We start from the raw sequence: 68079 nt of genomic DNA on the forward strand, positions 1-68079 counted from the left end.
CATTTAATTTCGGATTTTGGGGTTGAAATTGGGAAAAATTGGAAGAACTTCTTCAACAAAGATTTCGAGTTTTGAAAGGGGATTTGTGGTCGGATTTGAGTAATTTTTATATGGTTAGACTCGTGAGTGAATGATTGTTCGTATTTTGTGACTTTTATCCGATTCCGAGATGTGGGCCCCACGGGCGATTTTTGAGTTAATTTCGGAATTTTTGTTAAAGTGTTGATTTCATTAATTAGATGAGTCTATTGTGGTTGTATTTATGATATGTAATTGCTTTTGGCTAGATTTGGACCATTCGGAGCTGGATATTTGTGGGAAAGGCATTATGACCGATTGATTGAGCTTGGTTTGAGGTAAGTGGCTTGCCTAACTTTGTGGGGGGGAGGGGGGAATCCCCTTAAGTTTTGGAACTATTGTGATATGTGAGCGCAATGTACGTGAGGTAACGAGCACGTACACGTTTTTGTGGTAAAACCCGATTTTCTTACTGAACAACAACATGTTTTCCTGTTATTTTGAGTTATACTATTTTAATTAGTACTAATCTATTTTCATTCTTAATTGAGTTATTCTAATATGTGTTGCTATCATGTTTAGTCTAATACAACATGTCTACGTGTATTAATTATTTATGTGAATTATGTGCAACATGCTTAGTGAATTTCCTGCTTCTTCCCAGACAGGTACTTAGTCTAAATCGTACGATTTTTGTCATGTAGTTGTATTTCTATCTCCCGCGTTGCATATTAACTTTGGGACTACGGAACGGTATTCCGGGAGATCCCCCTGTACTGTATATTTACTTTGGGACTATGGAATGGTATTCCGGAAGATCCCCATTTATTGCATATTTACTTTGGGACTACGGAATGGTATTGCGGGAGATCCCCCCCGTCTTGCATATTTACTTTGGGACAACGGAACGGTATTTCGGGAGATCCCTCTGCACATTTACTTTGGGACTACAGAACGGTATTCCGGGAGATTCCCCTGCACATTTATGTTTGGGACTACGAGACGGTATCTCGGGAGATCCCCTGTTGTGTTTCTGTGTACTAAACTGTTACCTTCTATGATTTTATTGCTGTTAAATTTCTGCCTTTATTTTATTGCGGTATTACACTCTATATTATTTTATTATATATTTACCAGTAGGGCCCTGACCTGACCTCGTCACTACTCGATCGAGGTTAGGCTTGGCACTTACTGGGTACCGATTGTGGTGTACTCATACTACTCTCTGCACATGTTTTTCGTGTGCAGATCCAGGTGCACCTTATCAGCCGCACTATCAGTGAGCCGGGACAGCTTTGGAGACTTCAAGGTATATATGTCGCTCCGCAGACCTCGGAGTCTCCTTCTACTCTTTCTCATATCCATTATCTTCTGTATTTTTCCTTGTTAGACTCTGATGTATAGAGACACTAGATTTTCCTTCTGTAGTTTGTGATTCATGATGTTCCGAGTTTTGGGATTTGTTGTGTATTTTTGAATAGTCGGTTAAATTTATATTTTTTTTCATTATTTCACAAAATGTTTGGCTTACCTTGTTGTAGAGACTAGGTGCTTTCACGATGTCACATAGATGGGAAATTGAGTCGTGACAAGTTGGTATCAGAGCACTAGGTTCATAGGTGTCGTGAGTCACAAACCGGTTTAGTAGAGTCTCGCGGATCGGTACAGAGACGTCTGTACATATCTTCGGGAGGCTATGGAACTGTTAGGAAAATTTCACTACTTTGATTCCTTGTCGTGCAAAAATTGTTGACTTAAGAGATTCTAAATTTTTGTATTCTATTCTATCATAGATGGTGAGGACACGTACAAGCGGATCTGATGAACAGGAACTCGCGCCCCCTGCTAGAGCCGCGATAGGCCGGGGCCGGGGTAGAGGCCGAGGACGTCCACGTGGTGCAGCCAAAGCACCCGCACGAGCTACTACAGAGGAGCCCCCAGTAGCTCAAGCTGAAGGGCAGACACCTGAGATACCTGTTGCTGCACCAGCCCTCCAGGAAACTCTAGCCTAGTTTCTGAGCATGTTCAGCACCTTAGCTCAGGCTGGATTGATTCCACTTGCTCCTGCCACATCTCAGGCCAGGGGAGGAGCACAGACTCTCGTCGCCGGTACTCTCGAGCAGCGGGTTCATGTCGACCAGGTTCCAGAGATTGTACCAATGCAGCACGTAGCTTCAGCTCAGCCCGAGGTTAGGGCAGCAGCTTCTGAGGCGGAGCAGCTCAGACTTGAGAGGTACAAGAAGTACCACCCACCTACTTTCAGCAGATTGGCTACAGATGATGCTCAGGGTTTTTTGGAGGAGTGTCATCGTATTCTCTGTAATATGGGCGTAGCGGAGACGAGCGGGGTTTCTTTTACCACATTCCAGCTTAGAGGAGCAGCCTATCAGCGGTGGCGTGCTTATGAGTTAAGTAGTCCGGCTGAGGTAGCTTCACTTACATGGACTCTGTTCTCGGATATGTTTTTGAGAGAGTATGTCCCTCAGAGCCTCAGGGACTTATGGTGCACGGAGTTTGAGCAGCTGCGCCAGGGTGCTATGACTGTGTCAGAGTATGCAGTTCGCTTCAGTAATTTGGCCCGACATACACCGGGAGAGGGTTCGACGGTTTATTGAGGGACTCCATCCCAGCATCCAGAGTAGTATGGCTAGAGAGTTGGAGATGGATATTTCTTATCAGTAGGTTGTGAGTATTGCCAGAAGGCTTGAGGGCATGTTTGCCCGGGATAGAGAGGAGAGGGAGGCCAAGAGGTCTCGAGAGACTGGTTATTATTCTGGAGCTCGTGTCCCAGCAGCTCGCCATGGTAGGGGTTATATGAGCTGCCCCGTTCATTCAGCTCTTCCAGCCACCAGCGGTGTTCCAGCTCCTTCCAGACCCCAGGAACCTTATTATGCACCGCCAGTATCTAGTGTGCCTCCTGCAAGGGGTGTTCCTAGCGGCCAGTCCACCAGACCTGGTCCGAGCCAGTCACAGCAGCCACGCCCTCCCAGAGCTTATTTTGAGTGTGGCAACACTCGCCACATGGTGAAGGATTGCCCCAAGATTAGGAGGGGTGCACCTCCATAGAATTTTCAGCCACAGCGTGCCCCACCGGGTTCTCAGGCCATAATTACAGCACCAACTGCCACCCCACCTGCTCAGCCAACTCGAGGTGGAGGTCGGGGAGGTAGAGGTCGCCCTAGAGGGGGAGGCCAGGCCAGATATTATGCCCTTACTGCTCATACAGAGGCAGTTGCTTCTGATTCTGTCATTACAGGTATTGTTCCAATCTGTCATAGAGATGAATCGGTATTATTTGACCCAGGCTCTACATATTCCTATGTGTCCTCTTATTTTGCCCCGTATTTGGGCGTACCGCGGGATTCTTCCCCTGTTTATGTGTCTACTCCTGTGGGAGATTCTCTTGTTGTGGACCGCGTGTATCGGTCGTGTTTGATTGCTCTTAGTGGTTTTGAGATCAGAGCCGACTTACTATTGCTCAGTATGGTATCTTGGGCATGGACTAGTTGTCTCCCCATTATGCTATTCTTGATTGTCATGCCAAAACCGTGACGCTGGCTATGCCAGGATTACCACAGTTAGAGTGGAGAGGTACCTTAGAGTATACTCCCAGCAGAGTTATTTCATTTCTTAAAGCTCAACGAATGGTTGAGAAGGAGTGTGACGCGTATCTTGCTTATGTGAGAGATGTCAGTACTGATACCCCTATAGTTGAGTCAGTTCCAGTAGTGAGGGACTTTCCATATGTGTTTCCTGCTGATCTTCCTGGCATGCCGCCTGACAGAGATATTGATTTTGGCATTGATTTGTTACCGAGCACTCAGCCCATCTCTATTCCTCCATATCGTATGGCTCCTCCTGAATTGAAGGAGTTGAAAGAGCAGTTACATGAATTGCTTGATAAGGTCTTAATTTGGCCCAGTGTGTCACCTTGGGGTGCTCATGTCTTATTTGTGAAGAAAAAGGATGGTTCTATACGGATGTGTATTGATTACCGCCAGTTGAACAAAGTCACAGTGAAGAACAGGTATCCATTGCCTCGTATTGATGACTTATTTGATCAGTTACAGGGTGCCAAAGTATTTTTCAAGATTGACTTACGTTCAAGTTATCATCAGTTGAAGATTCGGGAGCAGAATATCCTGGAGACTGCTTTCAGGACCAGATATGGTCACTATGAGTTTCTTGTTATGTCTTTTGGGTTGACCAATGCCCCAACAGATTTTATGCACTTGATGCACAGTGTGTTCCGGCCTTATCTTGACTCATTCGTCATTGTGTTTATTGACGACATTCTGGTATACTCCCAGAGTCGGGAGGATCATGAGCAGCACCTGAGGACTGCACTTCAGACCCTGAGAGAAAAAAAGTTATATGCAAAATTTTCAAATTGTGAGTTTTGGCTAAACTCAGTGGCATTCTTGGGTCATATAGTATCGAGTGAGGGGATCTCGAAGAAGATTGAAGCAGTTCAGAGTTGGCCCAGGCCATCCTCAGCTATAGAGATCTGGAGTTTTCTTGATTTGGCGGGGCCATACCGTCGCTTTGTAGAGGGATTCTTATATGTTGTAGCACCTATGACCAGGCTGACCCAGAAGGGTGCTCCGTTCAGGTGGACAGAGGAATGTGAGGAGAGCTTTCAGAAGCTCAAGACAACTTTGACTACAGCCCCAGTATTGGTATTACCTACAGGTTCGGGTTCTTATACTGTATATTGTGATGCATCGCAGATTGGTCTCAGCGCGGTGTTGATGCAGGACGGTAGGGTGATTGCCTATGTGTCCAGACAGCTGAAGGTGCACGAAAAGAATTATCATGTCCACGACCTTGAGTTAGCAGCTATTGTTCATGCCTTGAAGATATGGCGGCATTATTTGTACGGTGTTCCTTGTGAGATTTATACCGATCATCGGAGTTTACAACATCTGTTTAAGTAGAAAGATCTTAACTTACGTCAGCGGAGGTGGTTGGAGCTACTTAAGGATTATGATATCACTATTTTGTACCACCCTGGGAAGGCCAATGTGGTGGCCGATGCTTTGAGTCGCCGGGCAGAGAGTTTGAGGATTTTAGCATATCTACTAGCAGTAGAGAGGCCATTGGCATTGGATGTTCAGGCCTTAGCCAGCCAGTTTGTGAGATTGGATATTTCTGAGCCGGGTCGAGTATTGGCGTGTGTGGTCTCTCGGTCTTCTCTTTATGATCGTATCAAGGAGCGTCAGTATGATGACCCTCATCTGCTTGTCCTTAAGGACACAGTCCAGCACGGTGATGCTAAGGATGTCACTATTGGAGATGATGGTGCATTGAGGATGCAGGGCAGGCTATGTGTGCCCAATATAGATGGTTTGCATGGGTTGATTCTCCATAAGGCTCACAGTTCGTGATACTCTATTCATCCGGGTGCCAAAAAGATGTATCAGGACTTGAAACAGCATTTCTGGTGGAGGAGAGTGAAGAAGAACATAGTAGAGTATGTGGCTCGATGTCTGAATTGCCAGCAGGTAAAATATGAGCATCAGCGACCGGGTGGATTGCTTCAAAAGTCAGAGATTTCGGAGTGGAAATGGGAGCGGATCACTAAGGATTCCGTTGTTGGACTCCCACGGACTCAGCGGAGGTTTGATGCAGTTTGGGTGATTGTGGATAGGCTAACCAAGTCGGCTCATTTCATTCCTCTGATGACTACCTATTCTTCCGAGCAGCTAGCTCGAATCTACATCCGCTAGATCGGCAGGCTTCATGGCGTATCGGTATCTATTATCTCTGACCGGGGTACACAGTTTATATCGCGGTTCTAGAGAGCTGTATAGCATGAGTTGGGTACTCGGGTTGAGTTGAGCATAACATTTCACCCTCAGACGGACGGGCAGTCCGAGGGCACTATTCAGATATTAGAGGATATGCTCCGTGCGTGTGTGATAGATTTTGGGGTGCTTGGGACCAGTTCTTGCCACTTGCGGAGTTTGCTTACAACAACAGTTATCAGTCCAGCATTCAGATAGCACCATATGAGGCTCTGTATGGTAGGCGGTGTCGGTCCCCAGTGGGTTGGTTCGAGCCCGGCGAGGCCAGATTATTGGGTACGGATTTGGTTCAGGATGCCTTGGAAAAGGTGAAGGTGATTCAGGATAGACTTCGCACAGCCTAGTCCAGACAGAAGAGTTATGCGGACTGGAAGGTTCGCGATGTGGCATTCATGGTTGGAGAGCGAGTCTTGCTCCGTGTTTCGCTTATGAAGGGTGTTATGAGGTTTGGAAAGAAGGGCAAACTGAGCCCAAGGTCATTGGTCCATTTGAGGTGTTGCGTTGAGTTGGGGAGGTTGCTTATGAGCTTGCCTTGCCTCCCAGTCTAGAAGGAGTTCATCCTGTATTCCACGTTTCTATGCTCCGGAAGTATCACGGTAATCCATCTCATGTGCTGGATTTTAGCTTAGTCCAGTTAGACAGGGATCTATCTTATGTTAAGGAGCCAGTAGATATTTTGGACAGGCAGGTCAGAAAACTAAGATCAAAGAACATTGCTTATGTGAAGGTTCAATGGAGGGTACAGTCGGCCCGAGGAGGCGACTTGGGAGACCGAGCAGGATATGCGCAGCCGTTATCCTCATCTTTTCACCACTTCAGGTATGTCTCTATGCTCGTTCGAGAACGAATGATTGTTTTGAGGGGGGGAGGATGTAACGACCCGGGGGGTTGTTTTGAAAGTAATAGCCCCGATCTCCTATTTACTGCTTCTCCCATATCTATTTCTACTATTGTGACTTGTCGGGAGGGTTCGTTTTAGTTTTTATAGTGTTTTGGGACACTTAGTCCCTAAAATGGGAGCTTAAGTCTTAGAATTATGACCATAGTCGGAACTGTGCGAAGACGACTCCGGAATAGAGTTTTGTCGGTTCCGTTAGCCCCGTTAGGTAATTTTTGACTTAGGGCCGTGTCCGAATTGTGTTTTGGAGGTCCGTAGCTTATTTAGGCTTGAATTGGCGAAAGTCAATTTTTTGGAGTTTTGGACCGGTAGTGAAAATTTTGATATCGGGGTCGGATTCCTATTCCGGAAGTTGGAGTAGGTCCATAATCGAATATGACTTGTGTGCAAAATTTGGGGTCAATCAGACGTGGTTTGATAGGTTTCGGCATCGGTTGTAGAATTTTAAAGTTTCAAGTTTTTTAAGTTTGAATTGGAGGGTGATTCGTGATTTTAGCATTGTTTGATGTGAATTGAGGGCTCGACTAAGTTTATATGGTGTTTTAGGACTTGTTGGTGTATTGGGTTGAGGTCCCGGGGGTCTCGGGTGTGTTTCGGATGCTCAACGGGTCATTTTTGGACTTAGAGAAGTAGCAGATTTCTGGTGTTTTATTGCAGAAAAATCCTTCATCGCGTTCGCGAGAGGTGCCTCGTGATCGCGTAGAGCATCTGGGAAAGGCAACTAAGTTGTTCTTCGCGTTCGCGATGTTGTTCCCGCGTTCGCGAAGGTATGGGACCTTAAGCCTACGCGTTCGCGATATGGTCCTCGCGTTCGCGTAGAGGAACGGGGCAGAGGGAGCTTCGGGCATTAAGCCTACGCGTTCGCGAAGAGGTTCCCGCGTTTGAGAAGGGTCCGTCAGTGGAAGGTATGTGTTTGCGAGAGTCCCCTCGCGTTCACGAAGGAGGAATTTTGGGCCAGTGGAAGATTGTTCATCGTGTTCGCGATCGTGATGTCGTGTTCGCGAAGAAGAACGCACCTCGCCAGAATTTAAGGTTAAAAAACGAGGGTTGAGTTCATAACACAAAAATTTGATTGAGAGCTCGGTAGAAGGCGAAATTTGGAGAGATTTTCGGAGGAAGTTTTTGGGTAATGATTCCTAACTCCTTTATGGTTATATTCCACTAATCTATGGTTGATTTCATCATTTAATTTCGGATTTTGGGGTTGAAATTGGGGAAAATTTGGAAGAACTTCTTCAACAAAGATTGCGAGTTTTGAAAAGGGATTTGCGGTCAGATTTGAGTAATTTTTATATGGTTAGACTCGTGAATGAATAAGTGTTCGTATTTTATGACTTTTACCCGATTCCGAGACGTGGGCCCCACAGGCAATTTTTGAGTTAATTTCAGAAATTTTGTTTAAGTGTTGATTTCATTAATTAGATGAGTCTATTATGGTTGTATTTATGATATGTAATTGGTTTTGGCTAGATTTGGGCCATTCGGAATCGGATATTCGTGGGAAAGGCATTGTGACCGATTGATTGAGCTTGGTTCGAGGTAAGTGGCTTGCCTAACTTTGTGTGGGGGAAATCCCCTTAAGATTTGGAACTATTGTGATATGTGAGCGCCGTGTACGTGTGGTGATGAACACCTACACGGGCTAGTTGTGGTAAAACCTGATTTTCTTACTGAACAACAACATGTTTTCCTGTTATTTTGAGTTATACCATTTTAATGAGTACTAATCTATTTTTATTCTTAATTGAGTTATTCCAATATGTGTAGCTATCATGTTTAGTCTAATACAGCATGTCTACGTGTCTTAATTGTTTATGTGAATTATGTGCAACATGCTTAGTGCATTTTCTGCTTCTTCCCTGACTGATACTTAGTCTAAATCGTAAGAATTTCATGATGTAGTTGTATTTCTATCGTTTGCGCTGCATATTTACTTTGGGACTACGGAACGGTATTCCGGGAGATCCCGTTGTACTGCATATTTACTTTGGTACTACGGAACGGTATTCCGAAAGATCCCCATGTACTGCATATTTACTTTGGGACTACGGAATGGTATTGCGGGAGATCCCCCCTGTCTTGCATATTTATTTTGGGATTACGGAACGGTATTCCGGGAGATCCCTCTGCACATTTACTTTGGGACTACAGAACGGTATTCCGGGAGATTCCCCTGCACATTTATGTTTGGGACTACGAGACGGTATCTCGGGAGATCCCCTGTTGTGTTTCTGTGTACTAAACTGTTACCTTCTATGATTTTATTGCTGTTAAATTTCTGCCTTTATTTTATTGCGGTATTACACTCTATATTATTTTATTATATATTTACCAGTAGGACCCTGACCTGACCTCGTCACTACTCGATCGAGGTTAGGCTTGGCACTTACTGGGTACCGATTGTGGTGTACTCATACTACTCTCTACATATGTTTTTCGTGTGCAGATCCAGGTGCACCTTATCAGCCGCACTATCAGTGAGCCGGGACAGCTTTGGAGACTTCAAGGTATATATGCCGCATCCGCAGACCTCGGAGTCTCCTTCTACTCTTTCTTATATCCATTATCTTCTGTATTTTTCCTTGTTAGACTCTGATGTATAGAGACACTAGATTTTCCTTCTGTAGTTTGTGATTCACGATGTTCCGAGTTTTGGGATTTGTTGTGTATTTTTGAATAGTCGGTTAAATTTTTATTTTTATTTTATTATTCCGCAAAATGGTAAGCTTACCTAGTTGTAGAGATTAGGTGTTGTCACGATGTCATACGGAGGGAAAATTGGGTCGTGACACATCATAAATCATAATAACACAAAAATGTAATAAAAATACATAAACACTATACATTCTGTTGAATTTTCAATTTTAGTGTCTTAAAAAGTAACATGATGCTGGTACATAGTTCGTTTGTTTTTAATTGTGATAGTATCATTTGTTGGTAAGATACATGATATTATCCAATTAAGGCAAATTGGACAACAAGAGGTATAACCAAAGTTAATAATTAATATTCGTCGTTGACAAAAACATATTTTAGCTTTATTAATTATCTTATCTCATTTCCATACATCAAAATTTCATACGACATCCCAAGTTTTCATATTGATCGATGAGATTCTAAGAAAGACTATGTTGTATACCGTGATGTTAAAGGTTCTGTACATTTGGATCTCATTAAAAAAAAGGAGAGAAAACGAGAGTTAATGATTTTTAGATAGGAGTAATTTACTTTGAGAATATAATTATATCAAAGAACAACTGATCATGTTACCGTTGGAGAACATTCATTTTTCTTTTTTAGCAAGATAACTTAGAATTATTTTAATCATACTTACTTTGCTATGGCATACATTAGATATTAATTGTAAACATGAGAAGAAAATATCAAAATACAAGTATTATATTATTTACTCAATACTTTTGAATTCTTTGTGAATAATTTTAAGCCACTTATTTGATATGTAAAAGATTGATCTTTTTAATTATAAATTACAACATACTTCCTCCGGTTCACTTTAAGTAATTTTTTGGTTGTTTTCACAAATATTAAAAAATTTACCTTTTAGCATTAATTAACAATATAATTGACCATACTAACCTTAATTTGTTCATTGAAAATACAACAAATACTCCTAGACACTATACTCCCAAGGCAACTTTGGAAAAAAGAAGTTAATTCATTCTTGATATGGGTAAAGTAATTTTTATATGGTTGACTTTGTTGACTTTTCGAGCGGAGTTGGAAATCATTATAAATTGATTAATTATGAGTATTAGAGTATATTCTTATTGGTTTGCACATTGTTTGACTAGTTCGGATCGATGGGCATTTGGTTTGAGGTGTTTGAGAGGTGTTGGAGCCGATTATGGAACTTCGGAGTGAGATACGTCTCATGTCTAACCTTGTAATGGTAAATTTATCCCGTAGGTGTTATATTCCTATGTGTTACCTGTTGTGGGAGCTACATACACATGACGTGACGAGTATCCATGCGTATGCTAGAATTTCTAATTATACCTGGGAAGACTTATGTTCACACCCTGCTTTAATTGTACTATTTGAGTTAATTTAGAGAATTTGACTTGGACTAGGCTTGCGTAGAGTGATAGACTACTATTGTAGAGATTTGATGAGCGGCTTGATTAGCCGTGGAATGGTTGTGCTTCCCTTATGAATTTCTCTCGTGTTATGTGTTTCCATCACAAAGCTTTCCTTAAAGCTCATAACTCACACGTTTATTCGTGAGTGGGGTCAAGGACCTGTTAAAGCTTCTTATTCTTATGGGATCGGGCCGTTCATCCCGGCAGTATCATATTCTTATGGGATCGGGCCATTCGCCTCGGCAGTATCATATTCTTATAGGATCAGGTCGTTCGCCTCGGCAGTATTATATTCTTATGGGATCGGGCCGTTCGCCTCGGCAGTACCACATTCTTATGGGATCGGGCCGTTCGCCTCGATAGTGTCGTGCGTATACTTGACAAGAAACCAGCGTATCCGTGTGGTTTTCTGATTTGAGTTGTGACGACCTATCTGGTGAGGTCCATTTCATATATACTCCGGTTGAGGAGGTGACTGATGATTGAGAGCTTGAGTTTACTGTTCAGAGGAGGATTGTACCATGTACCTATATTTGTTTATCTTGTTTATTACTCTGCCTTACATTTGTTTACTTCCTATTGTATTTGATTTATTATACCACTAGTAAGTGTCGATGTCGACCCCTCGTCACTACTTCTTCGGGATTAGGCTAGATACTTACTGGGTACACATTGATTTATGTACTCATGCTACACTTGCTGCACTTATTATGCAGGTATATATATATATATATATATATATATATATATATATATATATATATATATATATATTTATGTACTCATGCTACACTTGCTGCACTTATTATGCAGGTATATATATATATATATGTCTGGTGGTCTTTTGGGCGCCAAGGCACGACTGTTGTGAGGACTTTACGGTGAGCTACATTCCATGTTACGATACGCAACATACAGAGTCTCCATCAGAGTTATTTACATTCTCCTGTCTAACTTGAATTCAAAACAGATATTGTACTTTATTACATTCCTAGTAGATGCTCATGCACTTGTGACCCCGGATTTTGGGAGTTATTCTAGAAATTGTTTTTAGATTGTTTTACATTGGCACACTTGTACTTTATATTTTAAATATACTGTAAGTAACCAGGATTTATTTTAAATGCACTGGCTTCTCTATCTAAACAAGATTCATAATTTTAAAACTAATAAAATGAATAATTAAGTGTTGGCTTGCCTAACAGCGACGTTGGGCGCCATCACGGCTTATAGTAGGTTTTGGGTCATGACATGATGAGAGCGCAACGCATGATGTATGAGTTAGGCGCACGTCATATGGTATTGAATTCTTCTCTCAAGTGAAAATGGTAAAGGGTGAGCCCATTATCCATCGTGTTTTGAACCTTGCGACATTTGTCTCACAGATTTCTTAGTTAAAAAAGATGAGACACAGAAGAACTTATTTTTTGGTGTGTGGATCAATCAAGTATGACAAAAAAGAATAGTTAATTTATGTGAAATTAGAAAGTAAAATCGTGAGAACCATGAAAAAAACTATACATAAAGGAAGAAAAATAAAATTAATTAGAAGGTAAATATATTATTTAATGAGAAAAATTTATCCAATTAACTTACGTCTACCAAATATTAAAATTTAAAACTTGTGTTATTAATAATTATATTAATATAAATTATGGAGTATAGTAGTGCTGGGCCTTAATTATTTGGGGCAAGGGCTTCACACCCTTGTCTATATAAGTAGTACTAAATCATTGATTACCTTTCATAATTCATTAACCATTCATAATCTTTAGCTATGGTGTTGGTTTATACTTGTCAGCCAGACCAAGTTACAGGGAATATTATGGGCTGCGGCGGCAGAAAGAGGAAGATCTCGATTACCAACTTTGATGCTAAAAAGGAGTTGGAAAAGGACGACAACAAAAAGCTTCGGGCAGCGATGCTTAAGCAACGCTACGCTGATTTGATATTGAAATCCCAGCAACAAGAGTTGGATGAAAAAGAGAAGAAAACTGACCTGTGGGAGAAGCGGTTCCAAGAAGCGTTAGCAAAGTCTCAGCGGAAGAGAGATCGAATGGCGGCCCGGTTCGCTATTGATAACATCAAAAGGACCGTCGACTTTGACGATAATCTGCAGGCTGAGAGAGATTTCTTGATCATGACCGGTGGCGCAACAAGTTATTGGTATCCTTTCTCTTTCTTACCTTGATTGTTATTCCGATCCTTTCTTTCATGTTTTCTTGCATATGTTCTTAATTTGTCTTCTTCTACTTCCTTTTTTTTATTTGTTTTTAGTTGCTCTTTGTGTGTGTTTTTCGTTTCTTGCATTCTTTTTACTTCTTAAATCATTGTTTTTTTTCTAGATCGTTCATTCTGTCGTGTTCTTTATGTGTTATCTTCAATAGTCCGTTTAATTTTTCCATTTCGTAATTTCGTTTTATTTTTCCAATTCGTGCTTTATGTGTTTTTAGTCGTGATTATGTGTTTTCTTAGTAATTCTTTTCAAAGAAAGAAAAAAAACAGAAAAAGAAAAAAAAAAGTTCTTTAAGTGCTTTCTTGCTTTATGTGTTTTTTCGTTGTACTTATGTGTTTTCTTAGTAATTCGGTTCAAAGAAAGAAAAAAAAACAGAAAAAGAAAAAAAAGTTCTTTAATTGATTTCTTGCTTTATGTGTTTTTAGTTGTGCTTATGTGTTTTCTTAGTAATTCGTTTCAAAGCATTAGAAAAAAAAACAGAAAAAGAAAAAAAAGTTCTTTAATTGGTTTCTTGTTTTATGTGTTTTTAGTTGTGCTTATGTGTTTTCTTAGTAATTCGTTTCAAAGCATTAGAAAAAAAAACAGAAAAAGAAAAAAAAGTTCTTTAATTGGTTTCTTGCTTTATGTGTTTTTAGTTGTGCTTATGTGTTTTCTTAGTAATTCGTTTCAAAGCATTAGAAAAAAAAACAGAAAAAGAAAAAAAAAGTACTTTAATTGGTTTCTTGCTTTATATGTTTTTAGTTGTGCTATGTGTTACTATATCTTTATGACTTAGAGATATATACTTAAGACGTGATCAGTTTAGACGAGAGATTTTTAGGCTAATAAGAAAAACCATCTGAGGATGTTTAGATTGATGCTACACTATTATTATAGGCTTAAAAAGTGTCTAGATAGATTTTTGATTTTTTGGGCTTTTGACATGTTAAGATTAGATTTGTTTATATTAAGAATTCTCATAATAGGAGGAATCAGTTGGGGTGTCATCATGGAGCTACATTAGAATAACTGATTAAGGGCTAGAAGGATTTATATTAATAGTTCTTTATTTTTTAGTCTGTGATGTGATGAAATTGAAGAATCTGATGGGAATAGAAAAACTGGAGATTTTGATGGGGTGCTTTTAGTTATGGGCTGTCATGAATTAGGTTGAACAATGAGGCTGTGTTGTTTTTGATGTTTGGTACATTTTAGCTTGGTGGAAGAATGATGACATGACAGAGCTTGTTTTAGGTTTTGGTTGCAATTAAGGGCTTCAATCGATTTAACATAATTTTTGAATTTTTAGGCTTTTGATGCGCAACTTGTTTGGGACTGAGGCATAATTGTTATTGTTGTTTAAGCTTTTAATGATGTGTGATATGAGGTGACTAGGCATTTTGAAAATATGAGAGGTCGAAGGGTGTTTTTTATTGATGGGCTGATTTTTTTGTTTGTGCTGATTTGGCTACATTTGTTGTTCTTTGATGCTATATCCTTACTGGTTTAATACTAGGATCTGCATGTCTTCTTGATGCTTTGAATTTCTAACTTTGGCTATGAGTTTCTAACTTTTGGCTTTTAATAGGGAATCTGCTATATGCCAACTGCTTAATTGATTTTACTGTTGGGTGCATTTATCTATTACATATGAGGTTTTAGTCACACGGGTTGTTCTTGACTAGTTGAATTAACCGGAGATATTTGTGTCAAGTCTTCTTCTTTTTTCTGATTTTTGAGCAAAAAATGATTTTTCTTCGAACATCTACTTACATTTTAATTTCTTAATCTCAGTTTGTTCTATAGGAGTGCAGTGTATTCAGACGTGAACTCCTTTTTTTTTGTATGCTGGCGATCTGTTGGAGGTTATTACACACACTTTGCACTCTCTCAACCCCAAGTCTACGTGATGGTTTAGTGCTGCAATTGTTTTAGTCATTGACGTGGGTGAAGTAGAAACCTGCCCTGCTTTATTATCCGCTACAGTCTGAAGAAGGTTTTGGTTTTAGATTGGATGTTGGCGCCTCGTGATTGGATATAGAGTTGATAATATAGATCAATAAATTGGCAAGGGACAGAAATGAGTGTACGTGATTGTGATTCCCCAAGGGTCGTACGTGAGTAAGCCTTTTGGACCCTCACTAGACTGAATAAGGATGAGTCCCTGTTTTGGTTCGAGGGTGATGTATGCTGAAACAGCCATCTGCATTTGACTACGGTCTAACAAAATAATAAACGAATAAGGCAACTTTCTTACATGCATTGCCAACGGATTGAACTTGGACACACCATGTATATTATCTGGGACAATGGGATATGAGTCCACCACAACAGAGGCAGCGTATGAGCTAAAATGTTAAATCCATATCCGATTGAATGCTAAGCCTTCTGCACCCATTCGTTCCTCCAATTTCTTGAGGACTATATTTCTACTGTTAAACCAGGAACTTGGTTGCTTAATTGAAAGTCGACGATTGAGGCCTTTGAATGACTTTTTCAAAATATCCATTCTCGCTCATAGCTGGGGCAGGTGATACCTAATTCATGTACATGTATTATACTTTAGCAGTACGCTTTCATTGGACTTGATCTTCTTATGCCCCTCGCACATTCTGAAGACAGAGAACTAGCTACATTTCAGTTGATCCGGCCTGATCCAATGCCCTTCTATGGAACATCTGAGATTCTGAATATTTTTTCAAGGAGTGCATTCGTCTTTGCAAATCAAATCCAAATATATGGAGGCTTGTCACGTATACTTCAATCTTTAGTTCAGCTCTTCAAGATGACCTGGCTGTGCTAAGGTGATTTGTCAATGATTGTAATGTGATGGCAGGTCATGCTACTCCCAACCTCAAGAACCAAAAAAAAATATTAAGTTTTTAACTCCGCCTGTGTTTGAATTCTCGTGTAACACAGCCGGTCCCAAGCCCGGACAAAGGAGGAGGGTTTTATTGTCTTTTAGAAGTTACATCCTTCATAAATATGAACCAGATAACCAGTAATGGTGTGGGCTGCGATACTGTTAAGTGTTCAGAAAGTTTTTTGTCTGATCAATTTTTAATCCTGTTGCATACTGTTCAGGCTGAAAATTCTTGTGCGGGTATGCTTTTCTTCTACCAGCTTTTCTACTTGTAGTTTTGGACAGAAGATAATGCTGAGTTGAGAAATACAAATGGATATATACCTGTGTTTTCCTATTTTATGTTTTATTTATTTTACAGATAGTAGTAAGAAGAAAACTTACTGATGTTGTTTAACTGTGTTAAAGCGTGCCTACCTGGGGCCTTCCTTCTTACCCTCACAACAACAAACCAGATGAGTTTTCTTGTTTGGAAATCATCTCTTCAACTCTATTCCTCTGAATGATTCTTACTTTTAGTAGATATCTGGTTAATAGTTGGTCTTGACCCTTTCTATTTCCTGTTATATCTTTAAACTGAGAATCATTCTTCTGCTATTTTCATACTCTCTGTATCATGCTAATCTTTCCGACCTGTTACTTTCAGTAGGGGGTCCAAAATCATCAATGTGGAAAGTTAGTCATAAGGCAATTTATACAACAGATGGCAGGGCCATGAAATTAACCAGTTAAGTAAACCAGTGGCAGATCATGTTAATAATCAACAGCTGAATTGCAAAGAAGACTGATTTGTAAAACAGTTGAAGATTATAAATACAAATGCTAGAAAAGGTCTTACTACGACACTTTAAAAGCTTATAATGTAAATGTTAAGCTGATTAACTTGTGTTACTCGTAAGCACAGTGTTAATGAAACAGTAGAAAGTAGAAGACTGAAAGAATACCCTCGGATGTTAACAGAGCAGGAGGAGGGACAATGAGACTTTGATTTATCTGACTATCAACTCCTCACACTTGTATTTTAAGTCTTTAGTTATCAGTGTCTTGGATCTTTGTCCTGTTTTTCATGTAAGACATGTTACTGCATTTTTCACCTTGAATTGGTCAAAATATGCCGAATTTCTTTCTTTTCTTAAACTAGCAACCTGTTGAAATTGCAAAATTGTCTAACTTACAGCAACATATTGGACTTGTGTCCAGGGTTGTGTAGACACATTTCAGGTCTTATACTTGTTCGGATGGTTCTGATCTTATACTTTGTGTTCGTTTAGGCTCAGCATTGAACAAGGATATATTTGGGACAATATACTACCATGCTTTAAAAGCTTGTATCTGGAATAAAACATTAATCAATTGTATTTTTTTGGAGAAAATCAACATCACTCAAGGATGAATTATGTACAATCCATCACACTTTTTCTGTTCTATTCACACATATGACTCCAAATTGCAAATCCTACAAATGAAGCTGCTCGGCAGTTTACTATACAATAGAATTACTTCTTGGCTCAGAAAATTAATTTCTTTTATACATCTCCTTTCTGGCAACCAAATTGGCGTGACTAAATTAAAATGATTAGTCAAAGTGTCAAACATCTAAACTCCAATCAAACTTCTTATTTTCCTCTTGGACATTCTCAGGTTCACAACAAATACAGAATAGCTTATAACGGTAAAATGGGCATATCTTTGTTTGGAAAACACACAACTATTTGGCAAAAACCCTTGTCTAAAAGTCCTCAAAGTCACATTCTCCAATTTCTACAAACGATTAACTAATAGAGTATACTCCACAAACTTTTCCAACAGAAATTTATTAACGACCCAACATGAAGTTCAAGTATAGTATTCATCATTGAAGTTTCCCAAAATTGTCTAAAAATAATATTTTCACTAACTTGCATAACCATTTTCCTCCCCTACTTACTGAAGTGTAAACAGCCCTTCCACAAATAAGCAAAATAATGCAAAGAGTAGAAAATGAGAAGAAAAAAGTTCCGCGGCGACTTAAATCTTGAAGGGCACACAGCAACAGTATGGTACTGCTTCCAATAAAGCTACATGCTAACATGGTTAGATTTTCAAGCTTCTTAATGTTGAACTAAGCACAGAGAGATTGCTGGGAGCTCTCTGCTTATAGTCTTTCTCCAATGCCATTGCGGACAAAGATTGCAGCTCCGAGCTCTCCTTGTCCTCCTTGCTTCGCCCTTTACTCAACTGTCCAATGGCAGACGTACACTGGAAACATCAATGCATAAAGTAAGTTCTCCAAGGCTGTGTATGATAAAATTACAAGAACCTACTTCATTTAGTAGTACGAGTAATTAACAGTCCATGAAGTTTTAAAAAAACTCAGTATTAGAGAATTTAATTAATGTAAAGAACTAGGGACATACAGGACTGGTAGTGCACTTCTGACTCGCTAGTTGGAAAACAGTCTATGTTCAGGATAATGATAACAACTTGTATACATGCGGAGTGCAATGAGTGCGTTATGTCTTCAATTTCTTCTGTGATTTTTTATTCCGGATAAGAAATTTCTTCTGTATTTGTCAAAAACCTAGAGCACTTCTATTAATTTCTTTACATCTAGAGCATTGACGTATAAGAAAAGCGGTAATATTCACAAAGGATTATCAAAAAAATAAAAATCATCAAGGATTATTTTATCCAATTTTAGAAAAGAGAGACAGAAAGACTGACCAAACATATGCCAAAAAGTGCTCTGGTACTCTTGCCACCAGTTAAGTCAATGGTAGATGCATAATATTTCTTTGCCATCTGAAGATTTTCTAGTCCACCAAGTGTATAGAGCACCTGTTCGACCCATAATAATCATGATGAGTGATTATTTCACGGCTATTATCAGAAAAATGTGCATTAAGTTTGGAACAGTAATTCCAGTCAATATTGGGGAAGCACGTTCTTCATGAAATCACAAAATTAACATGCAACCCAAAACACTCTTATTCTTTAACTCTGGCATCCAGTTGGTCCAGGAGAGCACACAAGTAATATGAGCCAACGTTTCTCTTAATAAAAATTATTGAGGCAGATATCAGAATCCTTTCCATTTTTCATCCATGAGAAAATACGTGAAGGTATTTTCAAGCAAAAAAGTACTTCTTAGGTTCAGCATTTACATGATATCAGCTTTTTTCATCACTGTTTTCCTCGATCTATAAGAACATCTTTCTCAGGTCGCAATAAGATTCAGTAGCTAATCTATTACCTCACTATAGTTCTGCCAGACAGATACAGTTCACATAGAACCTTAACAGGAACTAATATGGAAATCATCGGACAATAATAACCACCAGCATCTTAATGACCCAGTCACCCCCAATCAAGGGTCACATACAACGAGAGTAATAAGTTCAGGTGCAAGCAGACATGTGTATCGTCCATCTTTATTATTTCCTCTTTTTTTCTTTTATATTTTTTTCTTTTCTTCTCCTTTTTTCTCTTAAGGATTTGGACCAAATCCACATTTTCCCTAATTAACTATCATATCTAAAGACTTGTCCAGTTAATTTAAAAAATAGACACCCTCAGCTTCTGCCATCAAAGAGTGGAGGTCTTAGGTATTTCTCTAACTAGAGAAAGATTCATTTTGTTCAATAAACTAGGTCCACATAACTGTCCCGTGAAAAAGCCACTTGTCCTGATTCCTGAGCCTCCCTTTTGATAATAACTTTTGCAGTTGGTAAAAATAGCTGCTAGAAAGACCAAGTATGAATCAATCTACTTCCTTTTATCCACTGAACTAGGTGATAAATGAAGCTTCATGAGCAACTTACAAGAACAATATCATTAATAACTATAATAACAATACCTCTCAAAAATGGATGCAAGCTCACAAGGATTGCAAGCTATTATTAAAGCACCTCTAATAATTTTATTAAAAAGCAACGATAAAATATGACTTGAGAAGTCTCTTACATCAGCGTAGGATAGGTGATATAAAGGAACTGTCGGTTGAGATAAGATCAGCTCCTCATAGCAGAAAGCTGCTTGCTTGTACCTAGATATGATATGACAGACAAACACTTTCACTTAGCTAGTTAGGGCAAACTGCAAGCATGGATGAAACAGCAGCTAAAGAAGGTATCAATGGAATAGAGTTGCCTCCCAAGCCATTAGTATTCCACTCTGAACACTAGAATAAAAAATCTTACATTTGCAGGGAAACATATATTTCAGCAAGCTCTCTCCAAGCTTCATGATCAGCCATGAATCTATCAAAACCACGAAGAAAAGAACAAGGATTAACGTCGCAACATATTTATTACTGTTAAGATGCGATGCATTTTAGATTCTTCTTACAAGTCAAGATACTTGTTAAGCCAGTCAATTGCTGCTGACGTATTGCCTTGCGCCTTTGCCATGGCTGCCCTCCTCTTATGTACAACCTAAAGGATATCAATAAGATACAGAAAATATATGGCTTCAGCTTTGAATTATTCTTCTTTTTTCAAATTAAATGAGTGTAATCACATAGCCTCTATCGTGAGTACAGATGTTTTATGTCTATAGCACATTAAGTTAAAAACCATGTCAATTAAGTTAAAAATCACTTTTAAATTTTTTATTCACAAGATGCAGCTCTTTTATTATAACGGTGGTTTCCAGGCCAACTTAGGTGTACCTCGACTATTCCACCGGGTACCCTCCCACCCAGGTAACTCTGCCACCAACCTCTGCCACCAAGACGTAAGACATATGGGAAGAAATCGCCTAGTGTTTTTGTCTATATTGGAATTTGAACTCTTATCTCCAAGGTCCCCACCTACTTCATTTAGAAGATACAGTTTTAAGTATCTATTTCAAGTTCAATGACCAATTTTCGTATAATAAGTTCCAAATTCCTATTTCTAATCACTAACATTTTCATGCATTAAATTTTCTTTTTCTTAAATATTAGGATATGGCTTTACCAACTCTAGTTATTAGCACGTTAGGACAATAATAGGTTAAAATTACAAAAATGAGATTACACTGGGTTGTTGTTGTTGTTGTTAGAAAAATGAGTATTTGAAGTTGAAGTTGACAAAAAAGTACATAGTTGTGTTTGGACATGAAGTTCACTTGGAAAAAAAGTTGAAGTTTATGAGTTTAAACCATTATTTCACTTGAAATACACCTTAAACCAATTTTTCAACTTTAAATTCTCCATTTCAAGTTGAAATAGAAATAACGGGCAAAATTGTAAACAAATATTGATTTGTAAATGATATTGTAGTATTTGCAAATAATATGTATGTCCAAACACCTAGTGTTAACCTCTTCAAAACAATCTATGCCATAAGGTGCATGCCTCATGACCTTGGCACCAGCACTTAAAGAGCCATCTAAGCGAGGATAAGCACCCATCCAATGCTACGACTAGCTTGAATGCTTAATCACACCTCAAGCACGCTTTAACAGAGGCACACAAACCACTTTGAGCAATAACAATGAGTATCTACCGTTCCACTAGACCAGCATTCCCAAATGAGAAAAACACTATTTTAGGGCACGTTTCCACATACGAAGTTATGTATTTCACAAGTAAATTAATTGAACCAAATTAACAACGGCTGGTGAAATGGTTAGTCTATCTCAGACCTGATCAAATGGATTTTCCTCCAAAAGGCTTGAGTAAGCATTTTCTGCCTCTGACCACAATCCCCTGGCCTCTAGCAACATAGCTTCTAGCCTGCCTGAGAACAAATCAAACTAATTACTCTTAGCCATTATTACAAGGCCAAGTATACATGGCGGAAATCAGAACTACACGAAGTAGGAAAAATACACAGTAAGGGGAAAAAACGTTTAAATCTATATTGCTAAACGAATATTTTTTTTAATTCTCAGCAGTAATAATGTAATGATTGAGAGTAAAACTGATAGTCACTGCAGCAAAGGATGATATATTGAGAAAGCTTTTTGGGGTCATACAACATTTCAATAACTTCTCACTTAAACATAAGGTATCTAAGTGTGAACAGATGATCATTATAATGGGATAGAAATATACAAATACAAAATCAAGGCAATAATGTTACATAACGCTTTAACAAAACTAAGACTTAACTACCATCTTGAAATGGATCATTACTAGTACTACCTGGCCCATAGCTGCAATGGTAGCATAGAGCTTGTACTTTCCAATATGAGATGGAAAGGGAGCTGCAGAATATATTCAAATAGCAGACTATTAACATAATTGTGTGGATTATCTACTTTTAGGTATACCTCTTGTATTCAGAAACTCTCCCATTATCAATAAAATTACACTTGATCTAAAAAGAAAAAAAAATATTTACATATTGAGTGTGTTGATCCCCCTAAGTTTTCTGAGTAAATTTAAAAAGATGATAATAAAGTTTTGCATTTTCAGAAACAAACAATATTTTGAGACAACATAACATATGAACACCGGCAACCAAATCCATCTATTCCAATTAATTCTGTACGGTCTTTGAAATATTTATCAGGCACATACCAAAAGAAAAGCTATCAACATTTCCAGACTTTGTGGCTTAAATTTTGTTATTGATGATATCTATATGAAGAGATATTATCAGATTTTCTTACTCAAGAGGTTCTACTTCTTCATACACCATTCTTGTACCACCATCCGCGTCGGTCAAGATACTACTTTAGACAGCTTCATCAAAAGTAATATGCTACTTTAACCGGATAAAAAAAATCCGTAATCCTATAAAGCAATATGTCAACAATAACCCAGAATCCCAAGACAAGAAATAGGAGTAATTCACAGTAGATCATTATAAATGTAAGTCATAACAGCAAAGCATCAGGTCCTTATAACATCAACTCTAGTGCAGGGTTGTGACCTCGCTTAAAGCGAGAAGCGAAGCGAAGCTACCCAACCATCGCTTCTGCTATCTGAAGCGTAGCAGGTATTTAAAAGCGGTCGCTTCCCACTAAAAAGCGAGAAGCGACGATGCGAAGCGAGGCGACTGAAGCGAGCTCTTCTCTGGAACAATGTGGTTCATGCATTGAAGATTGGTAATCCTTTAGTTAAAGTGCTTCGTTTGGTGGATGGGGAGCAAAGGCCACCAATGGGCTACCTTTACGAAGCAATGGATAGGACAAAGGAGGCTATTCAAGACTCTTTTAGTGATCAAAGAAAATACAAAAGAGTCTTTGAGATCATAGATAAAAGGTGGAGCGATCAGATTCATCGTCCTTTGCATGCAGCTGGACTTGTTTTGAACCCGGAACTGTTTTATGACAATGAAGAGAGGATTCTAGAAGATGAAGAATTGTGGAAGGGATACATTGAATGTATTGAGAAGTTGATACCTGAAGAATCCGTGCAAGATAAAATAATTTAGTAATTATAGGAATGCTGAGCAACTTTTTGGAAAAAACATGGTGATTAGACAAAGAAAGATGAAGTCACCAGGTGAGCGAGTGCTTATATGTTGCTTCATAGTTAATAAGTTATTTCTTTATCAATATTATGTTTTGAATATTTGTTCTACTTCAACAATTGAATGGTGGAAGCAATATGGCCATTCCACTCCAGAATTACAAAAGTTTGCCATCAAGGTTCTAAGTCTAACATGTAGCTCATCCGGGTGTGAAAGGAATTGGAGCGTGTTTGAACATGTAAGAACTAAGAAGAAAGATTTAGTATATTGAGATAATTAAATTATATCTCAATTGTCCTAATCTTACTAATTACTTATTATTTGCAGATTCATACCAAAAAGAGGAACAAACTAACCTTGAAGCGTCTCAATGATCTAGTCTTCATTAAATACAATAAAACATTGAGACGTCGTTACACCGCTCGTAATGTAATTGATCCAATTAGTTTGGACAACATCGATGATGCTAATGAATGGCTAACTGGAGTCCCGGAAGATCATGCAGATGAAGAAATATTTGAGGAAACTTCTGATTTCACATGGGGTGATGTTGCGGAGGCGCGTGGAATTGGGGAGAGGATTTATGGTTTGAGGGGGAGTACCTCAACTTCAAGTTCACAGAGGAAGGGAAAAGAAGCAGCTACTTTGTCCCTAGTTGATAAAGAAGAAGTTGAAGAAGATGACGAGCAATATAATAATGATAGTGGAATACAAGCATTTGACAATCTTGTAGAAGAATAGGATGCTCATTTTGTGCTTTAATTGATGCCAATCTTTAGTTTTTACATTGAAGTATTGAACATTTGCTTACAGTTACATGTGTTGTCTATGCAGTATTTATTTTAGTATTTTATTTTTTAAATTCCGCTTCACTTCAAAAAAGCGAGCGCTTCGCTTCTCGCTTCTCGCTTTAAGCGAAAAGGGCGTTGTCGCTTTTCCTCGCTTCACGCTCTTCACAACACTGCTCTAGTGCTTAATGGAATGTCATTATCATTCATTCAATCCGGCTATAAGAATTCTGGAACCTAAAAGCTTACCATTCAGTTCAAAAATTCAATTTCAACCCATCATTAAAAATACTATTTCATAGCAGCTTCGTACTTTTTCCACCCGTTATACAACAAATATGTGTGTGTGTGTATAATGCAGCATCAAGCTTCTAACAATTATGTTTCATGCTTTGCTTGTGCAGGATACTCTTAAGGAGTGATACATGAAACAAGAAATAGAAGCTTTACCAATCTAGTGATTCAAACTCACTGGCCACGGGTGAAGAAAGTGAAGCTACAAGAATACAAGACCACAACCATACATATATATAGACCAAAGAGAACTCACCAACCCTTTTGCTCCCTGGAAACTTCTTTTGCAAAACCTTTATGCAGTCCTGCAGAAGTTCTCATAACATAAATTCCAAATAATTTTCCGCGTAATCATAAAGAAAGTGATGACAGCTTCACAAGAAAATATTCCACACATAAGAATAAAGAGTGAACATGACTTGAAAAATAGCTAATGCATTCTGGCCAATATGGTTGACTACACGGTCAAATCACTTCATTACTCGGTATATTTAACCACATCATCAGCCAATATCACTCTACCAATGGAGTAATGATAAATGTATCTATGCAACATTATAGGAAATAACGGTCGAACAACTATCTTTCTAAATTTGCATAAACATTGACCATTTAGTTGTAGTGACATCTTTTATATATTAGATTATGCCAGAATGTTTCTCTACATATTACATACAATCCACTCATAGCTATGATCTTGGGTACTATGAGATACATTTTACATTATTGTACTGACTATTGACATTTAGCATCTTCTAGAAATCTTTTGCTGAGTAAAAATAGATGAGCTATGTAATTTCAGATTATTTGATAAAAGTTCTATCAGCATGGATTCTGCAACTCAGGGAATTCGAAAATAAACTACAATGGAAATATCATGCATGTCTATAGAGGTAACCAAATTTGACTGAGCGATTACGAGAAAGATTTTTTTACCTTTGCCACATCAAGAGACTGACAATCCATAGCTGCAACAGCTACCTGCTCATAAAGAGTCCACTCTGCAATATTTTGGGTTGCAGCGAATAAAAGATTGATCAGAGGTTTTATCCAGTCACATTATGTTGGAACAAAGTCTATGGAGCAATCAATCAAAAACACAAATTAAAAAAAGAACATAAAAGAAAAAAGAGAGATATCCCAAAACCCAAAATCTCAACTTCTCCATGAACCAATACTTCAATTTTCCACTTCGATCGATCTTAGACTACCCAAATCAGTGTAAAAAAACTCAGCTTTTCCAGTCCCAAATATTACCCAATTGCCACTAACTTGAATCCTAGACAGCCCAAATTAGTACAAGATCTCAAATTTCCCAGTTGTAGTCAAAATCCAGTTACCCGAATCCTAAACTACCAAATCAGTAAACCAAACAAAAAGATTTCGGCTTTACGGGTCAATTGGATATGAATCGATAAATTGTAGTATTATACCTTCAGGACCAAGAGCAGATCTCTTTTTAGAGTCATTGAGAATGGAGAGGCCGTGCTTCAACACCAAATCAGATCGACGGAGCTTGAGTTTATGGACAAGGCACAGATATTCCCAAGCACCTCCCCCTCCATTCTCTACTTGATTCTCCAATCTGTTTACCTCTTCTTCCTCTGTTCTTGTTACCATCTTCTTTATTGGTTTCTCAGATCTGTCGCGATATTCAATCGGGTTTTTCTACGTCTCCCACTTCAAAGAGTGCTACTTCTGTTGTTGTCGTGTTTGGCTTTGTACCTTGTGAGTTTGTGTCCAACTAGGGAAAGCCGGTTTGTTGGATCTGCTTTTGTTTGATCTACGGTCCACTCTCTATTCTCTAATCACATAGTTTAAATAGACGACTTTACCCTTTTTACTTTTGTTTTTTTTTCATAACTTTGTAATTTTGCTTCAATAAAATGTATATAAGTACTATAGCCACACCTATCTTAATAATTATTTACTATAAAAGTCACGTTTTTTTCGGAATCGATTCTTATGTTATTATATATGTGTTATGTAACAACGCTTCACTATACCAACCAAAAAATATTTGAACAAATGAGACTATTATAGAGAAGTTTGACTGTAAGTAGTACTCTATCCGAAATGAACACGGTAGTAAAAATAGGGGAGTTTTACACAATTACCCGATCGAATTTATTGTTTACTTTTTTTAGCTAGTATACATAGATTATACGCATATTAATTCATGGCTTATACATATATTATATATCCACTGGCTATTTTAAATTTAAATGCTTGGCTAGGCAGCTATTTTAAGTTAATTTTCTCTTGCACGAAGTAGTCAATTGTACTCTCTTTGATTCAAATTTAATTTCTTAGTTTTACGTTGATTCACGAGTTGAACTATTAAATTGTTCATTTGTCTTGTTGTCTGAACAACTTTATGTAGAGATTTTTTTAAAAACTTTCTTGAAAGAAAAATATTTGAACTGTTGTTTCGAATAAAAACTTAGGTCTATTTTCGAAATCTATTTTATAAATGCGCTTCAAGATTGTACTTTAAGTGCCACTTTATTTAAATTGTTCAAACAAGTATCATGCGACTTTTTCCAGTAAATTGCATGTTCAAACCGGATTAAAATTTGTTGACAAAATATGTAAGGTTTGCTTTTTGGTATTTTTTGGGGGGGGGGGGGGGGGGGGTGAGAGAGATAGAGAATTCCTTTAGCAAAGAGTATTTGCGGATCTTATGACATTACATGCTTTAAAAGTTGGGGTAGTTTCAAAATTGTCTAGGCTTTCAAAACTAAATACAAAATCCTAGCATGATAATGATATTTATATCCAATGGCAGCAACATATTTTCATTTAAATCAGAAACGTATGTATCACAAACAAAGTCTTCCTAAAATCACGCATGATGGCATAAGCTTTTAATTCTCACACAATCGTTTCTTAATTTCTCGCAAGAATGACTTTCACAAGAAATAATTATTGGTATAATATATATTCAATTAGCAACATTAATTATATAAAAGGTATAATACTCAAACGATGCCATTATATATTTATAGAATAATTTTGGTATATTTCATACTCAATTATATAAGTGGTATAATAATGGTATAATGTATATGTGTTCTATGTATATTTGGGTCTTCTATTTAGAATAATCTTGGTATATTTACATAATGATTATGGTATATTGAATGTTTAAATATATAAATGACATAACATGGTAAATTTTATCAAATATACATTAGATTAACTATAAAGTATACATCTTATTCTTTTTCTTTTTTATTTTTTATTTTCTTTGTTCCTTTTTCTTCCAAAGTGAGAAGAGATAAAAACAAATAAGAAGGGCATGGGTAAATAATGGTGCTTTTCTGACGTTGTTCCTTTTTCAGATCTGAAGGTGATGGATTCACCATTTTAGTTTGCTGGTCGTTGACATATTCAGAGGTTAAAAATGGAGGGGCTATGGTGATTAGGTTGAAAAGGGTGAAGGTGGAAGATGAGAGGACGAGGGAGGGGGGGGAATAGATATGGGGTGGGGGATACAAGAAATTTGAGGGGAGAGAGGATAATAGGTTAATAGGGTATAAAATCTATTAATTAGTGGGTCAAATGTTCTCTTTAACTAATCCCTGATTTTGTGGACATTCTAATGTTTTAATCAATCTCATAATATTTCAATACTGCTAAAAATGTAAAAGAAATTGCTTTTTTGGAATAAACAAAAAGTAATTTTATTTATGAGAATAATTTTTAAGAAAGGACTAACCGTGTAAAAAAAACTCTTAAAAGTTTCATTATAAGGTAAGTGGACACTCAAAAGTGGATGTTGAATGGGAAGATGAAATGAGATCCATTAGACCAAGTAAATTAGAACTATTTAAATAAGTTAACCAAGTTGATAAGATCCATTGGCCTGCATTAGCACTGTTTAAGAGATTATATGGCCAACTTAGACCCTAAAAACATAGTATTTGTCGTGTCTAGACCAGCTATCCTTTTTTTCTCATAAATCCTTGAACGCTATCTTCTTGTTAAGAATAAAATGTCTTAAAATTAATTTCTAATTTGATTTGATGGTGGATACGGAGTACAGGGTACTCTATTTTTGCTGTAATAATAATGTTTCTATCCCAAAATTTGCAATTACCACTCCCATTTTATTTCAGGTAATAATTTGAGCTTTAATCAATCTTTCCTCAAAATAGAGTTTGTGTCCGTTAAATGAAATATGAGCAAAATTCAAATTTATTTTGAAAGGCTAAACAAAATTTTATACAGTACACCCCATTGAAAGCCCATTTAGATATTCAAAAGTTTTATTTGAAGTGTACAAGAACCATTAGCTGACAAGCAGGTTTTAATGAAGTTGCTTAATCATTGAGCAGCTTCAAGTCAGTAAAAACTTCTACCTTTAATCATTGAACCTATAAAACCATACATCCATGTAAAAGTTGGTTAATCAATGATCTACTTCTGCTTCAGCTAGCTACTAAGCGATTTAAGAAAACCTTTTTTACCATCAAGCAACTGTCAAATAAACATGTGCAGTACCTCTAATTTTAAATTCTGAACCTATATATTTCAAAGGAATCTGTTAGTAAAAAGCTGCTTAATCAACCATCTAGATATATCCAGCTTGCAGCAAAAGAAAAATAATGGAAGAAAATGACCACTTTCTTACATACAGTAGGAAAGATAATGGAAGAAGAGCCAAACAATACAGTAGGTTTTTTCAGGGGCTGCACATGCTAGCTTTCTTACATATATATGTAGTAAGCTACAGTGCTACCAGATTATTTTCCTACACTACAAAATTTCGAGGTCAATTGGTTAGAGTGGAGAGGATACAAGAAGTTCGTATACATTTTGCCTTACCATGCTCCGTTCTTTCATACTTTCCTTCTTAGTTCATAATTCTTCAACCAATCGACCACTATACAAAGACATGGCTACAACAGTCCACTCGACACATTCTCAGATGTGATCAAGGATTAGTACACTATACAGCTCACATTAAGGACCTACCCTTAGATGAAGAAAATAGATTGTCGTTGCCAAGGAAACGTCATCTAGTTTACCTCTTGATTACAGTATCTTTCTCGTCATTCTTCTCATCAGCATTGTTACTAGTGTAATCTCTATGGCCTCTTGTGTTTCAAGTGCTTAATTTTTCTTTTTTTTCCCTTTATGTTGATAACTGTGGTGTTCGAGCCGGCTTGCGTATCTCGACAGTTGATACAGTACCGAGTAACTCTGCTCACCAAGGCTTTAGATATATGAGAAGAAGTCACCTAGCAGTTTCTTGGCTCTGCTGGAATTTGAACACTGGTCTCTTATGGTTAAGTGCTTAATTTTTCTCTTATCTAGAGCACTTCACTTCATCTGCAAAATACAATTTACTTTAATAACTATTATAATACTAAACCCCAAGGAATGCTCATTACAAGCTTATGAAGCAATTCCTAACACCAATACAAGGAATTGATTGCTGGCATTAACAACAATCATTATGTGAAAACCACTGAAACATCCGAAGTACCAGTCACATCATATATATCTTTTCTCTTTACAATTCAAAGCAGGCTACCAAAGAGAATAGTATTAAGTGCTGCAATCATCATATGTTCAGGCAAGGAGAGCGTACCTAGTTTCTGGAATGAGCAGGCAGGAGTCTCGATGCTCTTGATGTTCAGAAGTGGCTGCTGCTTGCAAGCTGGAATCCCTGGGCTAAAGGCAAAGAGTGAGCTATATCTAACTGCTTGTGGCTTGGCTCTCTTTGCTTTAGGTCAAAATCAGCTGCTGAAGTGAGTTTGTGCCAATATTACTAAGTGCTAAACTTTGATACACTCTGCCTAATACTGTGAAGTTTTACCATATCCAGTCAGTCCTTACTGAGACAATGATTGCAGGTTATGTTCTACCCATTTTATTGCCAGGCCTCACCCAAAAAACCATACCATCATCAGGTTCTACGAGCAAGAAACTTCAATTTGGCACCAAGCACACAAGAAACACCACCGCTCAATTAGAATCATGTCCTCAAAGATGCATATTGCAGTATTGTCCGTGTCATGTTGCCTGTTTCCAGGTTGGTTAGTTATCTCTCATTTATCAGTTTAAGTTCCACACTACCAAAAGAATGGGAGAAAAGATACGAAACATGCAACCTTTATCTGGATTAAGATGAGCAATGTAATGGTGACAGATGACAGAAAAACAATGGCTGAATAAATTTAACAATCACGTTCAAGAAATATGAGAAAGAATCCAATAACGATTTGTTGGGAGTGTGGTAGAGTTGTATATATAAAAGAATCAAAGAATAATGTGCTTGGCTTAAAACAAAGGGCCAGAGACTGTTCAACGCACTTCATCCTAATTCCTTGCCTCAATCTTAAGAAGGTGGTGGAATCATAATCTGGGAGACAAATATAAAAACCAAACTGCTAGGTTAATGAAGGAACCATGTGCTAGAAATATCAAAGGTTACAAAGTTCTTTCATGTAAAAGGCATATCACCTCATACAATGGCAAGTTGGCAACCATGTCTACAGACAGCAGTGACATGTTTTGAGATTACAGTTTAACATACTTTATTGTAAGAATATCTAGGGAAACTAATCAGAGGCAGACAATCACTAACATATTTAAACAAGTAAAGATATTTTCAAAATGGGTAAAATAACATTCATGTGATGAGATGGAGATCATTACTGATAGATCGGAAGGGGTCAGTAAAGTAATACTACAGCCAAGGATTGAGAATTCTAGGATATTAACAAATTGAGAAAGGGTTTAAAAAGTAATAAAAGATGATCATCTTTTTTGATTGGTTAATTCAACAAGTGCCCTCATAATTCCATTAAACTTCCAAAAAGAAACCAGATAGTGGAATGCCAACAAGTGATAACTTCACAAAGCTGATATCTTTTCCCTATTTGCTTACTGATCCAAAAATTTAAAAAAAAAAAAAACAAATATGGTACCTTTTCCCTCGGCCGCTACTATTTTGCAGCAGATGGTAGAGGGATATGGACGTGCTAACTCGTGACACCAGTCGAATTGCAAGCGCCAACAGCGGCAATATTACCTGGTTTAAGGTAAAGCTAATTCATATCAGAACATGGAGGCATAAACACAGAACTAATGGATGATATTCATAGCACTTGTACATAAAAGGCAGTTTAGCCCGAACAGAATTCATTGTCATTGTTACTTTGCACTCCAAACAGTCCATCAAATACATAATACAACTCCAAGAAGTATCAAATAAACATTAGTTGATAGAAAAATTAGATTTTCATTCTAACCAGCTTGGTTTTTGCATCGGTTACCTCTTTAACATCTTCTATATCTTTTGAACTTTGGAACGAGATGGATATACTGTCCTTTTTCCACCATATGTCTAATTACTTCATGAGCTTTGGACAGCTTTCCAGCTTTTTTCAAGTAACTGACTAAAGTACTATACACCATGAAATTTGGATTACAACCCCTCGATTCCATTTCTTTCACCATCATGCATGCCTCATCAAATTTCTCAGCCATACAGAGCCCACGAATCATGGCATTGTAAGTAAACACGTTTGGCAACTGCCCATTGACGATCATGTCACTAAATAGTTCCTGAGCTTTATCAAGTTCCCCAGCCACAACATATCCTGTTATCATAACAGTGTAACACACAACATCAGGCACACAACCCTGCCTAACCATCTCTTCAAAGAAGTATTTGCATGCATCCAGATTACCCGCCCGACTTAGCCCATCTATCAAAGTGGTAAAATGCAGAATGCTTGGCTCACAACCAACTTCTTTCATGTGGTTTAGAAGGTTGAGTACTGCTAGCGGTTTGTCTCCTTTACCAAGAACATGAAGCAGGATGTTAAATGTATGAAAATCGGGTGAAAATCCATTCCGACCCATTTCATCTAATAATCTATGAAATTGATCCAGCTTTCCCAGCCTATATTTCGAGCATAGCAGTATGTTATAAGTTAAAATATCAGGAAGATGACCTTCAACCAACATTTGCTGATACACCCACTCAATTAACCTGTACTGATTTACACCCAGAAGGGAATGTAAAATTGCATTAAATGAATGCCTGAATGGTCTATAATTGAATGTCTTTGACTTAATAAACCTCTCTACTACTTTTCTAGCCAAACCTGCCTCTCCACAAGTACATATCAACAAATTAAATGTCCTAGCAGTTGTAGGGTATCCTTTCTCAATCATCTCATCTACTAATCTCCACATTGCCTTGAATTCCTCAGACTCTGCAAAAATCTTCATTATCAGATGGTACGAATTGGCCGTATGCCGGTAATTTTCTTGTTGACCAGACCATACAAAGAACTTGTACCCCAGCTTCGCACACCTATTTTTATTAGCATAATTTATTGTTTTCAAGATACCTAGAAGAACTTCTCTCACAAGCAGGCTTGAAACTGTAATATGCGAATTATCTAAAGCTTCTTTTGCATCAAATCCTGGACCATCTTGTTGAAGAATTTCAAGAATCATACAAGCCTCATTTCTCACTTTCTCAATAAAGTTGTGCCGACTTTTAAAATTTTGTCGGAAATCACCTTCATAGCAGCCATTGATTCCAATAAAGTCAGGCGACTCCTGTATATCAGGCTTATCTTTCATATTATTACCGGAGTTCATACTCTTCCAGCTCTCATTCAAGTAATCTTCGATTTTTCCAAACCCATTTCCAGTGCCATCAGTGTCAAATTGTCGATTACATAAAAACCGTGAAAAGCTGCTAAAATATGAGAATCTCTGAATAACTCTTTGACCAAAAAGAGCTACAGAATACATGCTAGTCCCTTGAATATAAGATAATAAGAAACAATTGTGAGCAAGCCATCACTTTCTCTGCATACAAGAAAGAAAAAAGAAGCACGACATCAGTTAAGATAAATCAAACTTAATCTCTTCATAGACTTCATTAAATATTAATAACTCAATCAATAGTATTTCAATCCCATTATTCACAAGCATAAATAATTCGTAAATCATTTATAAGAACTAATTGTACATTGATGTGAATGCTTATTGAACAATAACAAATTCATGTTGCATTAATACTTAAACTAAAAATTAATTATTCAATAACCAATGCATAACGCAATAAGAACAATCCTTCTCTGAGGAAAAGCAAATTCCTATTGGTCTTTTTAAGAGTAGCATATGAATTACTTATTAGAAAAAGATATTGCATAAGCATTAGTGGCTGTACCTAAAGATTATATTTTTTCTTTACGTACTTAGATGTAATCACCATATCAGGTATAAGGTGCACACATATAGAGGACAAAAAAGAAAAGAAAAAGCTGCATGTGATAGTGTAAATGTAGATGGTTTGATAAGTGTTAAGGGGGAACAAGGTAGACCAAAAATCGTATGCAGGAAAGTAGTCTTGAAAGATCTACTATCTCTTGGAATTCATACGAACTTGGTGAAGAACATAACACACGCATAATATCCATATAGGTGTCTGCACTGAAGCCACTTAAGAGAGGCAAAGCACAAAACATATTTTGCATCTAGCTCAGGGCTACATAGCACAATTGGTACACTTACACTAGGTCTGGTGTTTGACGTGACTATTCTTATTTTGGTAACGGATTTTCTGACAGAGTTGGAATAAGTATGAAATTTAAAGAATCCTTAATGGTGGAGGACCCTTATTTTTTCCTAAAAGACAATTTATTAAGTATTGGAATGAAAAAAACCTATAGGGAGCGAAATGGTTAACGAGGATCCATATAGCCGATCCCAACTAATTGGGATTGAAGCATAGTTGTTGTTAATAGAGAAAAGATTAGGAAACCTAAATCCAGGGCTAGAGTATGCCACAGTCCTCAAAGAGGACTTACATTGACATAGACATTGCCAACTAACGGAGACTGTTGGCAGCGCGAACGGAACCTAGGTCTCGAAAGTATTCTACCTTACCAAATTGAGCGCAGACTACATTAGAATCTACCAATGTGAAACGTATAAGTATTAGAATCCTCAAATCAACATCACTTCAAACAGCAAGAAAAGGCTAGACGAAACCTTTCAGCCACCCTCACAACAACCCAAAATACTTAAAGCTACTACCTTTACCCTTTTACCAGCTCAACAACATATCTGTACAGTCTAGATAAACATTTATCAACGATAATGTGCAAATGAAAAAAAAAAAAAAAGGATCTAGGAATAAGCTCGAGACAAACGAATGATTACAACAATTGAAATAACTCAAAAGACTGCCGAAAAAGGTAGAAAAGGAAGGGAAACAACTTACAGACAGAGAGAAACAGATTGGTAAGGAGGGAGCCATGGACGCAGCGAGGCAGCATCCACCGGCGGCGACCGGCGCCGGAATCAGCGGCCGGCGGGGACAAGTGGAAGTAGCACTGGTAATTTGGGTTTGCTGGCGGGGCTCCTAAGGCTGCGCAGAGGGAAGAGTGAAGGGAGCAAAGGGCATAGTGATGGTACCAAAGTGTTATTTAAATGCTACGGGTGTTTTTCGTTAATTTAATACATTTCCAGTTAGTATTTACTTAAATTTTATTTTCTTGATTTTATTCTCCTGCTAAATTCTGTATTATTAATTGAGTATTACTTGATTCTATTTAAAAAATAACATTGATATTAGCAATACATGTACTCCATAAGAGTAGTAAAAAATACTATTCGGTTAACTAACTTCGTATCTCATTCGTAACATCGTTATATCTTTTGATATATTTAACATAGAAAATTCATTTTAGAAAAAGAATTGGAAAAATGATTCATATGCCTAAATTTATAAATATCTTTATTTCTTTCTTAACTAGATGGTTATGGCCCCTAAGCACTGGCCCAATATTGTCAGTGTTGAAAACTTGAAATTAACAGCTTCAAATAATTTATATTCATTTCCGAACAAAATATGCACTCATGCATGTTGTGTGGCTACCAACTAATACATTCTTCACATCCAGGAACCTTCATATCATCGATGCATTTAGAAACAAAATCAAGTTGTACACAAGTTACGAAGTATTATAAGTAGCACATTTTTTACTGCCATGAACTTACTATTACATATACACTTTTTAGAAATATATATATATTTCTAAAAAGTGTATATGTGATGCTTGATGCATTGATGATATTGTGTTTAGTCGTCCTTTTTGCATCTCTCTACCTGTAGAATTGTGAAGTGATGAGAATTGCCAGGCGTCAATGTCCATATAATATATGTGTGCAAAACTTTATAGGAAGGAAAGAAAGAACAAGAAAAGAATTGGACAATATTGATGCCCGTGTTCTTTAAATTTCCTTAGACATGTCAGTTCTAAATTCTTGAACACAGAAGCATACAATATGGGAAATCAAGGAGAAGAGGCTTATTCATTTTGGATCATCGTGACAACTTAATACTACATTTGTTCCCGTTTATGTGAACTTATTTTTTTTTTTGGGATGTTCCAAAAAGAATGACCTCTTTCTAAATTTGGTAATAATTTAACTTAAACTTACAATTCTACCCTTAATGAGAAGCTTTTATAACCACACAAATACTCCGGACCTCTTTTCGACTTGTTTAGGACCACAAATTTCAAAAGTGTTCATTTTTTCTTAAACTTCGTGTCCAGTCAAACATATTCACGTAAATTGGAACGGATGGAGTAATATATTTGAAACTTATAAACACAACTGACGCATAGATGGATGCCAAAAATTGCTTTTCTTGAAAGAAGATGGAATACTGAAGTTACTTGCAGTTGAGTTCTGGATAGGATGAGCAGTCCAAAACTATTAGCAAAGTATGCTGCTGGCTTCTAGGCTTTAACTTCAAATATAAATGCATTTATACTTCCTCAAGTAACGTTGCTTACTTGCTTAGCACAAATGCCATATATCTTTTATTGCCAACAGAACTTCAATGTATTGATTGGACATAAGTTTAATTCTATAACCATAATTTTCAAGAATTTCAAGAAAAATCATACTCATATATAATCATAATTTTCAACAATTTCAAGAAAAATCATACTCACAATGAAAAACGAAAAGGGCTACCAATTCAGCTAATATGGATAGTTTAACAAAGGCATCACCCAATACAAAACCTTAATAAAAATTTATCTGGAGCATTTGATGTACATTATGTGTATACTCTTTCCTCTTTTCTTTTTTTATTTAAGGCCAGATAAAAAGGACAATTTTAAATTACCAACTTCTTTCTCCAAATAGTTTCTTCCTCCTAATTGTACCATTCAAATTATTTCACAAATAATTTTTCCATGGTTTACCGTGGATAAACAATATTCTTAGTTAATTTCTTCAACTTATGCTTCAAGCGGTGTACCATGACCATCCCATCACTTTTCCTTGAAAAAATTAGTGGTAAGAAAAAGGATCTAGTTGAATAAGTTAATGCATCAACTCAATTGACACATAACTCATTCACATGTGCAGATAATATGTTTGCAAAAAGATTTAGCTGATTAAGGTAATGCATCAACTCAACTGGCACATAACTCATTCACATGTGCAACTAATATGTTTGCTCACATCTTAAAAAGAATCTAACTTATTACGTTAAAAGTATCAATTCATTTGACGCATAAATCATTGGCAATTGCAGATACCGTGTTTGTTTATAGTTTAAAAGATTATAGAGCATAAACAAAGCAGTCAATTACAGAGAAAAAGAATGATAGTTTGGCATACATTTATATATATCCTCAAAAGAGTTTGAACCATCTTGAACCTGCAAAAAGACAACCTTCATGAGGAATTAAAATAGACAATCCACCCTCTAATAATGAATCTTTTGGTAGATAAAGAAATATATACATTATCCGAGATATTTCAATTTATAGAGTTCTCTAACATACTAACCTTATATTACCTTTTGAGAATTTCATTTATAGTATAATGATAAACATTTGAATATTAGTGGCCTTAATTCTCTTTTTAATTTCCTCAAAAGAGATTGAAGGTAAATTAGTGCACCTAGTAGGTTTGAAGAAATTAATGATAAAATGAGAACATTCTTCAAAAAGAAAAAATCAAATATACAATTTGGTGCACAAACATCAACATATTAAAAATATCGAAAAAGAAATTCTTAAAACAAACTCTAGTTTTCATCACCCTCCAATCGTGATCCCCCCCCCCCCCCCCCCCCAAAATAAATAAATAAAGAAACCAAAAATATCTCAAAATTAGAGTTAAAAAAAGGAAGTTTTTTGCACCAAATCAATCAAACAGAATGTACTGAGAAAATATATTGCAACAACATATAGTAGTTTGACATATAGGAGGATTGGTGGATCGATTAAAATCAGGAATTCTAGATTAGTCCACTTTCTTAAAGGAGGTAAATCTAATTGGATTATATGCATCAGTGCTTTATGCAGCTATCCATTAGGAGAAGCTAATATTTTAAGCGTAATTTTTTCAACAATTAACCTTGATAAATTTTTTCCCTGACTTCGTAACATCAAAATGCAGGATATGTATTTTAGTGAGTGTACCTACAGTAGAATAAATAAAGATGAGAAATAATCACAAAATTCATGTAATAGATAAACCTGCTTCAAGTTACCATAAATCTCTATCGTGCAACCTTTAATTTCATAAAAATCCTCTTAAAGGGAACAAACCCAACTACAAAATTTAAGCAAAAGACCAAAATAACAAAATCTTAAAATGAAAAAGTGGCAGTGTAAGTAAGAACGTCAACCTTACCCTTTGTTAGGCTTCTATATTGTGCAGCTAGTGCTTAGAGCCATCGGACGTGACTGTTCTACTGCAAAGATACAAATTATCCTTTTAACATGTAAAAGTGCTAAAGTCAAAATGGCTACTCAAAGAATAAAGAGAAACTGCATAATACATATGTTGAGGATTTATACATGGCAACTTCTTTATTGTTTGTTTTTTTAGTTCAGATTGAACCAGGAATTAGGATACCCCAACGAATATTCATACAATTTCTGCCAATTATACTCATCTATATAGAGTGTTATTACGACAGTACAATAGTAGCATTGTTACAGAAAAGTCATTTTTTAATTCAGCTTTGTTTGCTCATTGTTGCATTAAAAGGGATTTTTTTTTGTCCGGCGACATCAGTCAATATAATTTGCAGTGCCTAGGCCTTCTGTTAGCAGCTTTTTTTTCAATTTGATTATTTTTATGATTGCAAGAGAGAATTAGTAAATATGAAGGGGACCGGAAGAAATTGACGGGTGATGAAAATGGAGAATTACTTTTTCCATCGTACTATTATCAGTGTGTGATGAGAATGAAAATGACAAGTATGAGAACATGTCCAATGAATGGAAGTAGAAATAAGTGAGAGAGGCAGGAGTGGCTGAATATGTCTTCCACTGAAACAATAATACAAGTAACAATTGAGAAAAGTTTTGAATGTTGAATCTGATTCAGGATCACATGTCTATAGGATCACCTCCAAAATTTTTGTTGATAGGTATTCTGAAATGCATTTTGATTTTCTAATTTCTTTGAGTTTCTTCTGAATAAGAGAACTTACAGTCTGCTTTGGTACTGCATTTTGGTTTGATTTTCTCTATTTTCAACTTCTTAGGAGAAACGAAAAGTTAGAAGTGAGCTTCGAATAAACCATGACGCAAAAAAATAGAAAGAGAAATCGTATCAAAGCAACAAATGAAATTTTTCAGCCCAAAATTTTTATTTCTCCTTCCCTCTATAGACATAACAATGTCACCATAGAACAACAACAACAATCAAAAATTCAGCCATGAAATTAAAAATTGTTAAGAGATGTCGAAAAGGCAAAGAAAAAAAGAATAGAGAGAGGATTGAGAGACAAAAGTATTCTTGAAAGTCCGAATATCTGAAAAGGGTCAACTTTAGTGTGTCCAATGGAACACAACACTTTATGACATAGTGAAATTATATTTATGCCCTTGGCCGACCTCACTTGCCTCTTCTATATAATAGAAATATGTTTATTTATATATAATTTTATTTCCTAAATAGCTTATAAGTACATTTAGAATTCAGAATACTATAGTAAGTCAAAGAAGAAACTCTACTGTTGTGTCGATCCATGACCACGTCTTTCGACTCACATCCATATTTTTCTTTTTCTCTTCTTTTTTAGTAGGTAATCAACAATTCTTGAGAAAAAATTCTCTAGAAATAATACTGTTGGATCTCCCGGAGGTATGTGTAAAGACCAAAGTAAAGTATTCAATGGATAAGAAATAATATTAGATAAACCGGAGATTCTCGATAAATTACACCAAAAGAAGGATCTTGATATAATAAAGCCAAATTGATGGAGATCTCAAGGATCTTACTTAAAACTCAAATAATAAATATTACAAATTATTAAAATAAAAGAACACACAGCAAGCAAAACCGATCACTTTGGGGAACATACATAAAATTATGGCGAAAAGGAAATGGAAATACTCGGGAAGGAGGATGAAAAGGAGTTATAAGTCACGGAGATGGGGAAAATGATTGAAGAGAAGGGTTTGAATATTAGTAGTAGGTTGGTGGGGTAGATGTTGGCGGTGGAGGTGAAGCATAGGTGATTGACTATTAATACTTCATAGGTGGCGGAGGTGAAACATAAATGGGTGTTTGCTTGTAGTACGTTGGTGGTGGAGGTGAAGCATAGGTGAGTATTTGCTCGTACTTCACAGGTGGTGGAGGTGAAGCATAGGTGGGTGTTTGCTTGTAGTGCATTGGTGGTGGAGGTGAAGCGTAGGTGGATGTTTGTTCGTACTTCACAGGTGGTGGAGGTGAAGCGTAGGTGGGTGTTTGCTTGTAGTATGTTGGTGGTGGAGGTGAAGCATAGGTGGGTGTTTGCTTGTAGTACGTTGGTGGTGGAGGTGAAGCGTAGGTGGATGTTTGTTCGTACTTCACAGGTGGTGGAGGTGAAGCGTAGGTGGGTGTTTGCTCGTACTTCACAGGTGATGGAGGTGAAGCGTAGGTGGGTGCTTGCTCGTACTTCACAGGTGGTGGAGGTGAAGCATATGTGGGTGTTTGCTTGTAGTATGTTGGTGGTGGAGGTGAAGCATAGGTGGCAGATTGCTCGTACTTCACAGGTTGTGGAGGTGAAGCGTAGGTGGGTGTTTTCTTGTAGTACGTTGGTGGTGGAGGTGAATAATATGATGGCGATTGTTCATAGGTTTTTGGTGGAGATGGTGAATTGTAAATTGTAGGCGACTTGTAGTACTTTGTTGGGGACGGAGACTTATAGTAGTACTTTGAAGTAGTTGGTGACTTGTAATAATGCTTTGTGGGAGCAGGTGACTTGTAATACTTGGTTGCAACCGGTGCCTTGTAATAGTATTTTGAAGGAGTTGGTGACTTATAGTAATACTTTGAAGGAGAAGGTGACTTGTAATAATACTTTGATGGAGCTGGTGACTTATAGTAATTCTTTGAAGGAACAAGTGACTTGTAGTAATGCTTTGAAGGAGTGGGTGACTTGTAATACTTCGTCGCAACCGGTGACTTATAGTAGTGCTTTGAAGGAGATGGTGACTTGTAGTAGTGTTTTGATGGAACATGCGACTTGTAGTAATGCTTTGCAGGAGCAGGTGACTTGTAATATTTCACTACAACGGGTGGCTTATAGTATTGCTTTGAAGGAGCAGGCGACTTATAATATTTTGTTGGCAAGTGCGATTTGTAATATTTTATTGGTGACGGCGACTTGTAATAATCGTGCTTCGAAGGTGATGGAGATTTGTAGTAGTGTGATGGAGAATGTGCAGCAGGTTTCTCAGGTTTCTTGTAGTAAGGAGTGGGTACATCATACTTGGATGGAGATGGTGATTTGTAGTACTTCTTAGAGTTGTAAGAAGGTGAAGGAGAAGTATAGCCATAAGAGTAATCAGCAACAACAGTGCTGGCTACTAAGCAAATTGCCAAAGCAGCTGTTAGTAAGGGCCATTGGCCCAACTTCCCTAAGCTTGTCATTTTGATTTGCAACAAACTATTGCTGGAAAAGGGAAGGATATAACTAAGACTTGTCTTGCATATTTGAGTAGAGAGCTCTGGTTTTTATAGGCAATGTGACATACTTTTGGACATTAATGTAATAGCTTCATGGTTACCCACTAAGCAGAGAGCAAAGTACAAATAAAGACTTGATCAGTACATAGTGGGAGGCATTATCTGGTGACAAAATAATTTAAATAAGAAATACTCAATAAAAGTTAGGGATAGCACAAATTAGCTAAAGATTGACTATTTCTAAACAATAAACAGAACACAGAAATGGGGGCATTTTCTTTGTTCTTTTTACAATGCTAAAATCTGTAAGTTGACTTATGATATAGAGTTTGACATTGCCCCCATCTCCAAAGAAAAGCAAAAGGCAAACAAAAATGTAATGGTTTTCAGCACATTGTGTGCGCTTCTATACAAACAAAGTCTCCATAAAATCAGATGTCAAAGTCATCAGAAAAAAAAAATGAAACGATAAACATAACGTTTACAGAACTTTTATAGTAACAAATATTTTGTGTGTCAAAAGCAGAACTTGTTATCAGTTTGGTTTGGATTCAGATCAACTACTTCTTTTACTTTTCGGATGAATACCAAACGGAACCTATGGATAATAAGCCAATTTCAGTACAACAGATCTCAGGAGATTAAACAAAAGCAGGAACCAAAATAGATATCGACATACATTACTGTCAACTGATAAGGTTTGACTGACTTTGCTTGCCGAATTTATTTGGGAAACCAACGAGCTTGATCTTTTTTGCTTCGGCTCGTATACTGACATATTCACATTTTTTGCTCAGATATGCTTAATAACAAATGAGACAGTAACTCATCTCTCTCTCGACTAGATAAAAAACACAAAAGAAGTAGAGCATAGGGCAATGCCAAACATGTTGCTGAAAAATCAGTCATCAGACGACCTATGGTACATGAAGTACGGGTGTTTTCTTCAGAACTTCTTCAATGGTGCTCCTTATGATCATACTCCAATTCTCTAGTTACTGAAATTTTCAAAACTTCGCTTTTCTCATTACATAATGCCAGCTGGGGTAGACAAAATACAACATAAAAATGAATGTGCAAATCATATGGTTTCATTCTGTACTTCTCTACATGATTACAGATACATGTTTTATAGCACTATGCACATCTGTAAGTTGCAACATACTAGAATGATTTTTAGTATTCTAGTCATGTTTGCTACGCTGGTTTGGACGTGCCAATAAGACCATAATTGACAGTTAAAAGACTTTCACCAATAGTCATTGCAGGAGCAGAGTCCATCTTTAATATGGTGAAAACGATTAGAATCTCTAACAATTATCTCTCTTCCCTCCGCTACCGATATAAACTTCATTGCATTATGGCAATCTCCACATACTCGAAGATTTTTGAATATTCTGATGGGCTTTGACTTGGAGTTGGATGTGCTAATAAGACCAAACGCCAAAGCAATTTTCTCACTGTGCTGGAAAAGATATTGCTCCTTTTGTTCATCCTCCACCTCGTGAAGCACCAAGTCTGTGTTGGGTATATAGCCAATCTCCCTTATTTTAAGTGCTACCTTATCTAATTTTTCATATATCTCCTTCGCTCTGGGATGATTTGTGTCGCCTACATAAAACCTGTGGACACTATTTTCAGCTTCTATCCAACTACATCCAGCTTCCTTCACCAATCTCTTTTCTTTCATGTCTTTTCTGATCTTTGCTACCTCCTCCCATTCACCCCTCGAAGCATACAAGTTAGATAGTAAGACGTGTGCTGCTGGATCACTTGGCTCCTGTTCAAGAATCATTTCTGCAGCGTACTTCCCCAGTTGTAAATTGCCATGCACCTGGCATGCCCCAAGCAAGGTGCGCCAAACAAGAGCATCGACATTCAAGGGCAGTGATTTAATAAACTGAACAGCCTTTTCCAGAGAGCCTGATCGGCTTAACAAATCAACCATGCATGCATAATGTTCCATCCTAGGTGTTATCCTGTGATCTTTGGACATTGAATCAAAATATTTCCATCCCTCCTTAACTAAACCAACATGGCTACAAGCTGATAAAACAGCAATGTACGTGATCTCGTTTGGTTTTATACTAGCCCCAAGCATTTGATTGAACAATTCCAAAGCTCTATGGGCAAAACCATGTTTTGCAAAACCTGTTATAATTGAAGTCCAAGATATTACATTTCTATCTTCCATTCTTTCAAAAACTTGAGAAGCAGCCTCTATGTTACCGCATCTAGAATACATAGATATCAAAGCATTGCAGACAGATTGGTAGGACTGGATCCCTGCTTTCAAGACCCGAGCATGGATTTGCTCTCCCTTTCCAACTGCACCTATACTTGCAGCTCCACTCAACAAACTAGCAAACGTGAAAGCATCAACCCCAACTTCAGAGTCTATCTGGCTGAAAAGTTCAAAAGCTTCTGCGGAATTCAGATTCTTTGAATATCCATCAAGTATTATGTTATAAGATACCAAATTCTTCTTAAACAGAAGTTCAAAAGCTGTTCGGGCTTCTTCCATCCTACCAGACTTGGCATACATGCTAATTAGCGAATTCGCTACACAGTTCACAGATGCAAGACCCAATTTCACTGCATGATTATAGATCTGTTCGCCTATAGCAGGATTTGAAAGATTTCCACATGCCTTTAAAAGACTAGAAAATGTAAAATGGTTCGGTTTAACTGGACCTTCTATCATTCTACAGTACAACTCAAAGGCCTCCATATCATAGCATCCGCTTTGCACATATCCTGTAATAATAGCAGTCCAAGACATGACATTATGATCAGCCATCTGATCAAAAACCTTTCTTGAATCATTCATAGAGCCATCCATTGTACACTTTGCATACATGTCCACCAAACTGCACCCAACACAAACATCGGAAGACAACCTAGACTTAACCACCCAACCATGCAATTGTCTCCCAAACAAAGACAATCCCAGCTGAGCACAAGCCGATAAAACACCACTAAACGTAAACCTATCAGGAACAAATCCTTCAGAAACCATTTCCAAGAACAGCCCAACAGCATCCCTGTCAGCACCAAGTTGAGAAAATCTAGTAATCATCAAAGTCCACGTGACAAGATTCCTCTCAGGCATTCTATCAAACACTTGCTTAGCTGACCTCAAGTCACAAAACCCTTTGGCAAACAAATCAATCAGTGCACAACCAACACAAATATCAGACTCAAAATACCCAGTTTTAACCACAAACCCAAATATCACCAACCCAATCCACCCAAACACTCCGCTACAACACGCCTGAATCACTGCAGAGAAGCAGAACTGATTCGGGTACTCCCCAAACTCCACCATATCAAAGAAAGTAACCACAGCTTCTAACTCCATACCACAATGCGCGAAACAAGATATCATGGCACTCCAAGAGACTAAATCTCTCTTCTCCCCCATGTTCTCGAAAATCTTTTTAGCAGTTTCCCAATTACCCATTTTAGCATATAAACTTATCAACGAGTTAAGAACAATTGTGTCCGGTTCGAGTGATAAGTCATTGAGTTTAGAGTGTAGAAGTTCACCGAGCTGGAAATTTCGAGTTCTGATGCAAGATTTGAGAAGAACTGTACAGGAGGTGAGGTCAGGGGTAAGACCCATTTGGGAAATGTGATCAAGGGTCGAGATTGCTTGCTTGAGGTTTCCAACATTGGCTTGTCGAATCAAACGATCCTTCAGAGCTTCGAAATTAGGGTTTCTTCTGTGAATTTGAAGGGATGTGAGGTTTTTGGGGGAAGGAGGGATGAGTTTGGCGGGAGAGGGAAGAGTGAGAGTTATCATTATCTATAACGGCTTTCTTCCTTGTATGGTGCTCAAATTATCCTATTTATATAATACCTCAATTTAAAAAAATAAGATATTTCTTCTTCTTATCTTATATAATACCTCAGTTTATTCGAGGGCTTTTTGTATGGCAATATTTGATCGGAAACCAAATTAAAAAAGAAAGTAAGATTTTTGTCACATTTGAGAATTATTATTAGAAATTGCTATCTAAACATACTGTGACATTTATAAAATGAAAAGTTTAAATTAAAGTTTTCAAATATAAAAGGATATCATTCTTTTTAGAAAAAATTAAGTAACGGGAAAATTAAAATGAAACTAATGGAATAACAACAACAACAACCCAATATAATCTCACTAGCGGGTCTGAAAAGGGTAGTGTGTACGCAAATCTTACCCCTGCCCTGGGGTAGGGAGGCTATTTCCGATAGACCCTCTGCTCCCTTCCTCCAAAAACTCCCCCCACCTCGCTCTTGGGGGAACTCGAACTCACAACCAAGAGGTTGAAAATGGAGGGTGCTCACCAATGGAATAACAAATAGTACAAATTATCACCTTAATCCAATGGAACAGAATACTGACTTCTAGCCACATTTAGCCATGCCAATAAGTTCATAATATTAGCAACATGTAATAGAGTTGAACTATTAGCTATATGTGAAACGTTTGTCTTCAGTTTCAAATGAAACGTGTACATTTAGAATTCCTTTTGTAATATTACAAAGAATAACAAACAGTTCTCCATCTACATAAGGAGAAGCCAATAAATAAAGCACTAAGGTGCCACTTCATAAACATTAAAGATGAGAATAGGAGCAACAGATTTACGAAGCATTACATTGCATATTCATGCCACTATTACATCTTGTACAGATTTGTGATAACATATTAGCACTTTCCCTAAGCTACAAAAAACTGGCCAATATTTCATGGTACACCACGAGGCTGAGGTCCAAGGATAGCAAAAGATCCACTGGTTGGCGAAACAAGTTGAAGTCGCATCTCATATCTAGCTTATGACAACATGCCGCCACTGATGATGCAAAGTTAAATGATACCGATCCAAGTTTGGCAATCAACCAAGCTTTCAGTTCTTCCAGCAAACTGTTTCAGGCAATCTATGGAGAACTAAGACCCTATTCCCTGCGGGCTTTCTTCTTCAGTTTATCCTGCACACGGTACCTTTCTCGTCTCTCTTCTCTCTGTCGCTTCTTTGAGAGTTGCTCTTCCTTGATCCTTTCTGCTTCAAGTGCTTTCTTCTTCTCTCCTTCTTTGAGCTTGCGCTTTTTCATCTGCAAAATGCATTTAAAACGATGGGAAACATACACCTCATATCCAAATAGATATAAGCTTGACTGACAGTAAAAAATTACATAGTAGAGAGGCTAAGAGAACTGTGTCACTTATGGACTAATTAACCAAATAACTCTTTACGAGCTCATAGCTGGTATTAATTGACAAGTGACCACAACCTATACACCCACAAAAGTACTAGTAGTAAAACCGAGCGTTCACTGCTCCAGTTGGAGAGAACATACCTTCTCATGCTGAATGAGTCTAAGATGTTGAATATTAGCAAGAACTTTACGCTCATGAGGTTCCATCACCACAGCCCTCCGACCTTCCAATGGTGGTCGCTTCCGAGCTGGAGTATCCTTGGGCTTAGAGGCAAAGGGGAGATCTTTTTGTAATGCTTTGGGAATTACCAAGGGGTTGAACTTTTTCAGCTTTCGTTCAATTGGCTGCGGGATCAAACAACAAGACAAGCAGAGAGGCATCTGTCAGCAGGAAAAAAATGCAACACAAAGACTTTGAATGTAATTAAGAAGTTATTAACAACGCCTGAAATAACTTGTTTCACCTTATATAATGAATCCTTGTTAAAAGGCACTGGCAGATTATGTTCTCTCCTTAATTCAGCAACTGTTTTCATTCCTTGCCAAGTTTTGTCGCGAGGCTGTAATGCTGTTGTCAACGGATTGTAGAAGCTAGGAACTTCAACTTGAGTCCAAGCACGCAAGAAAACGATGTCACTCATGAGGATCTTATCCTCAAATGTGCATCTAGCAATGCCTTCTTTGGCATTACCACCCTTCTTCTTGGGTTGGTTACCAATCTCTTCTTTAGCAGCCTAAGATTAACACCAACAGCGCAAGTAGGGAAAAGATTCAGGAAACAAGAGTAAACCAACCCCTAAACAGGAAGAACTACTCCAACTACATCTCCACAACTTTTTCTGCTGGAATCACTTTGCATTTTGCAACATGTGCAACTTTTAGATATGGCACCCTAATCATCATCATCCAAACAATGTGACAAATACAGTTAAGAAAATACCAGGTCTATGCTAGAATTTACAAGGACCACAAACTAATGCTCCATTGGAGCCCATGGGTATCGAGAGAAGAGAGTCCAGAACAAACCTCGAATGAAAAACAGAGCAGGTAACCATGGATGAAGTCCCCTTCTTCCCCTGGTTACCCCACATTGCACCTTTTTCTTTTCAACAAATTTATCTTTGTCATGTGTGTAAGTCCATGCTTTGTCAGAATATTCAAATACTAAATATCTTATGTCTCAACAAGTCAACACGTGTAATTATTCTTTTCTTTCAATCAGCAGGGGTCAGAATTTCCAAAGTAACATTTCATACTGTTTATTCCGCTGATCAAAATTTCTCCAATACCATCAGGATGTAATTTCGTTAAATTGTGTTGAACCCAGAAAATAGTAAAAGAAGATTTATTTATTTATTTTGAGAAGGTAACATTTAAAAATAAAAAATAAAAAATTAATACCAGATTGCTTGATAATGGTTAAATATTTACAGAAAAAGAGGGAGCGAACATGAAAAGTTGGTATCTAGAGGAAGTAACAAGAAAATATATTCTTCTCGGCTTGATTGTTTTATCTAAATAAGTCCTGTCAATTTACAGTCAAGCACGAGTATCCATAGCTAGAAAATCAGGAAGCAAAGCGAGACAGCACTCAAATGATACTCAAAAGTAGGAAACTACCTTTTTCACTTGCCCGCGAATTCCACTAACAGTTCGAACAGCTGCACCTTCAAACCTAGCTATTTCAAGATCTGACGTGAACATGTCCTTGATAAGTGCTGTCTTCTTGAATATCTTACATGGGTGACCAACTAACTTGATCTTTTTGACTATTCGTGCTGCATGGTTGAACTCTAGCACAGTTGCAGTGGCAGTGATTCTAAAGGATGCCTGAAAAGATATAAAGATGACAAAGGTAGAACAATCAGGATCAACCTGTATTTGCAGCAAATTGACTGCAGATCTCCCACCCCCTCTCTCTGCTCCCCATCCCCAAATCAGCAAAAAGTAACCAGAAGTTAGAAAAAAAAGGAATTTGTTCTTTGATATAGCATAGGATTGTTTATTGATAAAGCTTCTCTCAGTTATTAATTATGAAATTGCCTCACTATGATATAGCATAGGATTTGTAAGCTCTTCAAACTTTACAATAGTTACCAAGTTCTTCTAAAGAATTGAAAAGGAGCCTGACAACACTTAACACAAATCCAACTTCATATACAATCAAAGAAGAAAATCAGAACATGAAAAACACCCTAGCATTAATAGAGTCAGATCCTTACCAGAATGACTATACACCTTTCACTATGCATAAATCAATAGCCAAGGACAGCTTTACACATTGCACATTATGTTACATTCTCAAAGTTTCAAGTAAAAGTAGAACATCACCTCTAGAACATGAGACCCCACAAGTTGTCCAAGCTCCGGAACCAAAGAACTCTTTAGTGGAGGGAGTTGTGAGATGAAGCAAAATACAAATCAAATAGATGGGCCAGGTGATGAGTGCACAACCACAGAATATGACCATATAAATTATGTTATCACTTCTAGAACATGAGACCCCATAAGTTTTTCAAGCTACAGAATTTCTCTCTAGGTGGAGGGAGCTTCTCAAAAGACGGGAAACTTATCTACCATGAGGTGAAAGTTTTTCTTGTATAGTGCTAATGAATAATCAAAGAGGTAGTTAAGAGACTAAGATGTGAACATGACAATTTTATACGTATCGAATATAAACAAATAGCAAAAAAGGACTTCAAACCTTTATGACAGAGTAGAGCACCATCAATCATGGTAAAGTTACAAACCTAAGTTAGTAAATTAAGAGATTGCAAGAAAGAAGTCTAAGGCATATTGAGGAGATTGCAGGAAAAAGGCCAAAGCATGAAGCAATGAGATAAACTGAGGCAGTAAAATGTTATGCAAATCATGCAATAAGTATTTAAAGGAGACTACGATCTAGCGAAGACAAATGAATCTGTACTCACGGATGATTCTTCCATCTATGGTTAAACATATGGTTCCCAATTAATTTGAGGACACTGGTTAGGGACCTTTTTTTTTATCATGGAGAAATCCTAGAGGGCCAGTAGCGCAAGTTTGGCCCACCCTCCTCCATCTTTCTTCACTTAAATACCAAGCTTTTGTCTATGGCAGTGCTCGAACCTGTGGCGTGCGCCTAACCCACACCATCGTGCATTGTGCTCGTACCACTAAATCAAAGACCTGGGGGCGCTTGCATTGCTAGACTTGTAAAGCTAAAATTTCTATCGGTAGGCAAAATGGGAAATGGACCATAACAAGGTTAGCTTGGTACTTGCTGAATACATTTCCAGCCAACTTTCCATTAAAGAGGCCAAGGCACCTAAAATTGACACCTTACCTAATTGTTTGACAAGTACTTAAAAGCAATCATAGGCATCTATAACTGACACCTTACCTGATTGTTTGACAAGTTTTGAACAGCGATCATTCCAGTGTGTGGAGGCACAAGAGGACCCCAAAACATTGCCAGACAATGCATGTGTTCAGGAGTGTACTTGAGCATACGATGACGGCCATTTTGATCCTCAATAGCATAAATAGGTACAGTTTGGTAGCGCCTCCATCCAATAGAAACAATAATTGGATCCCTAGTCTTCAGCACTTTCTTGTGCCACCTGTGCCGCTTCAGCCGAACCTGAAAAAAAAACAGTTTTTCCAGTAGTATCAGAATGCAACTAGGCACTCATTCAGAAATCATAATTAAGATTTTCCATTCACCACTATGATTTACATACCAAATAAGGCCTTAACATTGATAAATGCTAAAATACACCACGATGCATTAACTTTTACAATCATGTCTTTTATGCTAGAGAAACATTTTTCTTTTTCTATTATGATTCATGCTAGCATACTGCAAAAATAATTGACAGTGGCAGAGCCTTTCACTCCTTTTTTTCAGTAGTCTCTTATACTTGCAGATAAGCTGTTGAGTAACAGGGACCACCAGTCAGGGTCTTATAACCTAAAGCTGTCACATGTTCAGAAGTTTGCTAGTTAAAGGGGATTTACTTGAAACAAGGAAAGCTTTACACCTAGCTAAACCTCAATAATATAATTTTGACAAGAGGTGTAAATATCTTATTACCAGCAAAAGATATCCTTTTTTTTATCAGGGACTAGGAAAAGATATCGTGTTAATCAAACAAACCTAATGGACATGCTAGTTCTTCCTGGGGCAAACTAATGGCTTTCTTTCTGTTAAAAAAAAACTATGATAGGCTCCCAAAAAATTGTTTCAGGTTACACTTCTCTCTTATGACCCTATCTGAGCCGTCTGGTGTGTCTTCTAGCGTTCATAATTCCATAACTATGTTATGGCCTCTCTGACTGGCAATTTATAATCCATCCATAAAACCTGTTCATAACTGACAGCTTATAATAAAATGTTCAAGTTTTACTCATAAAAAAATTGGAGAGGAGAGACAAACTTCTTTTTGGTAAGGTGAGACAGACTTCTAAAGAAGTGAATAAGAGTTCTTTGATCTGTTTATATAACAATTGGATGGAAAATTGAATAGCCATCTTACGGGGTAAATAAACACTAAGAGGAAAAAAGAAACGAATTGGACATAACCAAAGAGGAGCTTTTACCTGCATGTATCCAACATTTTCTTCCCCAAGTGCTAGACCTCCAACAAGAATAGGATGGCAAGGATCAAAATATTCGACCATCTCAGAGGGGACATCATGAACTTCTAGTCTAAGATAAGTTCCTGTTCTGAAACCTTCTACCTCTATCCGAGTGTCCTCATCAAGTTCATTCAGTGCTGCTAAATTAACTTGTTTCCGAAGCTCTACCTCCTCCTTCAACTGTGAAAATAGGCATGATTAACTCAAAGTAAAAGTATTCCCACTTTATGGTTGGCTGTAATTGACAAAAAGCTCACCTTATCATAGTAGCCATTTCCATCAGGTTGACCCCGATGAGACTTTGTGTCTGGTTTGATATCCTCATCCTCCTCATTGGAGGAATCAGACCCACCATATGTACATAGAAGTTAAGCTCATAAAACAAATTGCAATGACAAAGCAGAAAATCACACATAACTGTTACTAAAACCCATCATAATTTAGGGAGAGCAAAAATTATTTGATGATGAATGAAGATAAAAAAAGGAAGGAAGGTAACAAAAGGATATTGAGCATCAAATTTTGCACGAAGTGCTAATTTCTTTAGCTTACGCTCCTCAATTGCTGATTCATCATCCCTATGGGTCATGTCACCAGTTCCAGCATCACCTATCGCATGGCTCTCATACTTCTGACCTGTTTCCAAGTCTTCAAAATCACCAAACAGATCCTCTCCATCCTCACCAGCATCACCATTACCATCGACATCTCTTGAGCCACCTCCACGAGCCGCTTTGGACCAGCCTTTGCTGACAAAACGACTACGGATGCTTTCAATGGATTCTTGGCTCTTCCAGTCACTCTGACCTGCAAAATTTACAAATTTGGAGCAGTCCTCAGCATCAATATTATCATCATTCACCCGCTCTTCTGGTTTCTGCATAAACAGATGCAATAATTAGACAGCTCATTTCAACTCCTACCAAAATGGTAGCAGTAAAATAAAAAATGACTACAACAGCGGAAGAGCTATATATAATTGCATTGAGAAGATTGCAATTTCTTTGGTCCCTCAACTATTGATGAATACAGTTTTGGTCTATTACTTTCAATCTTTTGATATGTTTGGTTTGGTCCCTCCACATGACTATCATGTCTTCTGCTACAGTGAAGTCATTTTGATACTTCCACTGCATATACTTTAGAACAGCAAAGCAGGAATGACAAATTTAAAGATATTAAATCACTTTTCTAAATCAAGATACCCTCAAAATACAGGGTAAAAGACATGGAAGTCACATGATTGAGCCATTAATAATAACTCTCCTTTGTCGATCTTTTAGACTAAAGTTAACAGATACTCTTAAATCATACCCTAATTATATAAATGATGATTCCATTACGCATATTTCATCAAATTTAACACTCAATGTGCTGGATATAACATGGGCCAAAAGCAAAACTACCATGGGGCCAAAAGCGTTATTATTTGATGTGCTGTATAAGGACAAACCTTAGTTCCTTCCCCTTTTGGCATGAAGAACTCAGTATCACTATCATCATTTTCAGTGCCAAGCTGCAACCCAGCTTTAGTAGTTGACTTGGATTCAGTTTCCCCATATACAAGCTGCATAAGATTAACATTTTGGCGCTCACGTGTCCTTTCCAACAGGAACTCTTTCCATCTTGAAGCATTGCCCATGTCCTCTCCAACTAAAAGAAAAACAAACGGATCCCGTAACAAATGAAAGATTTGGAGTAATTAGGAAAGGGTTGGAAAGAATACGAGCTACTTTACAGCAAGTTAGGAACTTTACTTACACCAATGCCTAGAGGATGATGAAATATTAAATGGAGATCAAAGTACCCAATGGATGATGCCAATACTAAATGAAGATCAAAAACCTACCATCTGCATCGAAATCATCATCTTCCCCAGAATTTTGATAAGCTTCATTTTCCTCATCAGTGTCCTCTATATCATCTTGTGCTTCCTCGTCCTGTTCATCCTCGTCACCATCTTCTTCATTATAATCCTGGATCAAATGATATAGCATAAATACAACATACACGCATTTCAAACTCCAATTCCACCGCAATTTGAACCAGGATATATGAGAGAGTAACTTACTAAGTTCAGTGCATGTCAATAAGTGAAGATGTAACAACCTATACAAATTAATCTTAATTAACATGTGAACAATAATACGCTGCTAAAGTTTACATCAATGATTAGAAAGGGTAATTGATGAGCTTTAGAAAGCACTGTGTTCTCTAAGCAAAGATCCCCCCGGGAAACCTGGCACACTTCTCAGAGGCTCTTACAGAGGTGGAAGGCAACAGGTTTATTAGATTTCTCCAAACCAGAGAAAAAGGAGGCAAAAGCTTCCATGGTACTAGGTAGCGCTCTTCCTCCTAAATATTCTGGTACAGATACCCGTCTTCTTGATTTTTATCCGCAATACACAAACACCCCATAGACAAGATGAGGTACAACAGGAAGGACAGGAACAAGACCATGAATGTCATCAGCTTACCTTTTCATCAAAATCATTATCATCATCAAAGATAGCTTTTCTTCTCATCCTTCCATCATGGAAATCAACATGTTCCCTGAAACTACTACTGGATCCTGGGTGCTTCTCAGATCCAATAGTATTTTCTTCCTCCGAGCTATCATCAGAAGTTCTCTTCTTTGAATCCCTTGAATGAGTTCCCTCTAACCGTAGTTGTTCCAACTCATTCAAATCTTCAACATCATCGTCTTTATCTGATTCCCCGCTGTTGAGTTCTAACCCAGACTGATCTCGCTCCGCAGGCTCCAAATCATAAGTTTGATCAGCTTCAGGATTTGCTGAGGAAAGAATAGGTTTTTTCCCAAAAAGGGAAATAAAACTATTTTCTAACTTCTCATCAATCGAATATTTCGTGTTCTGAAGTGACTTAACTAAAACCTCGCCAATATCGTTGTCCTTCCCTGATTACAAAGATAATACTGGTCAGTGGAAAAATGACTTGCCAAAAGTCGTAACTTTAGAAAAAAACCATATAGCATGTAGGAAAAAGGTGATCTCAACATCCAATAATTTGGTCATCCAAAATTATTAAGAAAACTAGTCGCAAATCCATGCATGACACAGGTGAGATGTTTTATTAATATCCATGCAAGGTAAAAAAAAAATCGTGCTTAACTTAATCCTATTCTTCTCTTATTATTTACATATATTAGTTTCTATTGTCATCCACCTAATGTTGTCTGATGAATGTATATAATATTTTTCTTAACAACATGGTAGAAAAGTGATAGTGACATAATTCAATTTTTCTTTTCAACTGGACAGCTAAGTAAAAATGCACAGAATCCAACAAACTACTATTGATCATAAGGTTATCAATGACCATTCCTATCCTATTGATATCTAAGCAATGGTAAAAAGGCATATTCAATTGTTACAACATATTGGAATTCTCAACAACTTCTAACACCATCTAAGCAAATAGCATACTCCTCCGCACGTTAACATCTGATCAGCAGTGTAGCTTGGCTCTAGTCAAGAGTTCTTCATTGTCCATTATGTGATCCGATATGATACACAAGAGCAGGGGATAAAGAGAGAGACAGACAAAGAAGTTGGGGAAAATGGACGGCACAGACACACCACCACAAGAGTCAACTTATGATCAAAGTTTGGTCCCATTAAGTCGCTTGACCGATAATAAGTAGAGTTTACCCAAAAATTATGATGAGTAACTGATTGAATGGAAGGAACCCAGAGCAAGCAAAGGAAGGCAATGACACTCAAGGCCTATTAATTGGTAATAGAAGCAAATTTAGCTACAACGAAAAATGAGCTACAGAAGAGATAGCATTCATCAAGAGAGCTGAAAAACAGGATTTCTACTTAAAACCGCGTCTTACACATTTCTAAATGATCAGTGCTGCTAAAGAAGAATATTAATCAGCCAACCAAACTCTTTTCCCGAATGATGTACTATATACAAAAATATCAACTCAAACTATCAAGACACAAGTAAAAACTTAAATTCCAGATATCGGAAGACATCCTGAAGCATATCGCGTATCTTGCTGAACTCATAAGGGAATGTGAATTTCCCATAAGCTAAGAAAATTTGGAATTCTTCATTTTAAAAAAGAAAAGAAAAGAAAATTTGGGATTCTTAATAACATAGTGGAAATTAGTACCGTTGCGAGCCCCAACAGCAGCTGTTTCATCAACCTTAGAGAACTGGACAAAGTGATCATTTATGTTTATATACACAGCATCTTTGTCGTAGAGAAGATCACCCAATCCCGACATGGGGGCATAAAACAGTTTTTCCTTGTCCCTTAGCCCCTTCTTCTTGGCAGCAGATGGTAGAGGGCACGGATCAGCTAACGCTGTTATACCAGCCAAACTATAATCACCAACACCAGCAATATGCACCTGGTCATATTATGAAGCAGTTTTAGAATATGGACAAGAGAGAAATAAACTGTTAACTCACTAGCTGAAACACCTTAACAAAACAACTAGATAAAAATAAAATGACACTGTCCTCGCTGTTATACCAGCCAAACTATAATCACCAACACCAGCAATATGCACCTGGTCATATTATGAAGCAGTTTTAGAATATGGACAAGAGAGAAATAAACTGTTAACTCACTAGCTGAAACACCTTAACAAAACAACTAGATAAAAATAAAATGACACTGTCCTCACATGAGTCATTATACAAGTCATTGAGTTTTTATCCCAAAGGCATCTTTTTCCGATCTTTTCCACTCTGTTATGAAAGGTCCATCATTTTTCACCCTTTTACTAGAACATCTACCAGTAGAATTCACGAGCTTTTTTGACAATCAAGTATTATTCACAATTGAAATACCCAAGCACTAAGCTAGTGTTGGACGCTACAAAAGGTTCCTTGTACAAAATCTGCAAAAGATTGATCGAGTCTATCATATTTTCCTTCTCATATATGACGCTACGTTTACGCCAAAAAGCCAAAGGTCCTAAGCACCTTCAGTGTTGTCAAAGGCTCATTTAGCTTAAGCTAGCTCGGAAAAGCTCAGGGAGGGCGCTTCGCGTTGCTTAAGTTGTGCTTCAGCCTAAGGCAAGGCACTAAGACATGTTATCCTGAATCAAGTGGCACTAAACAACAAACATAATCAGAAATGTATTAGCTATAAAGGAAACATCATGAATAAATTTGTTACTTTGTTCTTGAATTACATCTATACTTTTATTTTTTACCTTCATTGCGCATTTTTTTACTAAAAGCCCACACTTTAAGTTTGTTTTGATTAAAGCCCCAATAAACCTAGAGCACTTTTTAGAGCTTTTTATCTTTGACAGCACTGAGCACCTATACTTCAAAATATGTACTGTTGTAGTCTTGTCTTCAAAGAACCTTCTATTCTTTTCATTCCAAAAGGTCCACACTCTACAGGCCGGCATGGCTCTAGAAATTTCCCAAACTAAAGAGGGAGTGCCAACAATTATATCCATTAGATACACGATATGCATTCGAATGTTAAGTGTGATGATTTTCTCTAAGTCTTTGAACCAGCTCCAAGGCATTGTCACTCTTAGAGTTTATCTATTTGTAGCCCGATAGAGCCAACCAGAATTCATAAGACTTTAGGCATATTGCTATGCGATCTCTCAGCAGCTATATAACTTGCAATTGACCTCAAAGGACATGAATCTTTGCTTTAACCAGTTCTTAGTGATATCACAATTTTACATCACAAGTAGCACTAAAGGTTATTCTCTGACAAATAATTGAAAAGAAAAAAGAAATAAAGCATTCACATCACAGACCTTTGCTCCTTTCATCAAATTACATCCACGAAGATAACCGTACAGAATGACATTCCTGTCACACTTGCTGTCCATGCGCACTTTTTCGGGAGGAGTTACATCTTCAAATCGATCTGCAACAATGTAAGGATGGGACATGTGCCAGGACAAAGGAGGAAACTTCATGACAGAGATAAACCGCGCAAGATTATGCACTTCACGTTTAGAGTACCTACACATTTAAAAAGTTGTTTCAGAAACTAAATTGAAATATTCCACTAAATTATCGCTGCATGCTACACGTGTCATTTTCAAATATGGAAGCCAGTGACTTACTTCCCATGGATAAGACCAGACAAATAAAATAATTTAGCTCCGTCATATATCTCAGTCCAGAATCTATGCTTTAACCGTTGCTTTGTCTTTTTAAGCTTCTTAACATCCTTGAACTGGTCAAGATGTGTAAGAACGCCCATAACTTTAGGAAATCCATGATTTTGCATTATGTTAAGGAATTCAAAGGTCTCCTGCAAAAGTAATTAAGCCAATCACAAGGTCTACCAACAAATTAATAGCAGCTGAAAAAATTCCTTTTCCTTAGAGGCGGTTAAGTTGGCAGCAATCACCAATAAGTAAATGTGAAAGGTACTAGAGAAAGAATATAACCCCCGCAATTAACCACATTCCATTGGTGACCAAGACAGAAGAATGCAACAAATGGCAATTTTAAGATAACAAATTAAGTTGGTGAAGGAATCAAACTGATACTCCCTCTGCTATTCTGTGAGAGATTTTGATCAAGCACACAATAAAATAGTTAGCATGACTTGCATATTGAAGTGATAGAGTTAGAAGACAAAATTGAAACTAGTTATTGAATGTGATTAGGTGTCATTGTGGATATCATGGTTTAGATTTAATTCTTGAATCTTGAAACTCGTAAAGGATGCATAGTGTTATAATATATTATGATCTCTAAAAGAATTAATAATTTTTGCATGTCATGAGAAAAGGCATGTCAAGTAAAATGGGACAAATAGGATAAATTTGAAAGACAGAAAATTCAAGAACATTACATTAATGATAATAGGATCAGCGTATAATTAAATCTCACCTAACTCACTCTGAATCCATCCATAGATTAGAGGAGTTGCTACATACTCAATGAGAGAACACTAGAACAATCTTATATTATCCTATAGTCTCTCTCATTCTTAAAAAACAAAAGCTCACCATTTCAAAGCCATAGCTACCATCAATGAGAAGTAATGCCAAATCCGCAAACTTTGCCACATCAATCATTCCATTGATATCATTTGGACACTCTATAAACTGCAAACGTCTCTGCTTACCTACAGATTCACAAATGAATTCGATAATTTTCCAATACAAAAGAACCAAGTAAACTAAAATAGAATTTGGTTATCCAAGTAAACTAAAATAGAGTATGGTTATGGCAATGCTGCATGTATAGCTATTTTGTTAATTGATTAAGCTGACACCTTATTTTGGGACCAAAAACAAAAACATGTCTTACTTCTAAATATTACCAATATTACCAAAGGCAAATTGCATAGAAAAGAACCAAAATATGCTTTCGGGGCTTTAAGAACAAGGCTCAAGTAAAGTAAGCATTCAGTGAAAAGGGATGCAAAATTGATGGAAATCCATACCTGACACTATAGTGATGGGACCTCGAACTTCAGGTAAATTTTGCTTCGTATAATGCTTCACAAGAGTCTTAATTAGCAGTGACTTCCCAACCTATAATAGCATAATCCATAAGAACATCAAATCTAAAACCCGACATCTAACCAAAGCTGTGTATGACAAAAACATGATATCAACAACCTTGGGAGGTCCCTGCACTACAATTACATATGGAGCTGGTTCTCCAGTGGACCGATCAATTGTCGGGACATGAAGCCTCTTCTGTTCCTTCTCTGTAGCTCGTGCTTGCAGTTTCTTTGCTTTTACTGTCGAATTAAATGCAAATGCCTACACATTTACAGTATAAGTCACTAATAATTACAACTATTATTTAAACAAAACTAACACTTCGGACTTGTAGCCACATAGAGTTGACGAACCAGGCACATAACAATATAAGAACAAAAAATAATTAAGAAAATAGAAAAGAATGGGAGTACCTTAGGGTTATGTTGCTTTTGATTTTCGTCGGAAGCACCTTTCTTTTTCTTATCGGACTTTGATTTTTTCTTGGCGGTTGGACCAGATTGACGTGACCTGTGAGATTTGTGTGACTGTTCTCCATCCATAGCCATGGCAGAAAACGGAACTCAGAAGGAGGAGAATGAAAGAGGAATTAGGTTTTGGATGTTCTCCTCGTCGCCGAAAAGGAGGAGTTTCGGCGGCGGGTCTCTCAACGGCTTTAAGAGGCGAAGAAGAAGTGAAGGGGTGAAAGAGAAAAAACTAAAAAGAGGTTTAAAGAAGAGGCGAGTAGACTACTGCAAAAGGGTTTAAGGAGACATACTGCAATAGATTATTGTAGGGAAGAAAAAATTGTATTTATTACTAATGTCTATAAATTGTTATGAAAATAATTATTGTGTATGTACATTTATTACTCCGCTATAGATTATCCATTTAGTAATCTGTTTTATCTGCAAGCAGTGATGTAGTCAGGTTGAAAGCAGCTCAATGAAATGATTTGCAGCAACTTCTTATTAAACATGCAGGTTGCAAGCACCTCATGTAGACAGCTTACAAGTAGCTAAATAAAAGCCTTGCAGCTGCTTCCTGAAAAGCGTCGCAGTTGCTTCCTTTCTTCTATAAATAGAGGAGTTTTCAGTTCATTATGTACATAAGATTGAAATTTGAATAATATATCAGTTTCTCCCTATACTTATCTTTACTTTACAATCTTTATTTTATAGCACGTTATCAGCACGAGACTCTGCCATCTCGAGAAAATACTCTGAAAGTATCAGAGATACGAACTTTCTTTTTCTAAATAATGTCAAATCTTTCTAAACTTGAGTTTGTAGCCCTCGATATATCGGGCAAAAGCTACATGTCTTGGGTGCTTGATGCCGAAATTGATCTTGATGCGATGGGTCTGGAAGACACCATCAAGGATAAAAACCAGACATCAAACTAAGACCGTGCCAAAGCAATGATATTCCTACGCCATCACCTTGATGAGGGTTTGAAAATGGAATATCTTACTGTTAAAGATCCAGTCATACTGTGGAATAATTTGAAAGATAGATATGACCACCTGAAGATGGTCGTTTTTCCACATGCACGTTATGAGTGGACTCATCTAAGGCTACAAGATTTTAAATCTATCAGTGAGTATACTTCTGCCATATTCAGAATTATTTCCCAATTGAAACTATGTGGTGATAATATTACTAATCATGATATGTTGGAGAAAACTTTCACCACTTTTCATGCCTCGAATATGCTCCTGCAGCAGCAATATCGAGAGATGGGATTCAAAAAGTATTCTAAACTTTTCTCACATCTTCTTGTAGCCGAGCAACATAATGGGCTATTAATAAAAAAATATAAAGCCGACCTACTGGTTCTTGTCCATTCTTGAAGTGAATGAGACGAACTTTCACCAAGCTAAGCGTGGAAGAGGACGTGGCCCCAGTCGTGGTCATGGTCGTGGAGGAAACTTTAATCATGGTAATAATAATGCACCAAAGAACCCTCCTCACCACCAGCAGTGGAAAAAGAAAGGAACAAAAGCATGAAGCGGTGCAAGCAGCAAAGCCAGAAAACGAATGCTATAGATGTGGAGGAAAAGGACATTGGTCACATACATGTCATACGCCAAATCACCTGGTTGAGTTTTATCAAGCCTCCCTGAAGAAGACAAAGAAAAATGCTGAAGCAAATTTTATTTCTGAAGATAATATAGACTTCATGTATTTGGATGTAGCTGATTACTTTGCACTCCAAGGAGGAGAAACAAGTCATATGATCGGTAGTGAATCTGTAGAAATGTAAATATTTTAATTTTGGTTGTTTGTAGTAGATAATATGGTTATGTAATTGTTGTACATAAATAAAAGTTATGCTTTGATAATGATGTTTACTATAATATATTTTATTTATGCATTTTGAAGAATAAGGATAATCCTCAAATTATGTTTGGATCAAAGACCAATCATGAAGATATTTGTATAATTGATAGTGGAACAACTCATGCCATATTCAAGGATCAGAAATATTTTTCTTATTTGCATAAAGAAAAAGCAAATGTTTCCACAATTTTTGGTAATATAAGTTTGATTGAAGGCTCTGAAAGAGCCATTATATTTCTGTCTAAGGGAACAAAACTTATTATCGACAATGCATTGTTCTCCTCCAAGTCCCGAATAAACTTGTTGGGTTTTATAGATATCCGCCGAAATAGGTATTATGTTGAGACAATATATGAAATGAACGTGGAATATCTTTGTATTGCAAAGAATATTTCTGGCCAGAAATGCATTGTAGAGAAGTTACCAACTTTATCTTCTGGCTTATACTATTCAAAAATTAGTACAGTTGAAGTACACTCTATCGTAAACCAGAAGTTTGCGGATTCAAATACTTTCGTGCTTTGGCATAGCCGTTTGGGCCATCCTCGATCAATAATGATGAGACGAATTACTGAAAATTCGAGTGGGCATCCATTAAAGAACCTGGAAATTCTTAGAAATAATGAATTTTCTTGTGATGTTTGTTATCAAGGCAAAATGATCACCAGACCATCACCAATGAAAGTTGGCATTTAAATCCCCTGCCTTTTTAGAATGTATACATGGGGATATATGTGGACCTATTCACCCACCAAGTAGACTGTTTAAATATTTTATGGTCCTAATAAATGCGTCTTCAAGATGGTCTCATGTGTGCCTACTATCATCTCGCAACCTAGCGTTTGCAAAGTTATTAGCCTAAATAATTCGATTAAGGGCACAATTCTCAAATTATCCTATAAAGGCTATTCGTATTGATAATGCTGGAGAATTCTCATCTCAAGCTTTTGATGATTACTGTCTATCATTTGGGATAAAAATTGAACATCCTGTAGCTTATGTTCATACTCAAAGTGGCCTTGCAGAGTCATTTATTAAATGTTTGCAGTTGATAGCAAGACCACTACTTATGAAAACAAAATTGTCCATTACTGTTTGGGGCCATGCTATCTTGCACGCAGCATCACTTATCCGTCTCAGACCGACACATTATAATAAATATTCTCCGTCACAATTAGATTTTGGTCATGAACTAAATATTGTCCGTCTACAAATCTTTTGATGTGTTGTATATGTGCTAGTAGTACCACCACAACTGTAACAGCCCAAAGTTTTTTAAAGAACTTAAGTGTAAAGCTCGGTAAATTTGCAAAGAAAAAAATATTTCATGGTGTCGGACTAGGATTTCGTGTTTGAGGATTTCGACCGCATAACTTGTTCCGCAGCTTCATTTTTGGGTTTTTAAAACCCGACCCTATTCCGTAAAATACACTTTTTGGGTCATTTTTTAGGTATAATCTTATATTTTAGAGTGAGAGAGAGTGCCCTAGAGTGAGGATGTGTTCTTCAATAATTGATTTCTCAATTCTTGCTCAAGTTTTGGAAGATTAAGGAGGGAAACTCGCTAGGTCTTTATCCTAGAGGTAAGATTCTACACCCTAACCCTCAAATTCGAATTTTGTCTAGAAATGGGTAATAAGCAAGATAATTTCTGAGCAAGAGGGTTGTTTATTTTACATGCATGTATTATCAAGGGGTGTAGAAAGATTGTTGAGCTAAAAATGGTAAATATTGGGTTGTGGGATGATGGAATCCTCCATAAAAGGACCTTGAGTCTTAATCCACACTTGGTGTTTGATAAAATGCTCAAATGAGTTGAGACCATGAATATCTTCATAATTATGGTTCAATTTTGTTATGTCTCAAATAGATTGGGATTGCTAGAATTTTCGGAACGTTGTAGTAATTTAAGGAAAGCTCAATTGAGGTATGTTGGCTAAACTTTCTCTCTTGGAATTAAATTCCATAATGTTTCCGTGAGTTTCAAAGTATGGGTTGTGTATTAAAATGTGGTGGCTTGAATCGTATTTCAAATGAAAGATAGTATACCAAACTGTGTGAGAAAATCTCAATATTCTTAAGACTCTTATTTGATCATATGTGTACCTAAAGTCTTGATTGGGAATGTCTTATACTTGATAACCTATAAAGATGGTTGGAAGTGAAATTAGTAAATTGAGAATATAAAGTGTGGCCAACGTGCCAATAGTGAAAGTTATACTTGTGAACAATGGTGCCAATGAAATGAAATAATGTGAGAAAGATTATGAAATGAGCTTTGACTCAACTATTCCAAAATTAACTTCGACAATATAATCGGCTAAAAGTTTATGAACTCAAGCGATGCCCATATGTGACTGTTTTAGCTAATGTTATGCTTTGTAAGTAATATTCAATGTGTTTTGCGTTTTTACATATTCGTGAGTGAAAATTGTGTAAGATTTTAGCTCGTACTTCGATTGCCAATCATTGTACTCCATTTATTGGAAAGAAATCGATTGTGTTTAAAGCCTTCATTACTAATGAATTTTAAGTTGTGATTTCCGAAATATTATACTTGTTGATAATTATGATGATGATCTATGAAAGGGAAGAAATGAAAGTGTGGAATATGAAATGCGGCCATTGTGCTATGAATAAAGAATCATGTGTATGGCCAAGAGAGCCAATGAAATAATAATGTTATAAGTGGTTGAAAGTACGGACTAGGTGATAAGTGGTGTGAAAGGTTATGAGATGTACATATTTGTACTTTTATTTCCAATATGTTATGAAACCCTATGGACGGTGTGTGAAACGCATAGGTATATTGTGTTATGAAACCCTATGGACTATCTATGAAACGCATATGTATATTGTGCTATGAAATCCTGTGGACGGTCTATGAAACGCATATGTACATTGTGTTATGAAATCCTCTGGACGGTCTATGAAACGCATAGGTACATTGTGTTATGAAATCTTGTGGACGGTCTATGAACGCATAGGTACACTGTGATATGAAATCATGTGGACGGTCTATGAACGCATAGGTACATTGTGTTATGAAATCCATTGTGATATGAAATCATGTGGACGGTCTATGAAATGCATAGGTGCATTGTGTATAAGAGGTATAGATGTACGGTATGAATAAACATGATGAACGGTCTATGAAACGCATAAGTGTATAATATGATATGTGAACACCAGGGACGGTCTAACGAGACACATTATTAATGCAGACAATAGGTGCCCCTTTTGTTGTCCTTGTTTGTACAGGTTGTTTCAATTACATTATATTATGTGTTCCACGTATAGATCATATGGGCATTCTATTTTGAAAGAGGATTTCTAACTATACATACTAGTGCTATTCGACAGTACTAACGTCCCTTTTGCTGGGGGCGCTGCATCTTTAATGGATGCAGGTGGTTCTACAGCAGGTGGCATTGATAAGTGATAACAGTACACTCATTTCAGTTGATTTGGTGAGCCCCGCTTCATTTCGGGGTCATGTATCTTTTGTTTCTCATGTACTTTGTGGTTGAGGTATAACTGGGGCCTTGTTGCCGACATTCCCATATTACTTTTCAGTTGTACTTAGAGGCTCCGTGGACAGGTTGTGGGTGGTATTTGATGTTGGGAATTGGATTAGAACTGTTGGTATTTAGCAATATATTTTTCATTAAATCTATAAACTCGTACTATTTGGAAATATTGAATGATGTTGTTAATGGGAATGAAATGGAAGCGGTTAATGAAATCTCTTCAGTATTTGATTAACAGAGTACATCTCCTCGTTATTCACGAATGAATTTGGATAGAATGAAATCTAATAGGCTTGCTCAGTCGGGTTCACTCGGTTGATTGCCGGTCGCGCTCCTCGGTTTTGGGGCGTGACAAAAGCGCAGTAAGATGGGCCCGCAAAGAAGGTTAGAAATATATGTTGGGTTTGAATCACCCTCTATTATTCGCTATCTTGAACCATTAACGGGAGATTTATTTACTGCTCGATTTGCATATTGTCGATTTGATGAAACAAATTTCCCACAATTAGGGGGAGAGAAAAAGGAAATCAAAAGAGAAATTGTGTGGAAAGTTTCATCATTATCTCACTTTGATCCACGTACCCCTATATGTAATCAGGAGGTCGAGAAGATCATCAATTTACAGAATATAGCCAATAAAATGCCAGATGCATTTACTGATTTGAAAAGGATAACTAAGTCACATATCTCTGTAGAGAATGTGCCTATCCGAATTGATGTCCCAGCAGGACCATCTACTATCATGAGAGCTATGAACTCAAAGTACGCCTGAAGCGTGGTAGGCCTTTGGGTTCTAAGGATCGAAATCCTAGAAAAAGAAAATCGACAACTGATCAAAATGATATTATGAAGGGATCTCCTGAAGAGACCCAGGATCTTATTAGTTCTGAGATTCCTGAAGAAATCAATGAACCCGAAACTCAAGTGAGTGAGGAACTTTTAATAAGTTCTACTGGTGATGGGATTAATTTAAATCGATCTGAAATAGTGGTGAATAATATTTTTGCATATAATGTTGCACTTAACATTATACAAGATAGTGAGAATCTTGAACCCCGGTATGTCGAAGAATGTCGACAAAGATCTGATTGGCCAAAATGACAATAGTCAATTCAATCGGAATTGAAGTTACTTGCTAAAATAGAGGTCTTTGGACCAGTAGTCCAAACACCTACTGGTATAAAGCAGTTGGTCATAAATGGGATTTTGTGTGAAAAAGGAATGATAAAAATAAAGTTGAAAGATACAAGGCTCGCCTTGTTGCACAAGGATTCTCATAGCGATCTGGAGTCGATTATGAAGAAACATATTCACCCGTTATGGATGCCATAACATTTCGATATCTCATCAGTTTAGCCTTTCGTGAAAGACTTGAAATACATCTAATGGATGTGGTTACAACTTATCTATACGGGTCACTTGATAATGAAATTTACATGAAAAACCCTGAAGGATTTAAAATACCTAAAGCATATTCAAAATCTCGAGAAATGTACTCAATCGGATTACAAAGATCTTTGTACGGTTTAAAGCAATCTGGGCGCGTGCGGTATAATCGCCTCGGTGAATATTTGCCGAAAGAGGGTTACATAAATGATGTTATTTATCCATGTATTTTTATAAAGAAAATGGCTTCAGAATTTGTTATACTTGATATTTATGTTGATGACATAAATCTTGTTGGAACTCCAGAAGAGCTCCAAAAGGCAATTGAATATCTTAAGAAAGAATTTGAGATGAAAGATCTTGGAAAGACAAAACTTTGTCTTGGTCTTCAAATTGAACATTTAGCAGACTAGATCTTTATCCATCAATCTGCCTATACATAAAGGATCTTAAAACGCTTTTATATGGACAAAGCGCACCCATTGAGTACACCAATGGTTGTTCGATCACTTGAATTGAATAAAGATTTGTTCCGACCTACAGAAGAGGATGAGGAACTCCTTGGTCTCGAAGTACCCTATCTCAGTGCAATTGGTGCACTAATGTATCTTGCTAATGCTACAAGGCCTGACATAGCATTTTCTGTTAATTTACTAGCAAGATATAGTTCTTCTCCTACACGGAGACATTGGAACGGGATTAAGCATATATTGCGATATTTAAAGGGAACTCTTGATATGGGTTTATTTTATGCTAATAAAGATAGTGCAGATCTTGTTGGTTATGCAGATGCAAGTTATTTATCTGATCCCCATAAAGCTAGATCTCAAATCGGATGTGTGTTTACATGTAGAGGTATTATCATATTATGGCGCTCCACAAAGCAATTTATTGTTGCTACTTCTTCAATCATGCTGAAATAATAGCTATTCATGAAGCAAGTAAGGAATATGTATGGTTGAGATCAATAATTCATTTTATTCGAGAAAAATGTGGTTTGGAATGTGAGAAAAGACCCACAATTTTATACGAAGACAATCCTGCATGTATAGCCCAGTTGAAGGGAGGATTTATAAAAGGAGATAGAACGAAGTACATTTCACCAAAATTATTCTACACACACGATCTTCAGAAAAATAGTGACATTGATGTGCAACAAATCCGTTCAAGTGACAATCCGGCAGATTTATTCACTAAATCTTTGCCAACTTCAACTTTTGAGAAGATGGTATACAAGATTGGAATGCGGAGACTCAAATATTTGAAACAAAGTTTTCATCAGGGGGAGTAAAATACGCGATGTATTCTTTTTTCCTTACTAAAGTTTTTTCCCATAGGGTTTTCCTTATAAGGTTTTTAATGAGGCAGTTAGAAATGCGTATTACTAAACATGTGTACTCTTTTTCCTTCACTAAGATTTTTTCCATTGTTTTTTTCCTAGTAAGGTTTTAACGAGCCACAACACCTTTTAATGAACATCCAAGGGGGAGTGTTATGAAAATAATTATTGTGGATGTCCATTTATTACTCCGTTATAGATAATCTTTCAGAAGAAGATTATCCATTTAGTAATCTGTTGAAGTTTATCTACAAGCAGTTGATGCAGGCAGGTTGCAAGCAGCTCTATGAAATGATTTGCAGCAACTTCTTATTAAACATGCAGGTTGCAAGCAGTTCATTCAGACAGCTTACAAGCAGCTAAAGAAAAGCCTTGCAGTTGCTTCCTGAAAAACCTCGTAGCAGCTTCCTTTCTTCTATAAATAGAGGAGTTTTCAGTTCATTATGTACATAAGTTTGAAGTTTGAATAATATACCAGTTTTTTCTTATATTTGTCTTTACTTTACAGTCTTTATTTTATAGCATAAATCAAAAAATCATTCTCTTTTTAAAAAATAAATAAATATATATATATATATATATATATATATATATATAAACTATATTAAAAACATGAAGGTTCTTAGCGAAATGTTGTTCGCCTTTTTACCCTCTAAAAATAAATTTCACATTGGACATAATTGTAATTTAAGTTACTTTTCTAATATTTAGTATATTTAAATCACCTAAAATTTTGATTATTAAATATTTTATTGTTGAGCTAATTAAGAAGTCCTAATTCTTAGCCTTCACCATAACATGTTAATTAAATAAGAAAATGTGAGTATTACCATCCAATATAAT

General features: G+C 37.1%; 6 protein-coding genes across 9 annotated transcripts; 1 reads left to right on the plus strand and 5 right to left on the minus strand.

Annotated features, from left to right (window-relative positions):
* The first annotated feature begins 12470 nt into the window (after positions 1-12470).
* Positions 12471-15885, plus strand: LOC138896447 (transcription factor GTE11-like). 2 transcript variants are annotated; one of them, XM_070181391.1, is made up of 2 exons: positions 12471-12989; positions 14845-15885. In XM_070181391.1, the coding sequence occupies exons 1-2, from the start codon at positions 12601-12603 to the stop codon at positions 14954-14956; spliced, it is 501 nt and encodes a 166-aa protein (XP_070037492.1). In that variant the 5' UTR covers positions 12471-12600; the 3' UTR covers positions 14957-15885. The 2 variants fall into 2 exon arrangements, with proteins under 2 accessions (XP_070037492.1, XP_070037491.1); XM_070181390.1 differs by having other exon boundaries at positions 12481-12989; positions 14833-15876.
* A 1814-nt stretch (positions 15886-17699) lies between these two features.
* LOC104085249 (uncharacterized) lies at positions 17700-26144 on the minus strand. Its single transcript, XM_009589246.4, has 9 exons — positions 25802-26144; positions 25305-25369; positions 24625-24673; positions 21509-21603; positions 20228-20313; positions 20080-20139; positions 19844-19925; positions 18605-18718; positions 17700-18139 (listed from the first exon to the last, which is right to left on the minus strand). The coding sequence occupies exons 1-9, from the start codon at positions 25986-25988 to the stop codon at positions 17975-17977; spliced, it is 903 nt and encodes a 300-aa protein (XP_009587541.1). The 5' UTR covers positions 25989-26144; the 3' UTR covers positions 17700-17974.
* A 2835-nt stretch (positions 26145-28979) lies between these two features.
* Positions 28980-34818, minus strand: LOC104085247 (pentatricopeptide repeat-containing protein At3g60050-like). 2 transcript variants are annotated; one of them, XR_004503993.2, is made up of 5 exons: positions 34633-34818; positions 31658-33212; positions 31310-31413; positions 29968-30401; positions 28980-29705 (listed from the first exon to the last, which is right to left on the minus strand). XR_004503993.2 is itself a non-coding variant. In XM_033653177.2 (3 exons), the coding sequence occupies exon 2, from the start codon at positions 33153-33155 to the stop codon at positions 31662-31664; it is 1494 nt and encodes a 497-aa protein (XP_033509068.1). In that variant the 5' UTR covers positions 33156-33212; positions 34633-34818; the 3' UTR covers positions 31309-31413; positions 31658-31661. The 2 variants fall into 2 exon arrangements, 1 of the variants encoding a protein (XP_033509068.1); XM_033653177.2 differs by lacking the exons at positions 28980-29705; positions 29968-30401 and having other exon boundaries at positions 31309-31413.
* Positions 34819-39572: 4754 nt separating this feature from the next.
* LOC104085245 (extensin-1-like) lies at positions 39573-41377 on the minus strand. Its single transcript, XM_009589240.4, has one exon. The coding sequence runs from the start codon at positions 41310-41312 to the stop codon at positions 39924-39926; it is 1389 nt and encodes a 462-aa protein (XP_009587535.1). The 5' UTR covers positions 41313-41377; the 3' UTR covers positions 39573-39923.
* Positions 41378-42352: 975 nt separating this feature from the next.
* Positions 42353-45192, minus strand: LOC104085244 (pentatricopeptide repeat-containing protein At3g49170, chloroplastic). Its single transcript, XM_009589239.4, has one exon. The coding sequence runs from the start codon at positions 45151-45153 to the stop codon at positions 42598-42600; it is 2556 nt and encodes an 851-aa protein (XP_009587534.1). The 5' UTR covers positions 45154-45192; the 3' UTR covers positions 42353-42597.
* Positions 45193-45793: 601 nt separating this feature from the next.
* LOC104085243 (uncharacterized) lies at positions 45794-59393 on the minus strand. Of its 2 annotated transcripts, XM_070181404.1 has the most exons (18): positions 59074-59390; positions 58775-58921; positions 58597-58687; positions 58157-58275; positions 57260-57450; positions 56945-57155; positions 55321-55561; positions 53654-54093; positions 53026-53152; positions 52630-52829; positions 51682-52053; positions 51434-51529; positions 51138-51356; positions 49939-50178; positions 48177-48386; positions 47021-47290; positions 46698-46901; positions 45794-46451 (listed from the first exon to the last, which is right to left on the minus strand). In XM_070181404.1, the coding sequence occupies exons 1-18, from the start codon at positions 59206-59208 to the stop codon at positions 46296-46298; spliced, it is 3669 nt and encodes a 1222-aa protein (XP_070037505.1). In that variant the 5' UTR covers positions 59209-59390; the 3' UTR covers positions 45794-46295. The 2 variants fall into 2 exon arrangements, with proteins under 2 accessions (XP_070037505.1, XP_070037507.1); XM_070181406.1 differs by lacking the exons at positions 45794-46451; positions 46698-46901; positions 47021-47290 and adding an exon at positions 47304-47448 and having other exon boundaries at positions 59074-59393.
* Positions 59394-68079: the final 8686 nt, after the last annotated feature.

This window comes from Nicotiana tomentosiformis, chromosome 1 (assembly GCF_000390325.3).
Source record: "Nicotiana tomentosiformis chromosome 1, ASM39032v3, whole genome shotgun sequence".
NCBI classification, from domain to species: domain Eukaryota; kingdom Viridiplantae; phylum Streptophyta; class Magnoliopsida; order Solanales; family Solanaceae; genus Nicotiana; species Nicotiana tomentosiformis.

Coding starts and splice junctions, on each gene's coding strand:
- LOC138896447 (XM_070181390.1), top strand. CDS start 12,601: ATGGTGTTGGTTTATACTTGTCAGCCAGACCAAGTTACAGGGAATATT. Junction 12,990..14,832: donor GGTGGCGCAACAAGTTATTG/GTATCCTTTCTC, acceptor TCTTAATCTCAG/TTTGTTCTATAGGAGTGCAG.
- LOC104085249 (XM_009589246.4), bottom strand. CDS start 25,988: ATGGTAACAAGAACAGAGGAAGAAGAGGTAAACAGATTGGAGAATCAA. Junction 24,674..25,304: donor AGTCTCTTGATGTGGCAAAG/GTAAAAAAATCT, acceptor GAACTTCTGCAG/GACTGCATAAAGGTTTTGCA. Junction 18,719..19,843: donor ATCACCTATCCTACGCTGAT/GTAAGAGACTTC, acceptor TGGGTCGAACAG/GTGCTCTATACACTTGGTGG.
- LOC104085247 (XM_033653177.2), bottom strand. CDS start 33,155: ATGTATTCTGTAGCTCTTTTTGGTCAAAGAGTTATTCAGAGATTCTCA.
- LOC104085245 (XM_009589240.4), bottom strand. CDS start 41,312: ATGACAAGCTTAGGGAAGTTGGGCCAATGGCCCTTACTAACAGCTGCT.
- LOC104085244 (XM_009589239.4), bottom strand. CDS start 45,153: ATGATAACTCTCACTCTTCCCTCTCCCGCCAAACTCATCCCTCCTTCC.
- LOC104085243 (XM_070181404.1), bottom strand. CDS start 59,208: ATGGCTATGGATGGAGAACAGTCACACAAATCTCACAGGTCACGTCAA. Junction 53,153..53,653: donor ATAATGATTTTGATGAAAAG/GTAAGCTGATGA, acceptor CATTTGATCCAG/GATTATAATGAAGAAGATGG. Junction 52,054..52,629: donor CAAAAGGGGAAGGAACTAAG/GTTTGTCCTTAT, acceptor CTGTTTATGCAG/AAACCAGAAGAGCGGGTGAA.